Source organism: Erigeron canadensis, chromosome 5 (assembly GCF_010389155.1).
Source record: "Erigeron canadensis isolate Cc75 chromosome 5, C_canadensis_v1, whole genome shotgun sequence".
NCBI classification, from domain to species: domain Eukaryota; kingdom Viridiplantae; phylum Streptophyta; class Magnoliopsida; order Asterales; family Asteraceae; genus Erigeron; species Erigeron canadensis.
In genome coordinates, this window is record NC_057765.1 from 23,150,027 (window position 1) to 23,222,115 (window position 72,089).

General features: G+C 33.6%; 6 protein-coding genes and 1 long non-coding RNA gene across 9 annotated transcripts in view; 4 read left to right on the plus strand and 3 right to left on the minus strand.

Annotated features, from left to right (window-relative positions):
• Window positions 1-1,840: 1,840 nt before the first annotated feature.
• On the minus strand, window positions 1,841-3,541 carry LOC122601361. The gene is made up of 3 exons (XM_043774126.1): window positions 3,442-3,541; window positions 2,678-3,327; window positions 1,841-2,455 (listed from the first exon to the last, which is right to left on the minus strand). Exons 1-3 carry the CDS (start codon window positions 3,539-3,541, stop codon window positions 1,841-1,843), a joined length of 1,365 nt encoding a protein of 454 aa, XP_043630061.1.
• Window positions 3,542-25,723: 22,182 nt separating this feature from the next.
• Window positions 25,724-26,837, minus strand: LOC122600907. Its single transcript, XR_006324108.1, has 2 exons — window positions 26,670-26,837; window positions 25,724-26,445 (listed from the first exon to the last, which is right to left on the minus strand). It is a non-coding gene; the product is annotated as an uncharacterized LOC122600907 (long non-coding RNA).
• A 1,165-nt stretch (window positions 26,838-28,002) lies between these two features.
• On the minus strand, window positions 28,003-33,467 carry LOC122600650 (tubby-like F-box protein 8). 3 transcript variants are annotated; one of them, XM_043773401.1, is made up of 6 exons: window positions 33,370-33,467; window positions 33,009-33,066; window positions 32,097-32,495; window positions 31,927-32,014; window positions 29,477-29,609; window positions 28,003-29,028 (listed from the first exon to the last, which is right to left on the minus strand). In XM_043773401.1, exons 3-6 carry the CDS (start codon window positions 32,454-32,456, stop codon window positions 28,290-28,292), a joined length of 1,320 nt encoding a protein of 439 aa, XP_043629336.1. In that variant the 5' UTR covers window positions 32,457-32,495; window positions 33,009-33,066; window positions 33,370-33,467; the 3' UTR covers window positions 28,003-28,289. The 3 variants fall into 3 exon arrangements, with proteins under 3 accessions (XP_043629336.1, XP_043629334.1, XP_043629335.1); XM_043773399.1 differs by having other exon boundaries at window positions 29,477-29,612; window positions 33,370-33,466; XM_043773400.1 differs by lacking the exon at window positions 33,370-33,467 and adding an exon at window positions 33,311-33,331 and having other exon boundaries at window positions 29,477-29,612.
• Window positions 33,468-36,023: 2,556 nt separating this feature from the next.
• LOC122599924 lies at window positions 36,024-40,555 on the plus strand. The gene is made up of 5 exons (XM_043772539.1): window positions 36,024-36,213; window positions 37,097-37,739; window positions 37,851-38,194; window positions 40,010-40,079; window positions 40,155-40,555. Exons 2-5 carry the CDS (start codon window positions 37,171-37,173, stop codon window positions 40,237-40,239), a joined length of 1,068 nt encoding a protein of 355 aa, XP_043628474.1. The 5' UTR covers window positions 36,024-36,213; window positions 37,097-37,170; the 3' UTR covers window positions 40,240-40,555.
• Window positions 40,556-42,835: 2,280 nt separating this feature from the next.
• LOC122600658 lies at window positions 42,836-45,266 on the plus strand. Its single transcript, XM_043773410.1, has 4 exons — window positions 42,836-42,939; window positions 43,126-43,174; window positions 43,306-43,961; window positions 44,973-45,266. The coding sequence occupies exon 3, from the start codon at window positions 43,314-43,316 to the stop codon at window positions 43,896-43,898; it is 585 nt and encodes a 194-aa protein (XP_043629345.1). The 5' UTR covers window positions 42,836-42,939; window positions 43,126-43,174; window positions 43,306-43,313; the 3' UTR covers window positions 43,899-43,961; window positions 44,973-45,266.
• A 24,098-nt stretch (window positions 45,267-69,364) lies between these two features.
• Window positions 69,365-71,390, plus strand: LOC122601362. The gene is made up of 3 exons (XM_043774127.1): window positions 69,365-69,654; window positions 69,830-70,319; window positions 70,431-71,390. Exons 1-3 carry the CDS (start codon window positions 69,365-69,367, stop codon window positions 71,388-71,390), a joined length of 1,740 nt encoding a protein of 579 aa, XP_043630062.1.
• Window positions 71,391-71,719: 329 nt separating this feature from the next.
• Window positions 71,720-72,089, plus strand: part of LOC122601363 — a 900-nt gene continuing 530 nt past the window's right edge. Inside the window, exon 1 of the mRNA XM_043774129.1 lies at window positions 71,720-72,089. This exon is cut by the window's right edge and continues 530 nt beyond it. Within this exon, the coding sequence (XP_043630064.1) occupies window positions 71,720-72,089 (370 nt within the window).

Here is a 72,089-nt window from a genome sequence, read left to right on the forward strand (position 1 = left end):
ACGAGGTTTAGCATCTTGTTTAGCAAACAAGTACTTAAGGGCCGAATGATCGGTAAAAACAATGGTCTTACTAAGCACCAAATACGACCTAAACTTATCAAATGCATACACAACCGTAAGCAACTCTTTCTCAGTAGTAGTGTAATTTTGTTGAGCACTATTAAGAGTCTTGCTAGCAAAGTAAATAGGACGAAAATGATTACCTTCTCTTTGCCCTAAAACTGCTCCAACTGCAAAATCACTCGCATCACACATTAGTTCAAAAGGTTGAGACCAATCGGGAGAAACCATAATAGGTGAGTGAGTCAAACAATCTTTCAACAAAACAAAAGCCTTTAAACAATCTGAACTCAAAAGGCACATCTTTCTCAAGCAAACGAGTCATAGGTCGGGTTATCTTAGAAAAATCTTTAATAAACCTACGGTAGAAACCGGCATGACCTAAGAAACTCCTAACGCCCTTTACATTAGTTGGTGGAGGTAATTTAGCAATAACATTAATTTTAGCCTTATCTACCTCAATCCCCACACTAGACAACCTTATGACCCAACACTATGTCTTCTTTAACCAAAAAATGACATTTTTCCCAATTAAGAACAAGGTGTGCCTACTCACATCGCTCAAGCATCTTATCCAAGTTAGAAAGACACTTGTCAAAAGAGTCACCAAAGACCGAGAAATCATCCATGAAAACCTCCATAGATGTTTCTAACATGTCTTGGAATATCGCGATCATACACCTTTGGAAGGTGGCGGGAGCATTACACAATCCAAATGGCATCCTACGATAAGCATACGTGCCAAAAGGACATGTAAAGGTCGTCTTTTCTTGATTGTTGGTGTCAATGGGTATTTGAAAGTACCCGGAGAAACCATCAAGAAAGCAAAAATACTCGTTTCTGGCTAACCGTTCGAGCATTTGGTCAATGAAGGGTAAGGAAAATGGTCTTTACGGGTCGCATCATTTAACTTCCTATAAATAATACACACCCGCCACCCGGTAACCGTTCTAGTAGGTACAAGTTCATTATTTTCATTAGTGACAATGGTCATTCCCCCCTTCTTTGGTACACAATGGACCAGACTTACCCATGGACTGTCAGAGATAGGATAAATAATACCAGCATCTAAAAGCTTAATTATCTCTTTCTTAATGACATCTTTCATATTCGGATTTAACCTCCTTTGTCTTTGAACACTCGGTTTGAAATTTTCATGCAAATTAATATTATGTTTACAAAATTCGGGGCTAATTCCGGGTATATCAGTTGTACGCCAAGCAAAGGCTCTTTTATGAGCCTTTAACACAGTGATTAACTTACCTTTCTCATCATCCGAAAGTGATGACGATATGACAACGGGAAGAAGTGACTTACCTTCAAGGAGTGCATATTCCAAGTGCTCGAGAAGTGGTTTGAGCTCCAAATCGGTTGGTGGATTGTCCACCAAAGTTTCAATCTTCAAACCATTCCTCTCAATTTCCTCAAAAGTCTAATCTTCCGGTGTTGATTCATCCTTGCTTACCTCCATAATCTCTCTTACCATGTCCGCAACCATCACTTGCTCCTCTTTACTACAAGCAAGCAAAGCTTCTCCTTCATCCATGTCCAAGAAACTCATCAATTCCACTTCCAAAGCTTCGTCTTCTTCAATTACATCAATCCTGAAACAAGAATCATTGGTAGAATAAGGATGTTGCAAAGCTTTATCAATTGAAAACGAAATTCTATCATTTCCTATGCCTAATGAAATAATTTTATCCTTAACGCGAATGATGGCATCGGCCGTATACAAGAAAGGTCGACCTAAAATAAGATGAACCTTGGCATCCTCTTCCATCTAAAGAATAACAAAATCGGCCAAAAAGACAATATGGCCTACTTTAACACACAAAGTCTCCGCAATCCCCATGGGATATTGAAAAGAATGATCGGCGAGCCTAATGCTCATCCGAGTTGGCTTAAGAGACGCTAAAGACAAATGCCTATAAACCGAAAAAGGCATCAAATTAATGCTTGCACCAATGTCGGCCAAAGCATCACAATTAAGCTTAGGAGGGATTTGATTTTGCACAAATGCCGAACACTCCGCGTTGAGGACAGTAGCCTTGGCTTCCTCTAGCTTCCTCTTATCCGTTACAAGATCCTTAATGAACTTAGCATAATTCAGCATCCCTGAAAGCAAATCAACCAAAGATACATTAATGTAAACCGATTTAATCATGTCTACAAACTTCCGGTATTGTTCTTTGAGCTCCTCCTTCTTCAATCTTTGAGGGAAAGGAATCTTAGGCTTATATAACTTGACTTGAGGCTCATCAATTGTTGGTTTAGCTACCAGTGTAGCAACCGGAGTAGTAGATGTAGATGGAACGGCCGGTGGTTTCACGGCTTGGTTCGGCTCCATTACAATCTCTTCATCAACTTGTTTATCTTCTTCGTCCTCACTATCAACCTGCGTAGGAACATTAGTATCACTAGAAATAGGAGGAGAAATAGGAGAATTAACTACCTTACCCGACCGAGTAGTAATGGCATTTACATGCTCATTCCTAACATTAGGGTGTTGATACTTATTACCTCCATCATTTGAACCGGAAGGCTTAGGATTTTGTTGGGTATTACTTGGCAAAGATCCTTGTTGACGATTAGAATTACCCATTCTATCAAGCCTTACTCCTAAATCCTTGATCGCCACTTGTTGACTTTTGATATTTTGATTCATATTATCATTCAAAGCGGTGATGTCGGTTCGGTAATTCTCATTCTTCTTGTTTTGATCAACCATAAACTTCTTCACAAGATCTCTAAGCTCGGCATTAGGATCAACAACTTCAACCGGTTGAACCGAAGGACCTCCTTGATTTCTTCCTTGCCATGAAGCTCCCAATGTGGACCTATAATTCCCTGCACCATTAGAATTAAAATTAGGATTAGAATTACCTTGGTACCGGTTTTGATAAGCTCCATTCCTTTGAAACAGCCCTCGATTTGCAAACGGTGGTTGATATTGATTTTGAACATAATCAACTTCTTCATTCTGTGGTGCTTTATCACAATCTTCCGTGTAATGCCTATCACCACAAATGTCACAACCCGCAACCGCCGTCTTCAAATCCTTCTCAATCAAACCAAATCTACCATCCATACTCGCAAATTGCTTATCCATGTGACTTGCCAAAGCCTTAATTTCAGCCACTACATCATTACTTCCACCACTATCAACTCGAGCCACACTTCTTCTTCCCGTTTTCACAAGATCCGGTTTAGTCCTACCCGCTTCTCGAATCACACTAGTACGAACCATATCTTCCATAATCTTATAGGCTTCGTTGTAAGTGACATTATTAATGTTACCTCCACAAGCTCAATCCAATTCCCTTTGAGTGCGGCTATCTAAACCCTGGAAGAAAATAAGAATGTGCTCATTCAATCGAATACCATGCCCCGGACAATTCCTCATCAACTCCTTCAATCTCTTCCAAGCATTAACCAAATCCTCACCACTAAGTTGCTTAAACGCCCGAATCTCCAACTTCATTGTTTCAACCAATTGAGCCGGAAAGAACCGCTCAATGAATCCTTCCCTCAACTCTTCCCATGTTTCAAATATGTTATCATCGAGATTCTTATACCAATTTGCCACCTCTCCCGTGAGAGACAACGGAAACAATTCAAGCTTAACATGTGGCATTTGAGTCTCCCCATACTTGAACAATCAACAAACTTTTTCAAACTTCTCCACATGATCATACGGATCCCACTTAACAACCCCATCAAATTGATTCTCTTCAACCCGAGATAAGTGATTAGCTTTGACATTGAAATTTGGAACAGTGGTTGGAGGACGAATAGCCGAGCACCTATTAGGTGCAATGACTCGAGTACTCTCCCCAATAGTCCTATCAAAAGGATGAACCATGTCTTCGGCCATGTTTCTAGGTGTAGTAGGAGGTGTAGAGGGTGGAGTGGAGTTTGGTGTTGAGTTTAGTGAGTTTTTAGGTGAAGTCTTTGGTGGAGTTTGTGGTTTATTTTCCGGTGGTGTGGAACTTTCGGCTTCAACGTTTAAGTTTAAGGAATCTATTTTGCTAGATGAAAGGTTAACGGTTTTAGAAGGTTTCCTTCCTCGTCTCTTCGTCTTTCCCGGATTAGATTGAGGGCTTACTAGTGGAATACCGGCAGCCCTTGTGGTCATTAACTAAGAAACAAACCTGTAAACACAAACAAAGAAAACCGTAAAACGCACCAAGTTACACAAAATAAACAAAACAGGAAATTTAAAGTAAAAATCGAAAAGTAACCCTAGAAAGCAAGTAACTTTCTTGCACTTGAGTACAAGAAAGGATCAACAACGAAATCTCAAACTAAAACTCTTAAATTAGTCCCCTGCAGCGGCGCCAAAAACTTGATGTGTGAAAGTCTAGTTAAATTAAAATCCTTATAAATACTCCGAATTGAATACCACACACAATCGGGCAGTGGACCCGTTCGTATGCAATATAGATTAAAGTAAGTAAAGGTTCGTTCCACGGAGACTACAAAGAGCTAGCGAGTTTTAAGTAGTTAAGAAAGAGTTTGGTTTTTAAAGACACCACGTCATTTTGATTTTAAATTGAAAGTTAGTAGATTGAAAGAGTTAGAAATTCCGTAGAATTTATTGAAAAGAAAATTGTTTTAAATCAAATAGGATGAGAAGATCATCCACTTAGACTCCATGATACACATTATTTAGGTCGCATATAATTTAATAACCAATTCAAATATGTTGATTTATAACCGAGAACAAAACAAAGACTCACCCTGTACCCGTCAAGTTCGTTACTTTATTCAATTCCCTTAATTAACTAGTTCCATTACTAAGACCGGTACCCCAAGACGCCTTTCATAACTTTCCTAGCCAACTAATTGTTTTGGTTAATTAGATAACAATTGTGTCTATTGATTGTACCCAACCATTAACCCGTTAACCCTTATTAACTATTAATTACTTTCTACCGTACCCGTCATAGAAACAATTGCTTCTAACCAAGCAATCAAAATAACTTCTACACAACCTAGTTACCACTGAGATCATGCAAAAACTATCCGCAATTAAGAGTTAAATAACAAAGAATTCATAAGCTAAGATTACGACACAACGTTAAATCAAATCAACTTGAATTCAAAAGATTTATGCAACCATTATTCAATGTATCACTTCATCTCAGTGGATGACGAATTATTTAGCTACTCATAATAAAAAACAAAGCATAAAGAGTAAAAATATAGAAGAACATATTGTACCAATGTGTAGAAAACAAGTAAACGCTAAGAAAATCGACAACCGAATGCCTTGAAGCTCACGAACAACCCTTAGACCTTGATAGACGAAAAAGCTGCCGAGAAAAGCCCCAAAGAACCCTAAAATCGACTAGAAGTGATTGTGTATCGAATGGGAGGGCTATGGTCTTGTATTTATAGAGTTTGCAAAAAGTCTTCACAAACCGACCAACAGGTGCGACGCACCAAGCTTCAGGTGTGGCGCACCTGGCCTTGTTTCCAAAAATAATCTTGCCCGATATGCGACGCACCCTGTGCACCACAGGGTTGGTGCGTCGCACCTCCCTGCTTTTCAACAACTTCCAACTTTTCTGATAAGAAAATGCTCCGCACCACTATACCAGGTGCGACGCACCTGCTCTGTTTTCAGCCAAAACTTGTAGTTTTCATTCCGTCTTCACTCGTATGCATCCACGAACCATCCTAGTGCATCTTCTAGTCCTCCGAAAGCTGTTTCTAACCATTTTACCCGTTCTAAGCCTAAAATCACTAACAATACCATCAAAACATCGAATATACATATAATTTGCACATAATTAAGCTTAAAACGACTTAGAAACGATATGGGAATATGCATATAAATGGACATATCAATCCTTTTTTCCTTTGTTAAAAGCCTTACACGCATGTAAAGGTGGTTGGTTGATTAGAAGACAAGTCACTATCATGTGACTTTATTCTTGTACTTTAATCAATGCATGCATTTAAGGAATTAAAGTAATTTTCTTAAATACATGTAACCATATTTGTACGGCAAAAAGAGTATTAAATTTATTCTTTTTGCCTATAAATACCAAGTCACTTCCTCGTCCAAATTACATACTTTTGCAATTTGGTGCCTTTGCTCAAATACTCTCGATCTAAACAGTTATACTTCACAAATTTAAGTATTTCGATCAAGGAGTTTATTTAGCAAAATTAGATCACTTGTAATTTATAGGTTGTTTAGATACTTACTTTGTAATATCTTGTTCCGCAACAACCTTATATTTTATTTAACATCAATAAATAAAATACACTTGAAAATTACATAGTGTCTCACTATTTACTTTACTTGCTTATCTTTATATTGCTTAAGTACGTATTACTTTATATATATTCTTGCATTTATATTTATTGTAATACTAGTCCAATCTAGTGCTTACTTGACGTTTCATACTAGTCCTATCTAGTGATTACTTGACTTGTTGTATTCTACACTTGTGGGTTAAACCATCGAGTGAGGGACTTCACAATTGGTATCAGAGCAGAAGGCTAATATACTTGCCTAGATCTGCATTTTCTCGATGGCCAACCCAGAGAATACACAAGGAAACCCTTTAAATACTGGACCTCCACCCATTAATGAAACTGAACAGACTAATGACCATGCTAACATTAATCCACCACCACCACCTCCTATTCCTGCTTCTCCACACGTGCATGTGCACTACTCAAACACTCATGTTCCCAAATTTAGTAGGAATGGTGATGAATTTGGCACGTGGAAAGCTAGGATGTTATTACATGTTACTGGTATTGAGAGGATTATGCTTAAAATTTTAAATGAAGGACCCTATATTCCTAGAAGTCCTCTCAATCCACTTCTTGATCCAACTGGAGCAAAATCTGGGAGAGAAAAGAGGGAGGAACATTGGTCTGAAGAGGAAAGGAGACTGGTCAATATTGACACTACCTTAAAAGTCATGATCCTCGGGGCCGTTCCTAAAGCTCTTGTTCCCACACTAGTGCTTTATCCCAGTGCTAAAAGCATGTGGGATGAACTAGTGAACCAGTATGAAGGTGGTGATGATACTATTGTTACCAGGAAAGTGGCTTTAAATAAGAAGTACGAGTCATTTTTTGCCTTACCCAATGAATCATTAACTGGTACCTACACCAGATTTATGTCTATCATAAACCAATTGAGAGGGCTTGGGGTAGAAAAAGACAAGGACATACTTCTTGAAAAATTTTGTGACATTCTTCCATCTAAATGGTCTCATATGATCGTGGTCTTGAGACAAGGTAAAACCTTGCACTCTCATACTCTGTCAACATTGTATGGAGCCATCAGATTCACTGAAGAGAATCAAGCCCAGAGAATTGAGGCAAAAAAAGATGCTATTAATCATGCTTCCAGTAGTTCCCCTGTGGTTAGTCATACTGAACCACGATGTGCAACATTAATGTCTTCCGAGAATGTATTTTTGATGAAGAAGATGATGTCTGAATTAATGGATTCTGGAGTCATGAATAATATCTCTCCAGATTATGATGAAACTGATAGTGATGATCTGATGGCTATGATGGCTAAAACGTTTAACCGTTTCAAAGCCAGAGCTAACAGACCCACTGGACACAATGCACCTAGTTCTTCCACTGACAAGACCAATCTAACATGCTTTAAGTGTGGCAGAAAAGGTCATTTCATGAAAGAGTGCAATTCCAATCAGTTTGTCTCTCAATCTGGTCCATCAACTTCTTATAACAAGCCTGATGATAGCCACGGATTAAAATACAAAAAGCTTAAGGCTCAAATTGCTCTCATGTCTGCAGAAAAAGATAATAATAAATGCATGGTGGCTAAAGAAGAATGGGTTCCCTCTGATGACTCATCAGTTGATGATGAAGAGGAAAGAGATTGTTGTTATATGGCTCTAGCTGATGAAGAGCATCTGGTGAAATAAGATGTCACAGCTGGAAGATGGGTGGACATTGTCATTAAGAAGGTAATAGATTATGACAAAGAAACTGATCCTGAGTTAAAATTGGACATTGCTGAATCAAATTTACAATCAAAGTTAAAAGAATTGCAAGATATTGAACTCGCTTTCAAAGCACAAGTTTTGGTTACTGAACAACTGGTCCAAGAAAAAGAAGAACTGAAAAATATTTTAACAAAAGAAAAACATGTTATCCAGTCATGGCTTGAGACCAAGAAACCATATGATGCTGCACGTAACCAGTATCCCTCCCAAAAACGTGCATATCTGGGGGGGATGTCAATGTTGCTGCATTAATACCTGTTGTTGACCGATTGCCTGAAGTGTTAAAACCTAGCACTATTTATGACGAACCAACAATACCCAAAACTTGTATTATTCCTCCTGTTCAATTGTCTGAGGTTAAGACTGGAGCTCCCCAGATGAATGCTCCAGTCAAAAAGGTTAAGCAGAATAAACCTTTGCCTCAATCATCTTCTAAAGAACCCCAGGTTCAAAAAAAGAAGAATGTTGTTCCTCCACCTAAGCCAAAAGTACAGTCATCTAGAAAGGCTATGGTGTCATCTGAAGAAACTATTTTGTTAAGGCTGGAGAGTCAGTTTTAACTATTGGCTCGTCAAGTTCAAAGTTGCAATGCAAGAATTAACAATTTTGAGGGTACTTCATCTGGCCCTAAACAAAATACAAAACCTTTTTCCAAGAAAGAAAAATCGAGCACACCTGTTGATAAGAAAAAGAAAAAGGTTTCAAAACTGTCAAATCCAGTGGTGTTTACTGAGAAACCCACTATTTTTGAAAGTGAAATCAACCAGATACCTGCTGGGATCCATCCTTGTGGATACAGAGAACCCATCAGTCGATGGGTTCGCAAACCTTTAAACTAATAATCTAGTGGATGTGCAGGGTGATCGAAAGAAATATATTTGGTATCTTAACAGCACTGCTGGCAGGACAATGACCGGATGTACCTGCTGGAGGAGTTCGTAGTTTCAGACGGACCCTCTATTACTTTTGGAAATGATGGTTCTGGAAAGACTGAGGGATACGGTGTTCTGAATAATGGTCGAGTCAAATTCAGACGGGTGGCTTATGTAAATGGTTTGGAATATAACCTCATAAGTGTGAGCCAGTTGTGTGATGATGGCTACCAGGTGTTATTTAACATCTCATAAGGATTGGAAGGTAGTACTGATTGCTCCCAGAAAAGGGAATGTATACGTGATGGATATGGAAAGCTCTCCTTCAGAGCAGTGTTTCTATACCAAGGCTGATAAAGACACAAACTGGCTATGGCATAAACGGTTATCCCATTTAAACTTCAAAAATATTAACAAGTTGTCCAGAAAACAACTTGCTGATGGGATACCTTCTGTTTCCTTCAAAAAAGAAAGGCCATGTACAGGATGTGAGATGGGTAAGCAGAAACGCACCAGTTTCAAGACGAAACAGAATTTTAGCATATATGAACCTCTTCATATGCTTCATATGGACCTTTTTGGTCCAGTCAATGTTCAGACTCGTGCTGGTAAGAAATATACCCTGGTAGTTGTTGATGAATACTCCAGATATTGTTGGGTAATATTTCTTAGGTCCAAGAATGAAACTGCTGCTGAAGTCATCGCTCTTATCAAGCAAATTAAACTCAAATATAAGCGAAAGGTGTGTCAGTTAAGAAGTGATAATGGAACAGAATTCCAGAATGCGACTCTGGAGAAATTCTGCACTGACACTGGCATCTCCCAGAATTTCTCATCAGCACACACTCCAGAGCAGAATGGAATTGTAGAAAGAAAGAACAGAACGCTGATAAAAGCTGCCAGGAGTATGCTTGCTGAATCTGGTCTTCCTAAAATGTACTTGGCTGAAGCAATTGCAACTGCTTGTCACACTCAGAATCGTTCAGTATATGTGAAGAGACACAAGAAGACATCCTATGAAATATTAAGAATTAGAAAACCAAATATTGGTTATTTTCACGTTTTTGGATGTCCAGTATACATCCTGAATGACTCCAGTCAGTTAGGCAAATTTGATGCCAAAGCTGATGAAGGATATTTCTTAGGATATTCAGCCATTCGCAAAGCCTTCAGAGTCTACAACAAAAGACTGGAAAAGGTCCAGGAGTCAATTCATGTCACATTTGATGAGTCAAATGAAGCAATCAATAAAAAGCCAACCCTTAATTCTCCCCCAGAAAGTCCAATTATCTTTGGTGAATCTGATCCTATCAACTACAATAAAGATTCATCTGAAGATGTTTCCAGTCATCCTGACTTAGAACCAGTGTACATCGAAAAATCTCCCAGTAATACTTCATTTTATCCTTCAATAAGTTTCAAACTACCCTCTGAACTTGTTATTGGATCAGATGTTCGTACTACACCACCAGTATCAGATTCAATTGATTTTGAGCCAATAATTCAAGAAATGCCTTTAAATAAAGAATTTCATGATGCAAATCGTGATCTTACAGATTCTGATGAAGATGCTGAAGTTGTCTGGCAAGATCCCATTCCAGAAAATCAATTGAATTCTTGCACTGATATTGTTGTCAGAAACAATCCTGGTCAATACTCTAAGTGGACAAAAGCTCACCCAATCAACCAGATTATCGGTGACTCCAGTAGAGGGGTTCAGACCAGAAGTGCCTCCAGTGAACAATGTTTATATGTCAGCTTCTTATCACTGATTGAACCGAAGAAGATTGACGAGGCAATGAATGACCTAAGCTGGGTGATAGCTATGCAAGAAGAGCTTCACCAGTTCGAACGAAATAAAGTTTGGAATCTGGTTCCTCCTCCAGTTGGCAAGAAAGAACCAATTGGAACCAGATGGGTCTTCAGGAATAAGGTTGATGAAGATGGTCATGTTATCAGAAATAAGGCTAGATTGGTGGCATAAGGGTACGTCCAGACAGACCTTGACTTTGAAGAATCATTTGCACCAGTAGCAAGGTTAGAAGCCATCAGAATGTTTTTAGCCTTTGCTGCACATCATAAGTTCAAGGTCTTCCAGATGTACGTAAAAAGTGCATTTTTGAATGGAGAATTAGGATAAGAAGTTTATGTCAAGCAACCTCCAGGCTTCATTGATGAAAAGCATCCACATTGGGTATATCGTCTGGACAAGACACTGTATGGCCTCAGACAAGCCCTTCGAGCCTGGTATGATACTCTGACCAAACACTTATTAGAAAACGGTTTCAAAAGAGGTGCAATTGACAAAACCTTATTTATTCTTCGTGAAAGAAGTAATCTTCTATTGGTACAAGTTTATGTTGATGATATTATTTTTGGTTCTATTGATGAATCTTTGTGCAAGAAATTTTCAAAAATCAAGTCTTCAAAATTTGAAATGAGTTTGATGGGTAAATTAACATTTTTTCTTGGACTCCAGATTAAACAAACCAGTGATGGTATTTTTATTAATCAAGAAAAATATGTTAGAGATATTTTAGGAAAATTCGATATGAATTCTTCACCTTCAAAATCAACTCCAATTTCTGCACCTTTAACAATAGATTCAGACCCTAATGGGAAGCCAGTAAACATCACTGCCTATAGAGGCATGATTGGTTCACTAATGTACTTAACTGCCTTTAGACCAGATATAATGTTTGCAACATGTCTTTGTGCCAGATATCAGTCTAACCCAAAAGAATCTCATCTAGCGGCTGTAAAGCGCATTTTGAAGTACCTTAAGGGTACTCCCAGTTTGGGTCTTTGGTATCCCAAAGGCTCAGGCTTAGATCTAATGGGTTATTCAGATTCAGATCATGCAGGTTGTAAGATAGACAGGAAATCCACTACTGGTGGATGTCATTTCCTTGGTGGTAAACTGGTGAGCTGGACCAGTAAGAAGCAAACCTCAGTCTCTTTATCCACTGCTGAAGCAGAATATGTGTCTGCAACCAGTTGTTGTGCTCAGATACTCTAGATGAAGCACCGGTTGCTTGATTATGGTATTAAGTATTCAAAGAACCCTATCTTTTGTGACAATACCAGTGCCATTGCTATCTCAAACAATCCAGTCATGCACTCCAAGACGAAACACATTGATGTCAGGTATCATTTTATTCGCGATCATGTAATGAAAACTGATGTTGAAATCCACTTTATTCCCACTAACAAACAACTTGCTGACATATTCACAAAACCTTTGGATGAGAAAACTTTTCAAAATCTTGTTAGTGAGTTGAGAATGTTGAACCCTTAATCTGGAACCTTGTTATGAACGCCTTTGTGACACTGGCAGGGTTCTTTGATTCCAGATTTATAAATATATACCAGTAAAGCTATCGAACGCCTTTTTGATACTATCTTTACACTGATAGATTTATGGATCACCATTCCAGGGGGAAAGACTCAGACCACATTTTTCTTATATCTAAGTTTCAGGGGGAATTTATTAATTTATTTTCTCACTAGACAAATTTTTCTGGAAAATTTTCTAGTACCTTGTAAATGTGTCCCTCTCATTAATACTGGATAAGTTGATGTGCATGTTTGAAGTGACTTCAGTCGCTTTGTAAATGTGTCCCTCTCATTTGTTTATATTAGTTGATGTGCGTGTTTGAGGATTACCATAATGGTCTAATCTGGGTACTTACTGGAGTGTCCCTCCAGTGTACCGTTAATGCATATTCTACGGGCCTAATCCACCAGTGAAACAGGAGTGTCCAGTCAACCTCCAGTTGCATTAAAATGAGTCTTTATGTGTTAAGTCATTATTTTTTTTAATAATTGATACTAGTGCATGCCAACCTTACAAATTTTTCATCTGGACAGTTACATTTCATCTTACGTGGCATGACTTTTTCAACTTAAAATGATGGTTTTGTTACCTTGAGAAGACAAAAAAAAGTGCAAGTTGGTAACTTTTGTGGGCTGTCAACCGTCATACTTCTATGTGTGATGGGAAACATTAAATGCGGATGTCAAAACCAATCAAAACTGTTTTGAAATTTTTTCAAACTTACCGTTTTGAATTCCATTTTCTCTTTCCTCTATAAATATCCATATTTACCTTCACTTTCAGTTTTATCTCGAAAATCATTTACTCCCAAATCTTCAAATTCCTTCATTTATTTCTTTCATTCAATTCCAATTATCACTATCTTTCTTCTTAAATTTCCTTGTAAAACCCTAAATTCTTTCAATTTCAACTTTCAAATGGCACCCAGAACAACAAATTCTGACAAAAATCTACTTACCAACAATACTCCTCCTGCTAGTGTCACTAACGCTCATGACATCATCATTGATTCTGACAAAATCAGGATCAACATGCACAACTGGATGGCAAAGCTTGCCGGAACCTGTGATCCTCAATCTATCATAGGACGACTAAACTCTTTCTTTCTTAGTTGTCCATTATATGGGGCTCTTACTATGAATCCAGGAAAAATGTACCATGGTTATTTGTGCGAATTTTGGTACACTGCTCACTTTCAGGCAGGTGATGATCACACCATTCATTACACCTTCAAAAAGGGATCTCGTCCTCATACAATAACTGTTGATTCTCTACAAGATGCCCTTCGTCTGCACTATTTTCCTGAAAATGAATTACCATTACAACTTCCCACTGGCATCAATCTTAGGGAAGTGTGTAGGCAGATGGGTCACACTGATATTCTTGATGAGCAGGGTGTGTTAAAAAGAAAAAGTACTATCTATATGAGTAAACTCACTAATTCCTGGAGATTCTTCTTTACTCATCTGGTAGAGTGTTTGGGAAGTGGATCTGGAGAGCTTGATCAAATTAACCAGACCCAACTTATGATTGCATATTGCCTATGGCATGGGCTTAGGGTTGATTTTGCCCAAATTTTTTGGAATGATTTGGCTGAAAGAATAAAAGTTCATAAAAGAAAATCTCATGTCCCCTTCATTCGATTTCTTTCTTTGATTTTTAAGCGTGCGCTTGGGAATGAGTATGATTATGACACCAGTCATTTTTCTATGGCTGAGCACTTGAGGATCTCAACAACTTAGTGTCCAAAAATAATGAAGTTGAGATCCCAGTTGTAATGACTGAAAGCTTTCGGAGGGAAACTACTGATGCATCACCTCCAGTTGATTCAGAAGAAACCCAGGGTGGCCCTCAATTCAATATAGGCACTCCTGGGGATTTCACTACTGAAGAGCAGTCACCAGAAAATGAGGAGATTTCTGGTCAACAACAAACTCTGGTTTTTCCTACAAATATCTCCACCAGACCAATAAATACCTCCAGACGACTAAAGAGAAGAGGAGCTCTGGTCATTCCTCACATAAAAGAATCTGGAGAGGATCAAGTGACTGCTCAACCTATTGCTCAAACAGAAAATGTTACTGGTGCTTCACCTCTTGTAATCCCAGTATCAAGCAACACAGAAGGTGATATCATGAATGAAGATGGCACATTGATCATGGATACAACAATGGAAGAAGCAGAAAATCAAGAAGCATTTGTTGTGCCTTCTGACCAAGAAAATGTGGTCAGGCCAGATTCCTCCCAGATAGACTTAAACAGAAATATAACTGATCAGGCTGCAGAGCAAACCACCTTCTGGGATGGAGATGAATCATCCTTGGACTTGTCTAACTCTGTTCAAGTTCAGGTGGTGAAGAAGCTCAGTCTATGGAGACAGATCTCCAGACTCCTATCTCTAATTCAAATGATCTCCCATTGATATCATTCCTTCAGAAACTCCGTCTCTTACTCAACTCCAGTTTGAACAAACTGTGATGCCACCTCCTCCACCGCCTTCTATTTCTTCAGACATACCATACATAAATCCTCTTCCTTCTATTTCAATTCCTTCACCTCAATCAACTCAAAATCCTCCACAGTCAACTGAGAGACTTCCAGTTTTTAATATTCCAGTCTCAAGTGCTCCAGACTCTACTGTTGTTCAAATTGAATCCCCTATACATGAAAGAGTCGAGACACTTATATCTGTTGTTCAAAGAAGTGCATCGGACCCCCTTCTATACCAGTGGGACTCTCTTCTTCATCTTCCACCGAAGTCCAAGGCCTTTTACACAAGGTGGCGGACTTGGAGAAATCTCTCCAGTCATCCTCCAGGTTCTCTCTGACTTCAAATCTGCCATGACTAATTCTTTTCGGTCAGAGTTGAACACCTTTTCTGGGAATGAACAACTGGTATTTGATAAATTGAATGAACTGGTACTGGCCACTAACAACTTCCAAGAATCTTTCAAAGTGGCAGTCCAGGAAATGAAAGAAATATCATCTGTCTCAGTTTCTTCTGTCCAATCTGTTGTTAAAGAAGCAGTTGACACCCCTCTAGGAGAACTGAAGACCCAGGTCCAGAATTTGCATCGTGTGGTGGATAGGTTGGATTGTCGGTCAACACTGGATCAGAGTTCAGTCATCATCAATGTAAGTGACCAGACTGCTTTGAAACTCAAGAATCTGGTACTCAAGCAGCTCTCTACTGATGTAACTGACTCTGTTATGATCAAATTGCAAAAAGTTATGTTGCCGAAGGTTATTGATGTAAATGTTAAGGAAATTCCCAAGGACTTAGTGACTGAAGTTAAAAATCTGAAAACACAAGTCCAAGAACTCAAGAAAGATATGTCTGCAATGAACCCAGTGGCTGGTCCTACTTTTGGCTCCACTGATAGGCAAATGCTAGAGCAGGTCTGGAATCAGCTCAATTCTGGAGGTTATTCCAAGGGGGAAAGTGCTAATCCAGGTGCTCTAGTTGCATTTGCTGCTGAAAAATTGAAGGAACAAAAGATGGAATCTGCTCGTATGGAGGAAGGTGATGCTATTGGTACTGATGCCAATGAGCCACAGTTTGAAGAGTTTGAAGATGTTGCCCAACTCAAGAAAAATCTAAAGGGCACATCTGGTGTAAGTGAAGAAGTTTAGTCTCCTGAAAGGCCGAATGTTACTGAGGAAGAATCGAAAAGAATTCATCAAGCTGAACTCCTCATTAATATTCATAAAGAAAATGCCAAAAAGGCACTGGTCAAGCATCATGAAGAAATGAAACAGATGGGTACACTTGACAGTGCTAATGCTGGTGCCTTAAATCTGAAGTTAGATATGTACTTATAGATGAAGAAAGACCCCAGAATTATAAAATGCCTTGATGTTCTGGATGATGTCAGATTAAGAAGTGCATATTTAAAGGAAGAACAAGAGTTGGATTCCTTTACTCATGATATCCCTATTCCAGAGCTGATTAAAGGAAGGAAAGAAGAACTGGTTCATCTAAAGAACCAAGTCAAAAATAATGTTGAAGCTCTGGAAAAGGAGTACTCTAGGAAGAAAAAGGGTGGAAGAAACTCCAAGGCCTCAAGAGATGCTGATCTGAATACATTCATTCCTCTGGACACTTCAAAGTCTCTTACCAAGGTTGTAACAAGAAAAACTGGTAAGACTCCTACTGAAAGCAGACCAATGGAAGCATCTGAACAAGGCATTGGTTCTGATGATGTCCAGTTTATTGTTAAACAAGCTCAGACAAGGGAAAGATATGAAGTCTTCGTACATGGCAGAGCTGATGTCAGAAAAATAATAAGTGTAGAAATTGAAGGCATTCCCGATGATCCCAAGTTTGAAAAGTTTTCAGTGAATTTGTTCAGGGAAGAAAATTTCACTGATGAAAGGCTAGCATGTACAATCCATGCTTTTGGAATGACAAAGTTAAAGGAGATTGGTGAGTTTTTCAAAGATAAAACGTCATTTTCCAGGGCAGAGTTAGCTTTCATGAAAAGAATCAAGAACAAATTTCTCAAAAAGAAGCAAATGGAAGTTGATCTGGGAATGACTACAGAACAAGGTTCACCACCACAACCTAAGAGAAAGGCCACTGAAGAAGCATCTGGACACATTGAAAAGAGAATGGCCTGACTCTTTTATCATTGACTTGTAATTGTATTTACTTTATAAAGTTGTAACTTGTCACCAGTTGATGTCTGTAAATATAAGTAGCAAGCTTTATGTTCTCACAAGTATTTGAACAGATTAAGTCTAGAAACTAAAATGTACAAACTGGGAACACTGATGATCTATAAAGTGGCTCTCCTGTAATTCAAAATTAGACTTAGTCATTTTTTTAAGGATTTTTCAAGCACAAACTTGTATAGATAATAGCTTGAAAGTCCTTGCATAATTTCTAAACAAATAGGGGGAATTTGTTAGGTCCAGATTTACTGGACTCGCTCCAGACGTGATTACTGGAGCCCTCTGAAGATTTGTCCAGAAATTATGTGAAGACCAGTGAACAACTTACTTGTACAGGAATCTAGATTCCACCAGATTTGTTCACTGGACTTCACTCCAGTCAAGATCTTTCCACTGAAGAACATTCTCACTGAAGTCGAAGACTGAAGTCTGAAGAAAGAAGTCTGACAAATAGCGGAGCTCACTGGAAGACTTACCAGATCCCCTAAATGGAGTCCTTGTCAGTGTTCTAGACCTTACAAGTCTGAACACTGATTACGAGGAAATGACTTTATGCCTTTACATGCCCTTACTCGGACAATCCATTTGTCCTTTGTTAAAAGTCTTACACGCATGTAAAGGTGGTTGGTTGATTAGAAGACAAGTCACTATCATGTGACTTTATTCTTGTACTTTAATCAATGCATGCATTTAAGGAATTAAAGTAATTTCCTTAAATGCATGTAACCATATTTGTACGGCAAAAAGAATATTATATTTATTCTTTTTGCCTATAAATACCAAGTCACTTCCTCGTCCAAATTACATACTTTTGCAATTTGGTGCCTTTGCTCAAATACTCTCAATCTAAACAGTTATACTTCACAACTTTAAGTATTTCGATCAAGGAGTTTATTTAGCAAAATTAAATCACTTGTAATTCATAGGTTGTTTAGATACTTACTTTGTAATATCTTATTCCGCAACAACCTTATATTTTATTTAACATCAATAAATAAAATACACTTGAAAATTACATAGTGTCTCACCATTTACTTTACTTGCTTATCTTTATATTGCTTAAGTACGTATTACTTTATATATATATTCTTGCATTTATATGTATTGTAATACTAGTCCAATCTAGTCCTTACTTGACGTTTCATACTAGTCCTATCTAGTGATTACTTGACTTGTTGTATTCTACACTTGTGGGTTAAACCATCGAGTGAGGGACTTCACAAGTTTTTGCCCACAAATTGTTTGATGAAATGTCTAAACGAAAGTGTATGTACTAAATCAAATTTGGTTATATACTGTGTACAGCCAATCATTTCCATCGGCGATTAGGTTTTTTTTATGATGGCTTACAAGTCGAAATCATCAAATAGAAAACGAAAAAGTGTTAATGATGATTCCGGCAACTGTAATTTTGTTTCCGGCAATTGTAAAAATTTATTCAAAATCATATATGATTTTACGTATAAAATTGAGACAAGACAAATGAGTTCTATACAAATAAGCCTATTTAAAATCAATTTTGATTTTACGCATACAGTGTGAAAAACTTATAAAAAATCATATATGATTTTACGCATACATTGTCTATAAAATACACAAAATCATGTGTATCACATTGAGGTATTTTGAAGGAATGTGATTCTTTAAGTAATGAACCATTCCATTACAAAGTGGTAAACAAACACATCTTTTTCATTCCATTTGAATGCATGATTCCATTCCAGCTTCTATTCCAATATACCAAACGTAACCTAAGATTATTCTTAACCATTCACCTTCTTCACCTATATTTTTTTTTGCCACATGAACATCACCTTCTCATCACCATCACCTTTTTTCCCCCTTAATCTTTCACCTTCAAGTTTAATATCTCACTATACCACACTAGTCTAATCGATTCTGGGAAAAAAGCAAAAATACTGAGATGGCAGAACTCCTGAGCTAGCAGCTTTCCTAGTTACTACTTAGTAGCCTTATTTCACTTACTATATCTTACAATACAACCAATCAAAATAGAACAAATAATAAAATAAAAGAAACCAAACCCACTAATTTTCTTTTCACCTAGGTGAACCATTTCACCTAGCGTACTTCACCTAAGCATTTCACCAACCTACCTTAATAGTTCACCTACTTATCTAGTCATTTCACCTTCTACTTCACCTAGTCCCTACGAAAGGTCTAATACTTCATAAGCAACATCACCGAGGAGTTGAAGGTAGATAATCGTAACTAATTAGACCTCATTGGAATTATATGAGGATGATGTAATCTCGTTTACTCTTACACAGTGATGGTGTAACAAAATCTGATTAAGATAACCGACTACTCTAGTCTGATGGGGCCTCGTATTTCAATGGTGAGGACGTTCTCTATTCAACAACTAGATTTTAGACCTGTGTCAAATACACGGGTTATACAACATTATTAATATAAAAATTATTATATAAAAAAAAAATAGATGTACTTTAAATGTAAAAATATAATTTAAAAAAATGAGATATTCAAATGTAAATACTGAAATCTAAATCATATCAAGGTTAAAAAAGTAATTTTATTTTTGTTAGCCATGGTTGTTAAAAACAACAAAAGTAGCAGCTGTGGGGTTTTTAAATATTTCGTGTGTTGTGATTTTATTTGTAGGGTTTAGTTTATATAAGAAGAATATGTACCTTAAATATAATTTAATTGCGATTATTAATAATAACGATGATTATCCTAATTATAATCTCATTACAATTATTAATAACAACAATATTACAATTAGTTTTATTACAACTAATAATATAATATAAAATATTAACTCGTATTAATAATGTTGTAACCACTTTAACTTTTAGCTATATTTTGTTATTAAATAGACATTATGTAATAAAATATTAATTATTTTTAAATTGAGTTAAAGTATAAATTAGTGATGAAAGACCAAAAATATAAATTAATTTAGACATGTGTTGATTTAATTATTCTTGAGAAATTGAGGATTGTGATTAATGAATTGAGGTTGTGTCATTTACCTTTCAGTATATCTATACTATATTATAAAGCAAATCCATTTTTCAACTTTCAACATTCAATTTCAACAATGTATACATGAAAATGCATGATATACCATACATTAATGCCTACAATTTTCCCTTTCCTTCATAAATCATTTTATTCCCCTAATTTTTTCAAAATCTTTTATCTTAAAAACCGTACATCGATAAAATATAAAAATTATATGGGTAATCTTAAAATTTCATACTCTTTCATTAGAGATGTTATTCGATATACTTTCAACGAATTTTTAAATCTAAGGGCGGAGCCCGTACGGCTAAGGCATTTGGCTATGACACTCTATAACATGTCACTTCCTATGATCTATCACCTTCACCATCTCACCGCTGTAACGCGCGAGTACTTGCTCTCATATTAAAATAAGGTTAAGATAAAATAAAGATCAAGATAATTAATAAATTTTTAAGAAAGTCGTATATTATTTTAATATATGTTAACGTGATAAGTTATAGTTTATCTTGACATCTAACTCATAAATGAAATTAGAACATCATGCATATATAAGGATATTATTTCTATAAATAATAATTAATAAACATAATATAAAAGAAACGTAAGTATATGTTTTTTTCCTATTGATATTACACGTACATTAAAATTAATACTTAGCTATACTAATTTTAATATATAAATATCTGGTCGACTTTATTTTTAAAAAATAGTATATTATATATTAATTAAATATTAAATAAAGTTTGTTAAAATTAGATGATTACAACATCAAAAGTCAATTTGATAAAATGAAGGGTTATGATTGGTTAATAAGTTATTAGGTCAGTTATCTTTTAGTATCTTTTATTATACTAAAGCACAGTTGCTCTAATAACTTATTGACCAATCACAACTCTCGATTTCTTAATGTTGACTTTTGTTTTCAATTTTGACTTTAATTTACACTTTTTTATTTTCCATCACAGATTTACATTTTTTACCCACTAATTCTTTTATTATACTAAAGCACAGTTGCTCTAATAACTTATTGACCAATCACAACTCTCGATTTCTTAATGTTGACTTTTGTTTTCAATTTTGACTTTAATTTACACTTTTTTATTTTCCATCACAGATTTACACTTTTTACCCACTAATTTTAATATAATAAATAAATAATAATAACTAATATATATCCGATAGAATAATAGCTAATATTTATCCAATAAAATAATAACTAATATATATCCAATAATATGTTCTATCGTATATATATATATAATTATAAATAAATAAATTAAATTTAATGTAAATATATTACAACTTTTATAGTTTTTTACTATTTAATTTTATCTTAATTTTAATCTTATCTTATCTTATCTTAATATATTTTATAAGACAGGTAAACTAATGACTTATTAACCAATCAAATCGCTTAATTTTATCAAGTTGACTTTCGCTTATGTTATCATTGAATTTAATTATAAATTAAAAATTCTAATAATCATTATCCAAATATATTATTATTTTAATATTTATCGAAAAAGTCTTATTAATTTACACTTTTTGATTTTCCATCAATAATTTACACTTTTTAACCCTTAATACTTAATTTATATTTGATTTTATCCATCAACTTGAAAAAATTTTAAAAAAATTTTAATCATTTAATTAGTTAAAACAATCTCAACATATGAAATATTATGTATACAAAATTATTTCAAAAGATGAAATATAATATATGTGTTTAATGTTTTAGAAGTATATTATTTTAAATTTGTTTTTTACTTACATTTTTACATTTAAATTTATATATTTAATAATTTATCTTATCTTTAAAATGCTATAAACAATCAGTGTAATCATATCTTTCGACTTTCTCAAGATTTCAATTTTGACTTTTTTTGACTTATTATTATATAAAAATAAAATATAGATTTACACATATAAATATCAATGTCGACTAAATGACTAAAGATAAATATTTCTTATAAAAAAATGTTATAAATTGATATCTATAGGAATCACAGAACATGGGACGATCACAGAACAAAACACGATTTACAACAGAGGATTAATTGAATGTTAAATCCAAATTGATATGAACTCCATTAAAAATTCATTCCATCTCTCAATTAAAAAGGTATAAAATTTTCCTATTTTCATATATTAGTTTTGTGTATTAATGTTTAAATTTACTATTGTCACTCAAATTAAGAGTCCTAATTCTTATCAAAGAATAGGAAAACATCCTAATTGTTATCTAAGTTATCATAGGACAAGTGATTGAAATAAACTTCTATGTGTTATGGCCCCACATCATAATTAAAAACATCTACTTGAATGTCAAGTATGGGATCATAAGTATGTTTATATTTTAATTCTTAATTATTTTTTATAATAATATTACATTATTGGTGCAACTGCTTTAAAAAAATTCTATAATAGAGAATGACTACGGCAAACAATTCCAACAATATGTCTCAACTAATAATGACAGTGACGAACATGTGATTATTGTACTATTACTTGCAAAATATATCTTTAAAATTATAACATTATTGGTGCAACTGCTTTAAAAAAAATTCTATAATAGAGAATGACTACGACAAACAATTCCAACAATATGTCTCAATTAATAATGACAGTGACGACCCTGTGATTATTGTACTATTACTTGTAAAATATATCTTCAAAATTATAAGCTTTTATGACTTAAATGTATGAAGAACTAATATTGATAATATCATAAGCTCGTGTCCAGTGTTGTTGGACACAGTCTAGAATCTAGTATATATATAAAGATTGCCATCGGAAAAAATTTAATACCGCATAATTAACAACTTATAGTGGTCATTAATAAAGTTTAGACAAGAATATATTAATTGTTGGATTCATCTTTCACAGAATAGCTAACGATTGCCATTTCTTATCGACATGTATAGTATATATTCGTCTTTAGTCTATTTCATGTCTTGTTTTGTCGTTTGTACGTTCCAACTATAGAGTATTTAGTTTGTTCAAAAATGTAACATTGTCCTTATGAATATCTCCATTCCCACATTGGTTTTCATTGAGTTTCTTTTGCAACATAGAATCGATTCTTGAACGCTAAAATGCTATTTATAGACATTATTTGTTCGTTAGTGCTTTAATTTGATTTGTGGCCCTGATGTTCTATATTAATTTTTAATGCTTTATAAAGAACTAGAATTGGTTAAGTTTGATAAAATAATTGGAGTTGAGGTTAAAGCTAACAGCTGCGGCTAATTTTTTTTTTCCAGCTTTCTTTACTGAAATTTTTGTTTTTATGACTTTTTAGAACCTTTTTGGTGCTAAGACGTTTTTCTGAACAATATCATATCCAATAAGCTTACGTATATACGAGTATGGTACTCACGCAATACGAATGCGGTTGCGAGGACGGCGGTCTAGTGGTGTCGGTGACGGTATTATCCGTGGTGGTGGCGGTGTCAAATGGTGTAGGTTGATGTAAAGGTGATAGTGGAATATTTAAAAAGATAAGGGCTTAAAGAGTTATTTATTAAAATAAGGGTTTATGGTGTAAATTAATTAATTAAGGGAAAATTTAGTAATTCATAAAAACTCTTTAAAAGCAATTTAGTACTTTCGTATGCAACATTTAAATAACATTTTCTAGTTGTAGGAATGAATAATTTTTATAAAGGAGAATCCTCCCGCTCATAAAAGTCTCAAACCAAACATTCCCTTGATTCTATTATATTTATTTTTTATCGACAAAAGGTTGGTTACAGCAAGATCATAAAATCAAGATAATTCGTTTTAATGTAAAATTTTTTGGGTACAGGGTAGAAAATGTACCCATGTAAGCTTGTATTATACCAAAAAAGACACTAAGAGTTCAGGCAATATGACTAGACACAATAGTTACAATTGTGCATCAAACGAGCACCTAAAACCCAAGGAGCAATACACTCCATATCTTATCTAGACGCTATATAATCCACGTTACAAGCTATATATAAAAATCTAGACATGAACCAAACTATAGATTACGCATTAATAATGTAGGAAGATTCCAGCTTACAAGAACTTGCTCAACACCACTTGTCTTCTTATAATGAAAAGTGAGTAATTTTAGATGGATAACAGCAAATATGTCATTACTAACCTGATCCACAGACCTCTTCTTTTGTTTAAAAATCCTTGCGTTCAGCTGTGCTCGGTAAAGTTGAATAAAATATTCTTACAAGAACAAACCTTTTTCTAAGAGTTCACAATTTTTTGAGAAAATAAGATCGTTAACTTACCAAAGTTCTTAAAATAGTATTTTGAAACAAAAAATGGTAAAACAAAACGTTCCTTGTCTAGGGAACTTTATACTGGTAACTTTTTCTTTCGAACAACAAGTTGAATAAGTTTTGCGTTTTTATTTTTCAGCAAGTGCATGTGTACCACATGTCCAATTTCTTTTATGGTCGAATATCTTGCTGTCGTTGCATATTTTCAAAGGAAAGGAGAATGATTAATCAACCTAATTGGCGTGTCTAAAGATATGTCTAAAACTTTAAGAATTTGACATGTGGATTCCACTAGTTCTCTTTCTTAAACTTGTCCCCTGATTTTTTCACATGTCACCATCTTACAATTAGACACATCTTTAGATACACCAATTAAGTTGATTTATCATTATTTTCAAAATGTCATGTCAAATTAATAACTCCTATTAATTGGGACCACAAATTTGCTATTAGTCTATCATTGCCTTAACTTTTTGCAATTGACACAAACGTAATAATTGTTACACAAGAGATTAAAAAAGCATATTTTAGTGTTTGACAAAATCATTTTGGATTTTGTGTTTCGAATGTATTAAAAACTAAAAACATAAAAATCTGTAAGTACAAGTTGGCACAACAAAACTTATAATGTAAAAAGTATATCATTAACAAACTCTGATTAGTCTGTTATATCCTAATATATTTTGACTATTATTATGATTATGATATGATAGGATTCTAAGGAATATCAAAACATGTAACGAAAGCCCTCTATGTTTGTGAATTGTGATCACATTATGTGATAGGCTTTTTCAAAGAAATCTAATTCAGATCTTCTGGAGTTCTGGATGTAATAATTAATTCGGGAGTATAATAAATGGTCAAAATAGTGAAAATATCAAAATAACAATTGCTTTTTGGAGTCTATAACGTAAAACCTTATAAATAAGTCAATAATTTATCTTTCTTACAAGTTACAAGGACGTTGGTTTGTATACCACCATTTTTTTTTTGTTATACTCACTATTTGTCCATTTTACTTATCATCAAAGGAAAAGAGAAGTTTAATACATGTAAAATGGTCATATTACCATCTTACCGGTGTATGGCAAATACTTAGACCCTGTTTTTGTTCAAATAATGTTTTTGAAGGAACTGGAATCTATCTATGTAATTAGAATTTAAATGAATTAAAATCTGAAAATTTTAAAAGTTATCTTATATTTGGTTGACAGAATTCAATTTAATTCAGATTTCTTTCCATGACATAATCCTATTTGGTTTGTAGGAATTGAAATGTAATTTATATCAAATGACAAAATTATCCTTTAATCAATATAATGTATTTTTTCCCCTAACTTAATTTATAAGATTTTATTTTTAATTTATATATGTTTTTTATAATCTTTGTTTCAGATATGTTAACCTTCCTTTTTATATTAATAAACAATTCATACATAATTGAAAGTTAATACACATATATGTGAACGCAAATCAGTATTCACACATTCTTACGAATAAGTACGAAAAAGCCATAGAAATTGTTCCAACATCAAGCTAGGATGTCATTAACTTACAGAATCAAGCTTCAAAATACAAGTGATTAACTTTCCCACATCACAAATACAACAAACTAGGATGTCAGATGTCATTAACTTACAACATCAAGCTTCAAAATAAGTACGAGAAACTTTTAAACTATGAGGTCGATCAAAAGCTACAGCTACGTTAGTCATTCACTTAACTATCCGACATCACAAATCGCACCCAATCCTCCCATTCATCTTCTTTCAAATCCCAAAAAGTAGCAACATTGTCAAGATCACTTTTCAATTTTCGAATTGCATTAAACCTGTCCAATTGAGACAATGATTTCATTTTTTTAAGCTCTGAAGGTATCATATCCTCTTTCTTATTTAGCTGAACATCAAGTTTTATATCTTCACTTAATTCAGCGATGATTCTTTGAGACGTTCACCAAAAAACATAACCGCATCGGTGAAACTTTCAAGTTCAACCACCGAACTTGTTTGAGATGTGCTCTTCCTTTTCTTATTAGGAACACTTGAAACTTCTTCAACTTGAACACATGGCTTTCTATTCTGGTATTTGATAACCAACATGTAAAGACATACAATAAACCAACAAATAATTATATTCACTTGGTTCCACCAAACTAAAATCAATGTTTGTCTTCTTTTCTTACGTTTTCGAGTTGTTAAACTAAGCCGGGTCATATCCTGTCCATGAAAATCTCATATATTACACGAGAAAAACATTTATATATTTCATATATCCCTTTAATAATAACAGTAAACCCTAATTCACAAATTCCATTATGGTACAAAATTAAAAATAAAAAAAAAGTTGATAACACATATAACAGATTTATAGAAAAAAAAAAGAAAAGAAAAATGATAGAGATGAGAGCAGATTTTAGTAAATCAAAGGAGATGAGATGTACCTTTTTGAGTGAAAACAAAGAAAAGTGTAGATCTCTTTTTCTGGTGAAAATCGAGATGAGTGGAACCAGCTATTAAGAAGTTGTTTTTTGATGAAGATGAGAAGCCATGGAGAAGAAAAGGCAATGATATGTTACGGCTGGAAAAAAAAGGGTGTAAGGTTTGAGGGCTTTTATGTCATAATAATTGAATTCCAATGGAATTATAATCTTTCCATTGATATATGGAAGGAATTCTAAATTCATTGATTTAAAAAATTCATTGGAAAGTTTCTAATTCCAATTTTTTTTTTTCTCCAACCAAACACACTCATGATGGAATTCAACATTCCAATTCCTATGAATTCCATAGGAATCCGACAAACCAAACAGAGTCTTAGCAGTATACAAGGAATTCTAAATTCATTGATTTAAAAAATTCATTAGAAAGTTTCTAATTCCAATTCCTTTCTTTTCTCCAACCAAACACACTCATGATGGAATTCAACATTCTAATTCCTATGAATTCCATAGGAATCCTACAAACCAAACAGGATCTTAGCAGTATACAAAGAATTCTAAATTCATTGATTTAAAAAATTCATTGGAAAGTTTCTAATTCCAATTCCTTTCTTTTCTCCAACCAAACACACTCATGATGGAATTCAACATTCTAATTCCTATGAATTCCATAGGAATCCGACAAACCAAACAGGGTCTTAGCGGTATACAGATCAATACCTTTCTTTCAGTAGACATATGAACCCAGGGATGGCGATAAAGGAGAGGCAATGAGTTAGCTGTCCCTATAAACAAATTCCATTTTATGTAAAAAAGGGGAACCTGTTTTGTGAAGATATTGATAGAATTTATGTGAAACCAGACATAAAAAACTTATAAACAACTTTGTTTAGCATGACCAATGTTCAGGTTTGCCTACTCAATGGTAACTTTCTTGCTCCTCTGAGACGTGCTTTTGGGAGACTTTATCATGTTCTAAATCGAGTTTCATAAGCATGTAACAACTGGGACAAACAAAAACTCGATATCCAAAATAAACATGCACTGCTGCATAATGTGTATCACCAAAGTGACTATAGCCTAATAATATTGGAGTTAAGACAATTATACCTATGTGTACGTGACGGACTTACGGTGAACGTGTAGGTTTAGGAAAAAAATGTCATGTGTATGTAGATGTGGCGTTGGTTTATATATGTGATGGCAATTAATTATGCAAAATGCATACCATGAAGGCATGAAATATCTATGCTTTTGACATTTCAAAGTCAAAAACCCTGTAAGATAACAATTACAACACTGAATCTAACAGACAGACAATATACAAGTACCTCCAAGTCAAGAACATTAATCTAAGTTAAAACCTTTCAGAAATCACTTGAACCAGATGCTAACTGCATCACAACCGACAAATGTAACCCATTAAATGAAACTTACATAAGGTCGATCTAGCTTCAAGCTTTGCATAACAAACTGAAACAGCGGATAAACTTCATAATTCACATAGCCATGTATGGACAACCATCATCATTTCAACATCAACAATCTTCCTATTTGGCCCACGAAGACGGGTACATAAACAAAATGTTAATTTTTTTTCTCTTAATGTTTCTTCTATTTGTTTTATTCACAGGCTAGTTTGGTGTCGAAACTGCTTAAACAGATTGCGAATGCTTGAAATGCAGACAGAGGATACCGGTAATCCATAGTAAACATGTCTTTACCGACTTTACCAAACTGTAAGATGACTTTGTCATGTTCTGGTTGAGCTGACTGAGAGGCTCCTGCTACTGGTGGCTGGAGTGCTGGTGGTAGCTGTTGGGCGGCGATCAGCTGAAAGTTCTTGACAGAAGCGATTGTCACACGTCCCTTAAAATTTAAGCACCAGCATTGCAATTGTTCATGCCATCTAGGTGCTTTGTTTTTCAAGACCAGGGGCATTTTTGACTTTTCACTCTCTGGCACATCACTTGATGTTGCAGCTCCCATGATCTCGGAAAATCTAGAGCTGCTGAATTCTGTTGACCGGTCGAGTGACCGAGAGAAAGAAATGCTGCGGAAAGAGTCTTCTAGAGAGTGGGAAGGAAGGAGCAGCTCAGGTTGACCAGGGACTGAACCGCCTGGCTCAAGTGATGAGGCAGGGATTGACTGCATGATGCAGTGCATCCTACGTGGGCCCCGTGTCCCAAGCACGTTAAGCTCATAGGTGATGTGAGCAATGTTGTAGCTGCCACTTGGCATCTTTGGTGAAACTTTTTTGGAGTGAAATCTCTTGCTTGATCGACCTGGTGGTGGCGTATGAGGGTTGAAATGTGGGGGTTGCGTGTCGTATATTATAAATTTTGTTCCAAGAAAATTTGATCTGAAAACACAAGCATGGAATTGTTATACTCAGTGCAGGAATCACATTAAGAATTACCATCCACAAATATCATATATCGTCAAAATCATACCACAAACATCGCCTTCAAAATGCCGATATTGACTTACGTTTCTTACAATACAATCTGACATTAAAAAAAAGTAGGATTTCTTTTGTGGGCAATTTGCTTATAATTAAAGGTCGGGTTCATTAAAGGGTATTATAAGATTCAATATGCAGGGCATTTCAGGGGATGTGATTAGGATTCACACAGGTTGCTTACAAGTTCAAATCAACTATCAAAGAAGACAACTTAAACACAATGATAAAATCTTTTACTCTAGAATATATAATTACTTACTTACAAATGTATATTACTGGCCTTTGAACTTTGAGCAAGTTAGATCTAGAGAAATGCATAACCAGAGGAAGATCTTGAATACTATACCTTAGCTTTCCAATGTAAGTGCTGCTTGATCTCGAAATGTTATCAGGATCCATGGATATGACATACTCAGTGCATGTAGTTCTGCGTGTTCGTTTTGCTGAGAGCAAGAACTTCCCGTTTTCAACAAGCAAAGCTGCTGCATAACCAAATTATAACATAAAGATACATGGAGTATATTATAAATGTCTGAAACCACATGAGACATCACATAAGTAAACATCTTTCTATTTGGAAGATTTCAAGGATAAGAGTGCAATGGACTTTTGATAAATGTAAACTGGGATATTACGATTTCCAAACAATTGTAGCGTGTTTATGCGTGTCTGACATATACTCACAACTAAATAAATATATAAAAGAAACTATATACATACCTAACAAGTACATATAATAAATTATTTTACTCTACTTCTCCATTTACTTGGTATGCATTTAGCTTTTGATTAATGTGGTGTGACTCATACAGTCATACATTAGTAGTGGATCAGGTAAAAGGTCAAATTGGTTCGAGTTCACATGCCAACCTACTCCCACAACTCACAAGCCTAAGAAGCTCTACTTTAATTTATGTCTTGAGATGTACATTCCCTCTATCTTTGCTCAAGACTATCATCAAAAACGGATCCTGTGCATTCCCAAATCCAAGTGCATAAAGGGGTTGAAGCACACCAATATCAATCCAAAGAACTTGAAGCACACAGACACCTCAAATTCCTAGCTTATATTTAGAGATTCACAAAGCATATTCCGGCCTAGTCCTTGGAGGCCCAGTTCAAGTATCTAATGTTTTGGACCCACTCCTTCCGTTAACCGATGCAGTCATATCAGGGCCTAAACTCAAAATTTTAGGCCTGTTTGGTCCCAAATGCCTGATCAGTCTAAAGCTATTTGCATAGGGAGCAGTCCAGATTATTATAAATACATTTATAAAAATTGAACCGTCAACTTTTACAGCTTTTGAGTTGAATTTTGTTTTATTATAGCTTATGCAATGAATTATTTATTGCTTTACATAATAGCAATGTATATAACCGCTCCAACCTCGTCTATGTGAATTGTGAACATAGAATGATATCTAAAAATGTTAATACTGATGACGTTTTTAGGTTAGGTAATGCAATCAGAATTCAATATGATGACGATGTTAACTTGTAGGTTTGTCAACGACACGTCTAAACGGTAACCATGCCTTGACGGTCCTTGATATCCAAGCCAGTTTGCCTAACAGGTCTAAGGTTATTTGCATAGGTATCAGTCCAAATTAATACAAAATACATATTTTATAAAAACTGCGTCATCAACTTTTATTATTTTTAATTAAAATTAGTTTTATATATAACTTATGCAAAAAAATATTTGTTGTTTAACATAACAGCAATTTATTCAACCCCCCCCCCCCCCTTCTTTTCTCTCTATAATTGTGAACATGGAAATATGGAATGATATCTAAAAATGTTGACACAGATGCGTGTTTAAGTAGGAAACGCAATCAGAATTCAATATGATGACGATATTAAATTGTAGATTTGCCAAGGAAAAAGAAAAGAAATACACGTCTAAACAGTAACCAGGCCTTTACGGTCCTTAATATCCAGGCCAGTTTGCCTAAGGCATTTGCATAGGGATCAGTACAAATTAATATATATATTATAAAAAATTGAATCACCAACTTTTTATGTTTTTGAGTTCAAATTTATTTTATTAAAACTTATTAATTTTTTATTGCTTTAAATAATAGCTATCTATTCAACCGCTCCAACCCCATCTATTTGAAATGTGAACATGGAATGATATCTAGAAATGTTAATATGGATGACGTGTTTAAGTAGGCAGAATTCAATATGATGATGATGTTAAATTGTAGATTTAGCAAGGAAAAAGAAAAGAAGCACACGTCTAAACAGTAAGCAGGTCTTGACGATGAGAGAAAAAGTTTGAGCAACCATCTCCAAGATGGCCTAACGGTACGGCATCCATCCCCAGAAGGGACCTATAATGGAATGGCCAGAGAAAAAACTTAGGAAATTGCCACGAGAATACTGGTTAGGCTTCATACGAGCCAAAGGCTTGACTTTCCCCAGGTGGCTTGAACTAGGATCCCTTCCCTTTCTACCTGATTTGCAAGTCTAACAAATCCTTTGGGAGTAGTTATGAGCTAAGCTGTGAATTAGTCCCAATTGGAATCAATGAACCATAATTATAGCCTATTCTTTCCTATTAAAAGAAAACCTCTATGTATTTATAACAATCCATATCATTCATTCTTTTGCAAGGGAAGTATGTATATTCTTATTTTATTTTTCACTTTAAAACTAAAAGCATTTCATTTGACATACAATCTAGCATTCATCTAAACTAAAGACCCTTTCGTTCAAGATGATTCCTATCAGTATTAAACAAGTTCAATGAATAATAGTATAAAGTCTAACTAGATCTGCATCAATGCTTACCTGGACTAAGACAAAGGAAAAGATGGTATGTCAAGTTGGATTTATCCCTCTTTATAAAACATTGAATTGTTCCATCACGAGATCCCGGCTGAAACAGTAAAAAATATTTATTACTTAACAAACATGGAAAAATATTTTTTTAACAAAATTACCAGAAAAAGAGCATATACCTGTTTCAGGGAAACCGGAAAAGTAAGTTTTCCACATGATTCAGGGTTTCTAACAATTTCCTGACACATACTTCTCCAAGATCTACAAACAGCAGCACAAGCAACAACATGTTTTCTAGCCGGCCATGTGCTTTCACTTTCTTCCAATCGTTTAATTACATCAAAAAGAAGCTCAGGTGGAAGATTAGCCCACCGACTGTTCTGAATCACAAGCGCCGCCAAATTATTATCACTCAAATCATTAACCGAACCCTGTGACTTTCCTCTACTGTGATGACCTGAGAGCCTAACTTCAAAACCCCGTCTCGATAAACTACCAAATCCATCCCTCACATCACGAACTATGCTACGGAAAGACATTAATTACATACACAAACAAGTCCTTCTCACTCAACACAACTGAAAAATAAAAAGCCAAAAAAGAGAAAAATATATAGTCAAAAAAGGCAGTCTCACATGGGCCTAAAAAGAAGCTAAATTATATATCTTTATCAAGTACTAACTTCTTTCTCTTTTCTATTTTTCAGACATACTTTTAAATGTTTTAACTAAAAGTCACCTTAATTATTGAATCAAAACTAGTTGGAGAATACTAATAACTTTCATGGTGTCAAACTACCTTAGGTGAGTAATTTTAAATAAAAAATAATAATACTTAAGTTGAAATAATTGACAAAAATGTGAAGGCAAACAATCTTTGTCCTAAATTTTTAATCTTGTTTTAGGAAATGGGCATATGTTATAAGAATATTCTTTATACCCACCTTAATCATATCTACAATAGATTCCTCATGTTCCTAAGTGAATATAAGCTAAGATTAGGCAAAAAATTCTTTAAATAAAAACTAAAAAATTAATTCTAAAAGCTTGACAAAAGTGAAAAATACAAAAAAATAAAAATGATTGACAAACCTGGTGGTGCAATCTAAAATTCCATCATATCTTGCACTGTAAGAACTGCAACCAAGATCTACAAAACCCAAGTCAAAATTCATACAAATTCATTATTTATATATAATTTAAAAAATGTAACATTAAATAAAAGCCACAAATTTACATTATTAAGATTATTAGCATGTGCGAAATTTAAAAATGATTTTTTTTTTAGGAGGCTGTTCAAATGATTCAAGAAAATCTAAGAGTCTAAGACTGGATCCTGGAAAAATATTCCAACATCACTTAAAGGGCAAAATAAAAAAAGCAAGAAACTTTACTTTAGAAGATGAAACATATGATGGTAAAAGCTTATAGAGATAAAGATCTATATATATACCTTAACTTAAAAGAAGAGTTGAGAAAAATAAAATCTTGAAGCACTTGAAGATGAGGTGGTTCTAATAATTAATCTTTCAATTTTTTTATTTGAAAATGAAAACTCAATAAAGACAGGTGGAAGACAAGAAGTGGATTAAGGTGGAAAACTTATTTAATTAATAGCCCGGTATCGCGTAATGCTGCACTAATGACGGATTAGTAGTGATGACAACTAGTGGTGATAACGAGGAATGTTCATTGTGACGGTGACATCGAGTTGTGTATATTGAAGGAATGTAAATTGATGTAATAATGGTAATAAGAATACATAATGAAATGTAAATGGAATGTTGATACACAATAATTTTCATGATATATAGTGATTTTCAGTGAAAAAAAACTCTTTTTTTATTTGTTTTACTTTAATACTTGTTATATTTTACCTAAAATCATGTTATATATGGGAAAGTGAATATGATGTTGTTCTTCATCTAAACTTATATGGGAAACACTTCACATTTTATTATTTTAATTATAAAATTCATGATGGCTCATGATTTATTTAAAATATCAAAATATATTAATATATTTTAATGGAAGGGGTTCTCATCTAACTCATATTCACTTTTCCCATTATATATATTCTACTTTTATAAACATTTAAAAAAGGTACTTTAGGTGTTTCATCATTATACAAGGAAAAAAAATAAATATAAAGGCTTTAAGCGTGAGAGTTTTAAAGTCTAAACAGAAGCGGAGCCAGGAATTTTGATTGACAGGGGCTCGACCGGTTACGAAAAAATATTTTATTCTAACATTTTTAACAAAGTTGTTCAACTTTACGAAACACACATTTATTTTAAAAAAAATACAAATAATATTAGTTTCTACTTCCAACCAAATTATTGAGATGCTATATGAACTCCATAAATGCTAATCAACAAGCGAGTAAAAAAACATTACTGATGAGATTAAAAATATTATTTGTTTACTTACAAAAAAAGTATACTACAAATATTTGATAGGAAATTTTAACTTGATGGTAAAAATTTTTCATGTTTTGCTGAAAATCATGTAGAAAGGCATCTCAAATAGATTGTTACGGAGTATTATTATAGGCTATGTTTGACACGAGCTTTTCAGAAGTTTTAGTTTTTTATTTTAAGTTAAAAGCTCCTAAAATATTAGAAGCTTTGTTTAGTTTTTATTTAAAAGAAAAAGCTCCAAAATGAAACGCTACTTGAAGTAGCGTTTCAGGAGCTTTAACTTTTCGATTAAGCTTGTAATCTTTAAAACTACAGAAATACCTCTTGAAGCTGCCGCGACAGCTACCATACCAAACATTTAAATAAAAGCTACAGCTTGCGGTTATAACTAAAAGCTACAGCTTACAGCTCGAACTAAAAGCTACATTAACAGCTACAGCTATATTTGCCAAACATACCCTATTATACTTTGACTTTTCTTTTGCCATTCAAGTATAATTTTTAAATATATACAATATCCAATAGATAAAAACAAAATAAAAATAACATTCATCTTCTTCCTTCTATTATGTTGCAACAACCACCCACCAAAAACCACCATAACATTGAGCACCACATAACAATTAAAACTCAAACCCACATCCATTTTTAAAGCATATTTGTGTTGGCTTAACTGATTTGCTTGTCAGAAATCTGTAACTTCCAGTAAAATGTCATGATTTTTCACTCATATTTTTTGCATAGCGGGAAATCGCACAAGATTGAGGGAGGCTCAATTGCAAAAGCATTGCCAACAATCAGCCATGAGACTAACCTTTCAATAGAATACATGGCTGGTTGGAGTGGCTAAGCACCGGCTAGCCCCCCCTTGGCTCCGCCACTGAGTCTAAAAATGCTAAAATTTATTAAACTTCTTTAATATTAATATGCCACCGCTCTTTATATCGAACGCTCCCTCTCCCCACAAAACGTTTTTCAAAATTAAAATTTAAATGGTTTTTTCTCAGATCTGAAGCTCACTATCCAAACCTTCAAATAAAGTTTTATTTTATATATTGACCCCTTTTAATCTCATTCTTTCAATTTTTTAGGGTTTTTCTCAATTGGCTTCTCTCTTACACGGAAGAAGATTGTCAAATATAAAGTCAGCTTATAAGAGGTATTTAGTGGTTTAATTTGATTTTATTTTGTATTTCTCAATAGGCTTCTCAATTCCTTTATTTTTGCGGGTTTAACTTTTGTTAATTTTTTTTTGTATTTCTGCGGGATAAAGAGTAGGATGTTGGGGATGATATATAACTTGAAGGATCTAACTTAAAATGACAGAGGATTTAGACTTTGAACTTAATTATGAGGTCAACATGAAAGACTTTCGATTTAGGATGGGTTTTTACTTTGTATAATGGGTATATTAATGTCGGGTGGACGAAAATGTCTCCTACGTGACATGCACGTAAAGTGACTTAACGGAAGTAGAGACGAAGTGCAAATCACATAGTTGATTTCAGCTTAAAAAATTAACGGATGAATGAAAACGCAAAATTTATAAACCACATGGACGATTATTGCAACTTATTATTTTCCTAAAATTGACAACCATTTAATTAGTGACAAGTGGCATGTTGTCATATGACAACCGAACTCTTTCGAGAGTCCAACCTTCAATCTCTCTCTATCTTTTTTTTTTTTTTTCACGAAATTTTTAATCGCCGACCAAGTTTGTGTTCACCAATAAATATAGTTTTAGCCCTCCTTATATCCCACGCAATTAACGGCAAAACCCTACTTCCCCTTAATCTATCTTTGATTGCAATAATCGGTGGTGTGGACGGCGGCGGTAGTTCCCGGTGATTCCTCCCCGTCCTCCTAACGAACAGGTTTTTTCTCTTTTCATTCTCTGATTTTTTTATTTGTTAATGAATGGATCCCAATTTCTGAATGGATTTTCTTCTTCCTCTGAATATATCTAATTTGTTCCTCTGATTTTAGATAATTTAAACTCAAGAACAAATAAATTAAAATTAATATCCATATATTAATTAATTAAAATTAGAATACGAAAGTGTAATGGGGGCGGCAGCGGTGATGGGTGGTGGTGGCTGCGACGATTGGTGGTGTTCGTGGTGGAGTAGTGTAGGTTATCAATGTAATGTGGTTTTGATAAATTGTTGAAACTTAAAACTCAACAAATTGTAATTTGCTTTAGAATATAGTAAGTATAGATATAGATGTACACAACTACTCCTTATTGGTATGACTGAATAAGTAGAAGGTTGTTATAAAAAAAAACCCGTAAAAGCCCTGGAAAGTGTGTTGTATGTATTTTTCAATTTAATTTAGAACTTAGTATTGTAAGATGTAGTTCTTTTTTTGAAAGGTGTGAATGACTCGCGAATGTTGGGAGGTATATCATACGTTGTCTTAATCGAGTATTTATGAGAGCCCCCTCGCAGAATGGATCCTAATCTAAACTCGTCGATGAGAAACCCCTATCACCCAAAGATCTGGAGGGGAAACCTCTCTTAAGCCCCACCATAGGTGGAAATTAAATGCCCTTGGCCACCCCCGACAAATACTATACATACAATACTGATAAATGAAACTTTGATACATACGATTGTAAGTTATAAGGTATGATGCATATGATAAGTTTTTAGGTAACAGTAGATACATACGCTTATAAACATTACATGCTTAACCCGTTATAGTCTTAGTTATTTCTTTTCTCTGGTATATATGTTAATAATGTTATAATGCCAGGTCGTTGAATTGTTTTGTGAGTACAAAAGGGAGACGCAGTGCATTATTTTCACATACGAGAGTGTTTTCTGAAGATGTCTTGGAGGAGGGCCAACACTCCTGGATGGGCTGCATATGACCCCAAGAATAAACAGAAACAAGTCACAGAAATTGAAACACATGATGACCCTTTTCCACCTATATCAAGGAATACAAGAGCCTTGCATCACGGCCAAAACCAGTCAAGAAATGGTGATCTCAGTGGGAAATCTTTTTTCTCCGTGCTAACCCACTCGACAAGTGTCCCCGATATGGTACATGCTCACACTTTAGTAGAAAGTAGTCAGAGTGATAAGATAAATCCGAAATTTAACAAGCTCAATGAGCTTTATCCCCGGGCTAATGAGTACTTGATGGATATATTAGCAGCTGTAGATTACGATATTGACAAAGCCTCAAAAATTCTAACCGAGATTAGGTTGCAAGATAAGGAAGCAGAGTTTGAAGACTATAACGAGGAGGTTGGTCATACTATAAAGAATAATGAACAGTTAGATGATCATTATTATTTTATGATGGATATGAGTATGATTCCAGTGGAGCCTGAATGGGAAGATGATGACATGTACATAATTCATAGGAAGGAGGCGATCAGGGCGATGAGGTATGAATATATGAATACAATTCCCGAGGGATTAAGGATTTTATAACTTATGCTATATCTTATGTATATCAGGATCAGTGTTACATGACGTTTTGGACCTTTGGTGAACAGGTTAGCATCTCGGCATAAAAAAGCAGCTACAGAGGCCTATCTAAGAGGAGATCATGCAGCTGCACGAGAGTACTCTTTACAGGCTCGAGAAGAATGGTATGATGCTAAAAAACTTAATGCCAAGGCAGCGAAGGAAATTCTAGCTATCAGGAACCCTGATAATGATGATTGGAAGTTGGATTTGCATGGTCTTCATGCCACGGAAGCTGTGCAATTTTTACTAGAGCGCTTAACGAAGATAGAGTCACAGATGTCTGGGACGCATCCTGCAAAACCTGATAAAACAGACAAGATGGATAGACAAGAACAAATATACAGGCCTAGATTATTGGAAGTCATTACAGGTACTAAACATACAAATATATGTATATATCACTTTCGTATTGTCTACGCACGAATGCTAATTACTATCACAAACTAACACATGCTTAGACACACACATAGCGCCACACACTTTTGCCTGAGGTCTTTCAGGAAGCAGTCTTTCGACCCCAGGGTAGAGATAATGACTTTACATCCTACGTCCTCTAAACCCTGCCCCTGGCAGAATTGGGTGCTGTTGTAGCTGCTGTATGTAAGAGTGCCAATTTACAATGCTGCTGTTTGATAATCAATACAAATTTAGATTTGTTGAAGTCGTATTATTTTATTGCATAATACTATGAATCTGAGGTTGTAGAAGAGGTGTATTGCTTAAGCCAAGTTGATTAGTGATATCCCCTCTTGTTGATGGATCTCATGGTACCAAAAATGAAAAGGATTAGAGGTGGAATATTGTGCAGATTGGATATTGGTTAAAACACTTAAATCGTCTGTATGGGTGTGGTTGGGTTGAATGGAATCTCTTTTTGTCCTGATATGAAGATTTTCAAAGACAAAATGGTATGTCAAAATAGGGTTACAAAGGTTATAGCTTTGTATAATTGTTTTTTTTTTAATAACGCGATTTAGGAGATTTTTATGCTTTAAAAAGACACTTTGGGTGATGTTTAACCTATTTGACCCCTTTTCTTTGTTAACTGTTTGGCACGTTACACATGAAATATTAACCCTGGTCAACCCTTTTATAGGTATATGGGGTTGAAATGTCCATCCTTTTCAGACAGTTTAACTCTTAACGTTACATGGAAATATTTCTAATAAGCTTCATAGAGCACCTTTTGTAGAGAAGAATAGATCATGAATGAATAAGAAGGGTAACATTCTGTCATTCTGAAATAGTTTAAAAACATAAGAGGCTTTTTTTAGTATTGTATTATCTTTGGCAATAGAGGTGAGTGGGCAGCAACATTAATGGTTTCATTAGACAAAAGAAGGGTATATGTATTATCTTTGAAAAGACTGCTTTTTTTAGTTATCTGTACCAGAATTGAAGGACTTGCATATTTTAAAAGCCAAGTGAATGTAGGTCTGTTAGTTAGTTACCTATTAACTGTGTTTGGATATAAAGCATCTGCCAGGATAATTATAATTTGTATAAATTATTGTTTTATGTGCTGAATGAATACTCAATAAAATACAAGTATTGAAAACTCAGCAACTTAATGGATGATATAGCAACACATGTGATTTTGTTTAGTTGAGTCATTCTTTGTTTATTCAGTCTAAACAAAGAACCCCATTAGTGACTTACTGCATTAAGACGGTATAGTCGAATTCAAACACCACTGAAGTCATATGTGTTTTTTGTTTCCTGCAATTGCATTATGAGTTTCTGATATTATTGATTTTACAAAATATGACCTGAAGGAACAAGGGATATGGAAGTGGGTTCTCTCTTATTTATGTAGGGTTTTGAATTACGACACTGATTATAAATTATGGGCTAATTCTTCTATAATTGGTTGTACATTGGGTTTTTGTCATTTTTGTGTATTAAATTGTATTGCTTGTCTTGAGGATGAGAACATTAAAATTATATTGATTGAGTAAATTTGTTCCAAGTGACGGTTGTAATCTGTAATATAATACGAGTACAATGTTTTGTATCTTTGAGTGCATTTTCTCATGTTTCATACTTGCTATATTTCTACTACTCTATTTACCACATTTTGAATGTCGGATAAAGTTGGAAATGAAATTGAAATTTGTTTTGGTTTTCGATATATCATTGTACAATACATTTTTTGGAAAGTTAAATGTCAATCGTGATATTGCAGGGATAGGTAATCACAGCCGAGGAGAAGCTGCGCTTCCTGTAGCAATAAAAAGCTTTCTCAGTGAAAAACGGTGCGTTGTTTTCATCATTTTACATAAGTTAGTAGGTTATTAGTTATGTGGCTCAAAACGTATGTTGAATAACAGGTATTATCATTTTGAGGCGAGGATTGGGGCTATAACGGTGCGACCTAAATTCCGTAAACAGTCAAATGCTCTCTCTAGTACATAGGAACATGGAAAATGTAAATTGTCTTCAAGGCTTTTGGAAGTGAAGTTGACTCCTTGTGTAACTTTGTTAATATGTTCATTTTAGCATTGTAATTCATGTCGTTGTTCCTTGTATAATAAGCACTAGAAACAGGAGCAAATGTGAGTGTGTGTGTGTGTTTTTGTTTTATTTGTTTTTTTTTTTTTTTAATTTTTATTTTAAAGGTAATAGGCAAAATTCATGTAAAGAAAATATTACAATGCTACCTTTTAATTGATAGTGTAATATGGTAATTGTACATTGTATAATAAACAAAAACAGTGGTTTAATTGACGTATCTTGAACGATCCAAGGATGGGGATATTGATCGAGCTCATGCTATCGTCGAAAATGGATTTGTTCTTGGCGTCTTGCATGTAAAGGATTAGGACCTTTTTTGATGCAAACATGCGCTCATTAGTGAATTCTTTGGTAATTCAATAGCTCATACAAAGCCTTACACAACATAGCAAAATTTGACCCATACTACAAAGAGTGACCTCAAGATAGATAAATTTTGTTATGGATCAAACACACAAGCAATGAATACCAATAAATAAAACTTGTATTTGTCAATCATCGAACATATATTTGATGTATTATACTCTGCCTCAAACCTTTGAGTAAATTGATAATAGTGTTGAAGGAAGCCTACTTGTTGAATGGTAGTTTAAATCCTTCATTGAACGGTAATTTATCTCTTATTACCATTTCAAGTATGGATTTTTCCAGCTACTTGTTGATCAAACCTCTAAAGCACATTGATGATTGTTATTAATTTAGTGTAATTGAGGGATATGATTATGATACTTTGGGTTTGGAGGTACGGAGTGTACGCCCATTAAGTGAATAACATCCCGGACCTTGAAAGCATTGCAATAACTGATGGTTGCTGTTAATTTTATAATAACAAATTGACAATCTTTGATCACATAATAGTAACGTTTTTTTCATGAGATTTACAAGAATGACAACTTTGAAAATTGAATTGCATGAAACATGGAAAAGTGAAATGTGCAGTAACTTTGAAAATGAATACCAATATAGGCTAGCTATTGTGGGCTAGTTTTTCACTTCATCAATTCACATGCCATATTCATGCTTTCATTTTCAGTTCTTTATTTTCACATACAAAAGTCTTGTTTCATTATATTATGTGATCTAATTTAAACATGCGGACTTTCCAACTTCTTATAAATATATATTCATGTAGAGATGCATGAGTACACAAAGAACACATATTGAGTTCATAGTTATTGCAACTTTTGGGTGTCTCTGTCTTGAGAATTATACGTGAGAAAATAGATACAAAACACGAAATACTTTTTAGCGAACGGGTCCTAGATTTCAGCCAAAATCTTGAACGTTACTCTTTGTACTATCCCAAAACAAAATTCGTGTAACCCAGGCAGATAGGGTCGAATTGTTATTTTCGGAAAATGATATCACGATACAAAGAGATATCCGGTTATTGATTTCTTACCCTTGTAACTTGAAATTTCCCAACAATGATCCCGTATAACTGACCCATGAACATAATCTTCTTGCTTTTTAGACCCTACTGAAGAAGTATTGCTTACGCTATTGTCGGCTTGAATATATCGTTGATCCAGTAGCTGTATAGATTACAATGCTATAGAGATACAAATTCACTAATAATCAAAACTTTTTTACACTATGTTTTTCACGGTATAACTTTTGATTTTTATTAAAATCTACATAAATGTTTAAGCAAAAAATGTATAGGAATGAAAAAAACATTAAAATTGAAAATTGATTCCTCTGTTGGTGAAATTCAAGTTCTTGAGTTAGGGACGACGATATGTTAAGGGACACCTTTATTTAGTCGACGAGAGATGACATCTTATTACATTTCCCCAAACCATGTTTGCTTCTCGTGACAATGAATCAGTCATGTTACATGATCCACATTCTATTAATACGCAACATCTGCATCTGATGTAAAGATTCTTATAGTGTAACATATCGAAGTGAAGAATGGGCGGTAGAAACTGAAATTTAAATCACCTACAACATATCTTATAAAATCTAATTTAAGCTGTCGGGTATATATATGGTCATATATACGAAAATACACAGATGATATAAAAGAAAGTGTGTATTTATCGACGTGGATAAGTCGACTGCTTGACAATTCAGATTTTCCGACGCAAGTGAAAACCATTCTTTTACTAGATATACACGTAAAAAGTGAATATATGGCTGTTAGATAATAAGTTTAAATATTTATTGTATAATGAACTAATGATTGTTATGGATTAACTAGTCCAATTGTTCTGAGGTATCCCAGATTTTACTGAATGTTTTGAGTTCCATCCTTTTGGGATGACAAGTTTTGAGGTTTTTTCTTCAAATACTTGTGACATGTAAGGCTTCACCATTATATCTTAATTTTAAATACCGACGGAATGTTAAAAAAAAAAAAAGTTGGATTATATACCGAAATTTAAACATCAGTTACATATTTCCGTAAACTATATATATGTCATTCGAGTTTTGGCCACAGTTTAGTCCAAAACCAGTTTAGGGATTCAACAACAACAACAATAACAATTTATCATCATCTCTACCAATCTGTTTCTCTCAAAGTATCTATCAATCGGAGAAGTCAACGCGCCGACTCCATCTGTTTCTCTCTCAATTAACATCTCCAAATCAGTGGTACGATTTTTCATTATTTTTATTTTGGTGGTTCTTAGAAGATAATTATGGGTAACAGTCCCAAATTAGTGGCACGGTTTTTTTAATTTTTTTTTTCGTTGTGTGGTCTTTAGAAGATAATTAGGTGTCAATTATCGGTAACATCCCTAAATGATTTCTTTGATTTTTTTTTTTGATGGTTTTTAGAAGATTATTAAGTGTCAAGTAATTACTGGTAACATCCCCAAAAGTAGTGGTACGATTTCTTTGACTTTTTATTATTTTTTTGGTGATTTTTAGAAGATAATTAAGTTTGAATTAATTACGGGTGACATCTCCATATCAGTGGTACGAATTTATCTAATTCTTTGTTGTTTTGGTTTATAGTTAGAATTATGGGTAGGAGTAAAAAGAGGAAAGTAGGTGATTCAGGACAACCACCGCCCAAATCCAGCCGCACTTTCAACGGAACAATCGACTTGAACCGCACTCGCACTCGTTCAGGTATGAGACACAACCGCGCTGGTTTAAGCAAGCCAACTCCTCTGATCCCGGATCCACGCAACAGTCGTGATTATCTCCCCGACGCAACATTAAAACCTGGTTGGGAGTCGAGCCGTGACTATCTCCCCGACCCAACATTAAAACCTGGTTGGGAGTCGAGCCGTGATTATGTCCCCGACGGAACATTAAAACCTGGTTGTGAGTCGAGCCGTAATTATGTATGTCCCAGACGGAATATTAAAACCTGGTTGGGAGTCAAGCCGCGATTATGCCCCCGACGGAATATTAAAACCTGGTTGGAGTCAAGCCGCGATTATGCCCCCGACGGAATATTAAAACCTGGTTGGGAGTTAAGCCGTGATTATCTCCCCACGGGAACTCCTCTGACCTCGGAGCTAAAGAACGCCCACTCTGGTTTACCTTTGATCCCGAAGCGAAAGAACAGGACTCGTGGCAGTGGATATTCAAATGGATAAGCAGACTTAATTTCAAAGATACTAGTGGAGATATGATTGATTGCACTTCACTTGGAATTGGAGGTAAAAGTGTAGATTAGGTTGTTAATGTATAGATTAGGTTGTTATTCGTATTACTCATTTAATGAAATTTCGGGTTCTCCTTCTGCTATTTTTATTTTATTTTACCTTTTTCTGATGACTGCTTGATTCCCATTTGCTTTCTCAGATATCTCAAATTAGTTAAATGGGGTTTTTTTGGACCTTGCTTTTGATGGCTCCTCCCGCATATCGTTTAAACCATATAACTTGTATAGATTATATTTTATGTGCCGAATGAATACCCATATATTACAAAGTATTGAAAACTCTGCAACTTAATTGATAAAGCAGCACACCCGTGATTTTTTTTTGATATAAGTCATTTTTTTTTTCTGTTCAGTCTAAAACAACCCCATTAAGACATTTTCTCACGAATTCAATTAAGTCGACTTCAAACACCACTGAAGTCATGTATGTTTTTCGTTTCCTGCAATTGCATTATGTACTTGTGATATTATTGAAGATTGATCCTAAAATATATGACCTGAAGTAACCTGAGCATGTGGAAGTGGGTTATCTCTTTGTTTGATCTGTAGGGTTTTTAATTACGACACTGATTTTTAAATTATGCGATAATTCTTATATAATTAACATTTGGTTGTATATTTGGTTCATTGTTATTTCTGTGTATTGAATTGTATTACTTGTCTTGAGGATGAGATTATGAGAACATTAAAATTATATTGCCTGAGTAAATATGTTCAAGTGACGGTCGTAATATGTTATAAATACGATGTTTTTTTTCGTGCTCCAATTCAAACCATGTTGGTTTATGGTTCTTGTCATGTCATGCTCCGATTCAAACGATGTTTTCCTGTATCTTATAAGTGCATTCCCTCAGGTTTCATACTTGCTTAAATTCTACTACTCTATTTAGGACATTTTGAACGTACGGGTAAAGTTGGAAATGAAATTGAAATTTGTGTGGTTTTTTGTGATATCATTGTACTGTACATAATTTGGGAAGTTAAATGTTAAATGGTGATATTGCAGGTAAAGGTAATCACAGTCAAGGAGAAGCAGCAGTTCCAGTAGCAATTAGAAGCTTTTTCAGTGAAAATGGGTGTGCTTTTTTTCATTGTTTTTACCTAAGTTAGAAGGTAATTAGTTATGTGGCTCAAAACATATGTTGAATTACAGGTATTGTTATTTTGAGGCAAGGATTGCGGTTATAACAGTACAACCTAAATTCCGTCAACTGTCAAGTACTCTATCTAATACATAGGAACTTGGAAACATGAAAACGGTCAATAAGGCTTTTGGAAGTGAAATTGACTCCTTTCGTAACTTTGTTAGTATGTACATTTTAACATTGTTATTCATGTATTGTATTATTCATGAAAAATGGATTTTGTTCTTGCATCTAAAGGAACCCTTTTGATACAGACATGTGCCCATTAGACTTTTGTGGCAGTGAAATTTAGTTTGAATAAACTTTGACTTTGACCATAAGGGTAGAGACACAACCCCTTGTTTGATTAATCAAGAAAGAACTTTCAAAAGTCGATGCATAATCGTACTCCTCCAAACAATTAGCCATTGTCAAAAAGCACATTGATATGAATGCGTACAACTGACCCATGAACATAATATTCTTGTTTTCTAGACCTTGCTGAAGAAGAATCGCTTATCATCGAACCCATGTCTTCCCTTTTAGTGCTTTCGCTCTTGCTGGCTTGACATATATCGCTAAGGAACTGTATAGATAACAATGGTATAGAGCTACAAATTCATTTACTGCCAAACATTCTTAAAAACTTATCATTCTTAAAAATCTAAATAAAAAAGAACACGTATTACTTATATGCAACATTTGTTTCTGACATAGAGATCCTTATCAAATTCAATGCAGGATGTGAGCTTTTGGCAAGGGAAGAGGGAAATTTCCATCTCACCCTTGTAAGCCTTCTTGACTGATTGCAATAATTCACACTGATGTATGAGGATGATCTTCTCATATCTGATGAGTCTCAGAATTGGAACAAGTTTTCAGAAACTTTTATACCATGGTCGAAACCCAATTCAAAGTAAAATTGAGAATTTTAGAAGTGATGATGGTCGAAAGTTTTTGTGATTAAACATTGGATCTTAGTTTACAAAGAAGGGCATCACAACCCGAATTAATTGAGTAAACTTAATCCAAAATCAAGTAGATGTGTTTTCACCTCGCTTTGTTGAGCAGATGCAACACTTTGACGTTAAACTGGATCAATTGAAAGAAGGATATCTAGGAGTGATAATGATGAAGGTGAGAAGTCGTTGAAAGTCTCTTTTGTGTATGCTACACGAACTTACACTTCGTGTATAACCTTAGGTCGATTAAATATTCATTAATTGATAAAAGGCAATAGCAATAATTATCTCAAAAGGATTCCACACTCTTGACATAACGAATCACATCTTGCTTACGATCTATACGCAATAGGGACTTACAATCCCCGTACTACAAACTATAGATGGCAAACCAAGATTAACATGGTTAATTTCTATGTTTATATAATTCTAATTACTTGATTATTTCATGTATGTCCACACTAATGTTTTGAGTTAACCTATAGTTGACCTGTTATGAAAAGTTAGATGCATCACACCATAATTGAAAGTTGAAACCTTGTGATTTGATCCAACTGTAGTCCCATATTTATCCAACTTGAATAACTGATGTAATCAATTCTTTGGTTGGTCTTTATATATTTTGTCACCGGCCAAAAACAACATAGCTATTTTCCACCAAAACAAGTTAATTGAGACCTCCTTGTTCCCATAATTTTTATATATATTATTTTTATTATTATTATTTACTCTAGCTCCGTTGAACCCGTTCTGACTTCTGTCCAACTTGTTTTGTTTTGTTTTCTTTTTTTCTAAGTATGAGTACTCAAGACTGTCAATCAGGTCAAGCATTGATAGCCCTATAAGTTTTCTTTATTATTAATTTCAAAAGGCATAAATGCTTCAATTGTCACGTCATTTTCTACATGTGAATTCATGTGGTTCAATACGGATTACACAGAAACGTAGACCACATTTAGGTGAAAAATACCTCTTTTTTAATGAAAATCTAATTAGTACTGTACTATTTTAAAATAAGAGAGATTATCTACCCTTTCCCATAAATTACTGTTTTTTTTTTTTTTAGTTAACTGCAAAATTGGTCCCGGTGGTTTACACACTTTAACAATGGGGGTCACTTTTTAAGTATCGTTGCAATGGGGGTCTTTGTTTTGAGAGTTTTTTGCAAGATTGGTCCCTTTCTAACAGAACCGTTAGCTAATGTCGTCAAGTCTTAACAGAAGGGACCATCATTGCTAGTAAACTCAGAAAGGACCCCCATTTCTTAAATGGAAAAACCATAGGGACCAATCTTGCAATTAACAACTTGATATCTTTTTTGATTTAACTCAAGAGATTACAACATACAATTGTCAGTGTGTTAGATCCTTAATTAATAAACCTATGTATACTTAAAAATTTTAATAATGAAGATGTATCTTGCTTGTATAATTTTTTTACTTTGAAAAATAATAATATATAAACTTTTATTATTATTTATAGTTACGAATTAGAGGTTGTATGTTTGAATTTGATATTACAAAATAGTAAACCTGTTCAAAAAAATATAATTACCATATATGGTTTTTTAGTTCCCTGTGTAACATGTTAAACATATATGCAGTTGGTGGATTAATAAATATTAATTAATAAATATATAGTTTATTTTAATATTGATCATAACAAACTTTGTAATATGTTTTTTTATATATCGAGTAATACAGTTTGTTATTTTAAGACGTGAATATAAATTATTATGTCGATTTGATTATCATCAACAATTGAAACATTTACAAATTTTAGAATATTTTTATAGAAATATATTTTTAATAGTTTAATTATCAACAATCATGAAAAGCTAAAATATGTTAATACTTAATAGTTATTTTTAAATTAAGTATTTATTAATTTTCATTCTTTTATAGAAAAGTTAAAAAGTATATTGTATATTGTGATTTCTTGAATTAAATCAAAAAAGATATCAAATTGTTAATTGCAAGAATGCTCCCTATGGTTTTTCCATTTTAGCAATGGGGTCTATGAATTTACTAGCAATGATGGTCCCTTCTGTTAAGACTTGACGACACCATCTAATGGTCCTGTTAAAAAGGGACCAATCTTGTAAAAAATTCTTAAAATAGGGACCCCATTGCGACGATACTTAAAAAGGGACCCCATTATTAAAGTGTGTAAACCAAAAGGACCAATTTTGCAATTAACCTTTTTTTTTAAAGACAAAGCGTCAAATCAATGTTCGAAATGAAGATGTTAGAATTTAGATGACCTTTTCACCCCAATTATGCGGTACGTAGAACTGTAGAAGGAAAGAGAAGTATAACTTTTATGCTTGAGCAATACGAGTAAATCTTTTCTTTTTAAACATTTATGAATAACAATGTTATTGTGAACATGGGATACTATATTCGCTATATATATAGGTGAGATATTTTGAGACCACCTCTTATTTTAGGACTAACTAGGACCATTAATTTTTGTACACCATCATGATCTACTACGATATACAAGACTTTTTTGTAAAAACACTAAGACTTTCCAGCGACGGGCCCACAAAAAACTCATGTGTAAGTTAACTGTGTAAGTTACACATGTGTAAGTCTTAGTGTTTTTATTTTAGGAAAGTCTTAGTGTTTTTACAAAAAAGTCTTGTATATCGTAGTAGATCATGATGGTGGTGTGTAACTTACGAAAATCAATGGTCCTTTTTTGGACTTTTTTTAGTTAGTCTCAAATTATCTTTCCCCTATATATATATATATATATTCTTTAAAATCTTATCTCTAAAAAAAAATATCGCTTCTAGAATATCGCTTACTTGGCTTTCATAATTTCATGACTTGGAAGACCCACACTCCTTCGGAATCGTAACAGTTTCCTTTATCTAAACCTCAATCTGACGCACTAATCAACTTCTTTAAGAAATGTCTACGTAACTTACTCCTTTTTTCTAAATAGTAACAAAATCATATATGTAATGACAAATGTTACACAATGAGTATGTCGTCATAGGTTAGTTGGAAAAAATAATTTAGAATATATTCACGTAATATGTATGTATAAAAACCAAAGAAAAATGATAATGACAACCATGAATTATAAAATGATAAAAAGTAGTACTTTATATATCAATGGCCGCCCCTGAATTTTCACAAGACAAAATACAAATTTTTAAAGCATCAAGTTAATTAATACTGACAGCCCTAAAGGCTGTCATTAACAAAACTCAAAACTAAAAAATATCCAGTTTATTTAAATTTCTCCCATAATAAAAAGATGAAGAAGGTGATATATACACACTATTTTTTATTTTCTCCATAGGCATAAAATTTCTTCTTCTAAACCTAGTTATTTATTATTGGAATCCATTTCAAGAAACAGTTGTTCTATAATATATTAAGGAACATCAGATACCAACATGTTAACATAATCGATGCTCCAACACTGATCTTAGCAGTAAAAATGCTTATAAATAGTCTATAACGACATTCTGCACCTCTAATCGCTTTATCTCATAACAGATAAATTATTACGAGGTAGGTTTAGAAGATAGGATTTGAATTAACTAATCTATCTAATGTGCCTAAATAGTCTATTCTTTTTCATGTATTTTATATTAATAAAATAATTTGAAAGAAAATAAACTATTTAAATTAACACCATCGTCTATTGGGGAGAAGCCTAGAACTATGTTATATATTTGTGGGCATTATTTGGGTTTTACAAACGATCAAAATAAACAAACAACTTTTTCATGAAATAAATTAAAATTTACCTATATCGTACAACGCCCAATCACTTTATGTGCCTATCTTTGTTTGTGTATTTCATTAAAATGATTCGCCTAGATATTATCGAATTTGAAGTTTATAGATATTTACTATTTATATTTTACAAAAAAGATGTTTATTTACCTAAGGTTTTTGGCCACAAAAGCTTAAATAATCGACTATAACAAAAGCTTAGATAATCAATTATTACATGAAATCAAGTGTCACTCAAACTTTTTTTTTTTGCATTGCACCGAATTAAAACCTTGTTATATATAAAAGAATAATTAAATGATCTTATATGTACTACTCCGTATCATCTTGTCGAGAATATGTGGCCATGTGGGTGGGGCCGTTGAGAAAAAAAGGGCATGTGGAGGTTATCAATAATGAGATCACCCATAGATAAATCAGGTAATACTATAGGTGAAACTTTTCCGGAAGTTAATGTAGCTTTTCATAAAAAAAGAAACAGTTTTAATAATGTAGTTGTCATAAGATTGTGGGCGGGATGATTTACTCATGCGGTCATGCCGTTGAGCCGTTCCAATTATGAGAAGTGTTATTAAATTAAATTATCATATATAGGTAAAGAAATATTTAATCTTTCTAACTAAATATTCAAATAATCATTTACATATGAAAAAATTAATAGACAAAATTAAAAAATAAAAATTAATAGTTAACACATGTGACCTTTTTAATGTTTTAAGAGAATTATTATACTATATGGTTATATGGTTATAAGATTTATCTTTTTCCATATAGATAATATATCAAGTGAAACTTTTTTATTAGAAATGCAAACACTTTTTTTTTTTTTTAAGCTTTAGCTTAATGGTTAAATTATCATCCCTTCTGAAAGAGGTCTTGTATTTAAACATTGGGAAACACATAGAAATTAAGTCACTTAATAAAAGTTTGGCTCGGGTATATCTAGGTTCGAATCCGAAGAGACATGGTTTACCCCTATTAATCATCGTGCCTTCGGGCAGATTAGTAGGAGGTTTCCCACCATCGGGTATTTGAAATAGGCATTTCTATTTCGAGGGAGCTCTCTAACACGGAACCAATTAAGACAACGTGTGTTAGACCCCTCGCTGAATTTTCCAGCAAAATTCATCTTTCCAAAAAAAAGATACGGAAACTTTTTTGATGTGTTATTGCTATCTCACTATAGGGTGGTTTCGACCATTATGAATAAAAGTTAAATTGTTTTTTTGAAAAAAAACAATACAAATTTTCGAATCTATATTTCTATATTATAGTCATGAGTAAATAACATTTTAGGTCTTCGAATTTGGAACGCTTTGAACTTTTCTTTCTGAAAGTGAAAAAATAGCAAAAAAGAAACTGCTAAACTTCGCATTTTTTCCACTTATCGTCCCCACGATAATGGTGTTAGTTTTTTCTCCTTTAAGATTTCTAACGTTCATTAGTTTTTTTGTTCACTTTTCGTCCTTCCAATTTGTTTTCACTTTTTTTCATTTAATAATTTCAAAACTGCCTAATGGTGTATAGACCGTATTTGAAAGTAAAGTAAGAGACATATTAACTTTTTTTTTATATATTAATACTTATCAAAATATATTTATTGAAATTTAGATAACACAATATACTTCACAAAAACATTATAATATAACCGCGGGTTGGTTTTGATGCTTTGTAAAGTTTAATAATCGAAAATGTTAGAAAAATAATTACGTATATATGTTTAATTAGATATGATCATAATAAATGTAATACTAATTTTAATAATACTAAAAGTATGACTATTTATTGTTTATTAATGCTATCTTAAAACTTTTTAAATTTTTTAAAATAAAGTATAGCTTAGAAGAGACATGCATCTTTTAAATATATTGTCATACGTCACTTAAATAAAACCACAATCTTATTTTAGTACATCGGTAGAGATAATATATTATGTGTTTGATTATATAATTTCATCGTGTTAATTATACCTTTATGTAATTGTCTTATTCGACAAATTATCATGTGTTCATAAATATTCGTGTTTTTTTGTATTATTTGATGTTAACTTTAGTCATTCAATAGTTTTTTTTTAGGATTAGTTGCTTACTCCTTTATAATTTCTACATTGCTGGACTGTTTTGAAATTATAAAAATAAAAAAATGTTGAAAGGACACAAAATGAACAAAAAGTGCTCTCGCAACATTGATGTAATTTTTTCTAGTCTCTCATCCCCGTTATATATATATATTTTTTTGCTTGAATGTTCGAAAAAAAAATGCTTTATATTAAACGAAATCAATTATTTTTTCATTACCAAATATACTGATTATTTATATTTCGTCCATTTATGCCATTATTTTTTCTTTTTTAATCGTCCCTTTTATTAATTGACATTTTTTTTCTTCATTTGTGTGTATATGAAATGATTATACTGTTTCATTTTGTATTGCTTAATTTATAATTAATAATTGTTAGTTACATGGATTGATATATGGTAGTAAAGCCTAAGATTGAGAGGTTTTGAGTTCAAATTTTAGTATGAGAAAAAATGTTTCCAATAATGAAGATAAAGGTTTTTCTCATTATGGGTTTCTATGAAATTGAAGTTGAGTATATAAAAAGTCATGTCACTGAGTCCAAATTTACGGTTAAGAAAAATGCAACACAAACATAAAGTCTTTCAAAACTCTAATGATAGTCGCGTACAACCTTTTCTTTCAAAGACTATCAAAATAAAGATTTTGGGTGGAAAAAACATAATTAATGTACATAAACTAAAACTAGATAATAATTATTTTTTCATCTAGTATCAAAATTACTTGAAGATACTAATTTATTTAGAAGGAAAAATTTGATATATGTCATTGATAAGTTACAAAATATCATATTTGCTCAATTAAATATATGAAATGTAAGAAAAATATCGTATATGCCACTAATAACTAACAAAATATCATTTTTTTAAATTAAATTTTGAAATATTATATATGTCATTCTTAATATACTAAAATATCAAATATGTCATTATTGAGTAAACAATAACCCGTACGGTACTCGCGTATTGCGACAGTGAATGTTGCGACGGTGTGACGGTGGCGGCGATTGTTGGTGGTGGAGGTGGCGTCGAGTAATGTAGATATCTAATTTAAAATTAATCTATATAAAAGGTTAGTATAGATAATTTAGAAGATAAAAGAATTGCTAGTGTAATTTAATCATTAAGGGTACGTTAGTGAACTTTCATTTCCTAAATGATTTACTTTGTTATTTTTATAGGATGGTTTAAATGGATATTGACCTGTGAATATAGTGAACTATGACAAAATGTCTATGTTATGTATTGATCTAATCGGCGGTCTATGTTATGTAACGAACTTACCAAAACTGTCTAAGTGATGCATGTTACAGGCTAAAGCCGGTCATCACTTTTTTTTCCTTTATTTTTTAATCTTAATAATTAATTAATTAATTAAACATATATAAATAAATATAAGTAATGGAAACATATATGTATATAAGTTCTGTAATTATATAAAAACTGTAAACACCTTTAGATCTTCCGGCCGCCGCCTACCTCCCCATTTTTCTGATCAACCCTAACACAATCAAATACCAAAAAATTAAAGATCTCAAAAATTAAAATCACATTTGAAGATTATGACCTCTTATAAGGTCAAGAGCCTGAAACCAATCATTACATATATTCTTAAACATATACACAGTGACACACACAAATCTAGGGGTACATATATACAACCCACACAAACAAACAATGAGAGACTAGAGGACGTATTGCATGGCTTCTTGAGACATAACTTAAAATTGAAATGGAAAGAATAACTAATTGCTAGATTTTAGTTAAAGCAACATGTTGAGTCCCAATGCTATTGTAAATTTAATGATGACAAATCTGATATATAAGCACTTGTAAATCTTTTGGTTCTTGAAATCTGATCTGGGTCAGACTGAGCTGACACAACTTGCGATCTGTAACTGACCCAGATCATGTTTCATACTTTGTAATTGTTTTATCTTATGGAAGCAAGTGTTGTTCAAGCTGCATCAAATGGTTATAGCATTCAGTCCAAGTCGAAGAGGAGGATTGAAGAAAGAAGATCAAGTTGTTAATGGAAGACAGCTTGGGATTAGCAGTCAGCTTGGAAACACTTAGACAAATTTGCATTTAACAAACGAGCAATCTGTCTCTGACAATCAAGTGAAGATTACAACCTGGATTTGTTGATAAGGACGTTTGACGTGACTAGGAAGGTTCCTAGAATCTAGGTTGGTGGTTGGATTTACATATGCGTGTCCATACTTTCATTGGTGGATCAAAATATCGTGCTGCAGGTTTTGGGGACCACAAGTACGAGGAAGGCACGATCAAATATTTTCTCTGTCACTCCACCAGAATAGCTATACGTGGCTTATCTGGACACCAATAGTTATTGAAGCTTTCGCCTATAAAAGCTCCAATAGTTGAAGGCATATGTGTGACATTCCTTTGAATCATTCTTCACACAAGTTCTCTGCTCTTATATACAACTTAGTCTGTGAGAAGTTAGCTTGGGCTGCTTCTCTTTAGCAAGAACTTAATTGATTGTTGTTTGTCACTTTCAAGGGTTGTTTAGATATTATAGGTTATCTTGTTTCCGTAACAATCCTGTAACTCTTTGTATAGACTTTATCTTAATAAAGGATTACTTTTGAAAACCACAATCTGTGTTCAAAAATATTTATTTACTGCTTTACTGTTTTATTGATTCATATTATCTATATTGCTTATATTTACATTTAAGTCTTTGAAACTATTTTCAAAAGTTAGTTATGGAAAAAGGAAAAGTTGTATTCACCCCCCTCTATAACTGTTGTGTGTCCATTATTCACCCGAATATTGTGACACCGTGGGACTTAATACAACAAAACAACAAACTTAGAAGATTACAAGACTAAAGCTGAAAAGATCAAATCCCCTTGACCTCATATTTCATCATTTCTCTTTTCGGAATATTAATAAATAACTAAATAGAAACAAGAAAATACCAGTTCTTAAATACTCGATTGGGAGGAGTTGAAAACAGTAAATGACATGCATCACTTAGACAGTTTTGGTAAGTTCGTTACATAACATAGACCTCCGATTAAATCAATACATAACATAGATATTTTGTCATAGTTCACTACATTCACATGTCATTATCCCAAGTTTAAAAAAATGGATGGTAACCGGCTACTTGTAGATTACCTGGTAACATGCATCAATTAGACAATTTTGGTAAGTTCGTTACATAACATAGACCCCCGATTAGATCAATACATAACATAGACATTTTGTCATAGTTTACTACATCCACAAGTCATTATCCCTACTTACATGCCTAAAAATCAACCTAAAACCTTAAGATCTTGACATGTGGATTCCACTAATTCTCTTTCCTAATCTCGCCCCCTGATTTTTCTACATGTCATCATCTTACTATTAGGGATATCTTTAGGCACACCAATTAGGTTGATTAATCATTTTCTAATACTAAATATAATTCAAAATTTGAATTTGGATAGCTTTTGACACGCTTAAATTCTTGCTGTGGTTGGTCGATAAGTTATTAGATCAACTGTCTTTTAGTATGTAAAAGATAACTATCATTTAGTATATAAGAAGGTAACTGTTCAATAGAAGTTTAATTTTTTTTATTGCATGACATTTACGATGAATTAAATTATAAAACAAAAATGACCGGTGCAACACATGGGTTTCACACGAAGTAGGTAACGCTTAAGATCTGATTGCAAATAGTCAGATCTAATCTCTGATCGTTGGATAACAGAAGAAACCATCCATTCATCGCAAATTTTCCCTTGCAATGATCTATCATGTTTTTAGTTTGGTACTATGAATCAAGATGTGGTTCAATGGTGGGCTTTATGATATGAATCTGTGTGTTACTGTGGTCTCACGGATGACTCAAAATGGATGTGCACTAAACCACACTTAGGATGGAGACTCCGGTTGGGGCTCCGTTTGTGGAGAGACGGTTGATGTTTTAGGGTTTATTATCGATTTCCTGAAGGTAGTTTGACGTCAGTTAGGGTATTAGGTTATTCGGCTTATTGTGATCATGCCATTGAATGAGGGTTATCTCTTCTTATATAGGAGATATTAACTTGGGGAGGAAGTTAAAGGTTTAGCTTAGTTTAGGGTTTCAGATATTTATCCACTTTAGTTGCCTATAGTAGTTATTTTATTTATGGCTGGAAATATATCCATTAATTATAAAAAATTTTTATCTTTAGAAAGAATTGAAGTCTATCTTTTAATTGTCTAACCACCTCCGAACTTTGGATTAGTCGTACGTGATCGACTTAGTAGGCGCATTGCCGTTCACATAGCCATTCGGAAGGTACATCATCAACCATCACTACTTAATTATGTTGATGATGAACTATTAGTGTTGACATATTTGATAACTTATTTAGAATTTCTGAAATATGGGTCATGGGATCATCAATGCTAAAAAAAACATGGGAGGGACTGTTGTTCAAAAATTGGTAAACCACATGGACCAAATATGCATTTAACTTTAGAAAATAAGAAAATGCATTATTTTGGGGACGGGCTTGAGTACTATAAAGCTAGCATGAACATCTAGTATATCACAACTCAAACCAATATCTTCATTAAATAAAATTGTCAACAATGACCAGCATAATCTTATTTCTCTAGCTTGTTAAAAAGAAAGATTCAACTAAATCGTACCAATTACCCCCTGGCCCAATCTCTTTCCCTTTCTTGTTTCCATGATCCAATTACCTCAAAACAAACCGATCTTTCTATGGATTCACAAGCTCATGGACGACTACAACTCCCCGATCATTTACCTTCGTCTAGGTCCATCAAAATTAAGATGTGAGGGGTTTTACAGCCCAAGTTAAGGTGCCTAATAACCACATCTTTCCATTCCTCATATATATAAGTATAGATGTAGCAATACTTACAAGAATTTGGGCTTTAATCTCCTCATGTGTAAGTTTTGAATTTTCAAGTTTTGTTAGTTTTTCAAGAATTTGGCCTTTACAAAAATATTGGCTTGCCATTCGAATATTAATGAGTGCACCTTTAGTTAGCTTGTTTTGTTTCCAAATATGATTGCTTATGTAATAAAGCAAGATACTGCAATGACATGGGTTGATGGACCTAGACGAAGGCAAATGATCGGGGAGTTGTAGTCGTCCATGAGCTTGTGAATCCATAGAAAGATCGGTTTGTTTTGAGGTAATTGGATCATGGAAATAAGAAAGGGAAAGAGATTGGGCCTTCGAATGGTAAGCCATGTAAAGGCCAAATTCTTGAAAAACTAATAAAACTTGAAAATTCAAAACTTACACATGAGAAGATTAAAGCCCAAATTCTTGTAAGTCTTGCTACATCTATACTTATATATATGAGGAATGGAAATATGTGGTTATTAGGCACCTTAATTTGGGCTGTAAAACCCCTCACATTTTGGAAAATTCATAAAAAGGTAACATATTTTTTCAAAATTCCTAATAAGGAGAACCTATTTAGTTTTCGTCTATTAAAAGGACCTCATTTATAAAAAATTCGCAATAAAAAGAATATTGTTAGTTTTTAACATTAACCTCCGTTATATGGCACGTCACTACTGCCATGTCATTAAAAAAAAGGCTGGACATATTATTGAATAATATCACTAGCTCTACAAATACTGAAATACAATCATACAAATAGATAAAACACACACATAACACACCTCTCTCTTCCTTTGAAGAATCCGGCCACCACCACTGCTGGTTAGCCGCCGCTCGCCGCCGCCGGGAAATTGCAGACAGTCACCAATCATCACCATTTTCCGGCCATTCAGCTTACCCCACCCTTATACATACATTATTACATTTTCCGGCCACTAGTAACATCTCCGGCGACTTGTTACCTTTTCTTTTGTGGTATTGATTCTAATACAATTCTTTATAAATTTTAATTGAACTACAATCCACTTCCTTAATCAACTCAAAACTAGATATCTATCTCATAATCAACTCCAATTTTTAAGGGTTTTCAACTTTGTATATAAATTGTAAAAACCCCTTTTCAATTCACACGGATTAGTTATCTTGATGATGATGATGATGATGTTGTTGATGATAAAATTCATTATTGATGATGTTGAAATCGTTGGTTGCTGGGGACGGTGACATCATCGATTATATATTTGGTGGTGGGGAAGTGGTCTTGTGATGGTGGGATGAGTCGATGACCTGTTGGAGTAGGGTGGTCTTGTGAGGTTGGTTTCTGGTGGTGGAACAAAGAAGGGTGAGAACCAAGAAGGTCGTTAGGTGGAGTGTTTGTTTGGAATAGATATAGATTTAGATCCCGCGTAAAACACAGGGTTTTTGATATAAACTTTTGTATTTATTTTCGATTAGGTGATAGAAATGACACTCGGAAATTTATAAATTGTATTTGAAGAACCATGGTTGATATGCTTTAACGGAATTTTGACAATTGGTTAACATTATGGTGATTGTTGTTTTTATATTAGTAGTTATACCCCAAGTTATCTTCCTTTATTTGTTGACGTAAAAACACACCTTATATATTTGTATTCGAGACCTTTTTTGTTTGAATTTAAATTGTTTATCTTTCTCATACATGTTAAATACATTACATTGTCATTTTCCCAAATTAACATATGCTCAAGTTTTTCTTAAATGAGATTTATATTCAATATATTTCAATGTCTCGTCAACAAAACATATACAAGATACGTAAAAATAAGTAACGAAATTCCGTAGTTAATTTTAATTTTTTTTTGGCATTCAACATAAATAATTTTGGGTAGAAAGGCACTTGAAAATTTATTGCTTAAAAAAATTATTACAAAATAAAAGCTATCAGCCCAATTCAACTAAGATATTGTAGCTTCAACAATAATTAAATTTTGGTAAAAAGGCATTCAACATAGATAGTTTGATGTAAATCTCGTAGCTTCAACAATTACACATTTGCACTATTTTATTGCCTTGTAAGTCTGCTCCAAAAATGATGAAACCATTCACTTGAGCCCAATTCTTTAGTCCATTCCTTTTTTAGTTTTTATGGAAAAGTCCAATCTAACTTTGACTTAACAAATTCAAACCTGCACTATAAAACCCATTTTTATAAAAAAAATATCATTACATTCTTCCATGCCAATTGCAATATATAGTTTTACTCCACATATAATCCAACTATTTTGTTAACCACATAAAACAAATTTTGGGCATGTATGTGAACAGCTTACTATACTTCCAATGTTAATACTCTCAGCTAAAGCTAACCAATTCCATTTTCAATTCTTACAAATTGACCATAAGTAAAATAAGCATGATAAGTTGTTTGACAGCAACAACTTATCATTTATCATAGCCTGCATCAACCATAAGTAAAATTGACCATAAGTTTGTCCGGTTTGTATTTAAGAACATGCAATAATAAAAAATGAAAATAAACCTGCAAACCCTTCTTGCTAAGTTGCTTGATAGCAACATCAATGTTCTGACCCGAACCACCTGTTTTCCTTAGCATAGCCTGATACACACCTCCAAAACCAAGTTCACTTGTTCATCCAATATAATACTTAACTGCTGCAGTTCTGCACCAATTCAGCTTGAAACCGGCCATAAATCTGCACCAAAAACTGATGCAGTTCTGCACCAAAAACTGCTGCAATTCTGCACCAAAAAATTGCTGCAATTCTACACCAAAAACAGGAGAAAAACAGCCATAGTTCAGCAGCAACACAACCATAATTCTGCAGCAGGAATCTGCAATAAACCAGCAGAAATTCTGCACCAAAAAACAGCAAAAAAATACAGCAAAACAGCAACAAAAAACTGCCAAAAACACCAGCAACAAAACTGTACAGCGGGAAATAAAAGGCCAAAAACAAGTTTCTTTCATTAAACCATAATTAAACAAGTTACAAATTACAACTTTCATTGAACCATGATAAAAACAAGTTACAAATTACAACTTTCCTTTACGATGAACCTTGTTAAAGCGAGCAATAGCTAATTAAACAACACAAACCAATAGCTAATTAGACAGCCACAAGCATATCATTCAGTCTAAAACAACCACAAAAACTAAATTAAGTTTCATCATTGCATTGAATAATCATGATAAACCATGATTATTAAAAAAGAAACAAATCAAATTATTAAATTTAATTAAACTACCAGATTTAAAATTTCACTTTTGATATTTTGAAGTCAATCATAATAAAAACCAAACCTTTTGTGATAAGCAGTTTCACTTTAAGTTCAATATGAGTCGTTATAATGGGCAGCCAAATGTATCTAGAGAAAATATGAATACAAGTTATATGCCTTACAGTTCTTTTTTAATAAGCCTTCGTAATATAATGTAGCTTACTCCCCATTGACGCTCATGAATCATCATCGCTGTCCAAGTCTAGCCATGCTTGCCAGTCAAAAAAATGTCTCCTCTTTACTTCCTGCATTAATAAAACTAGGGATGGCAACGGGTCGGGTATGGTCCGGGTTTAAGTATTCCCGGACCCGGACCCGAATAAAAATCTCCGTCCCGGACCCGGACCCGGACCCGATGGGTACCCATTTACCAGCTATCCATCGGGTAACGGGTTCTCCACGGGTAATCGGGGATCCGTTAAGATACCCACTTTTGTTTCTCCTTCAACAGTGATATCTCAAATTTTGACAAAGTTTATTGAGCATGCACCATATAATATGCATTATCTTTATTCTGTATCCCAATTACATGAGGCTTTTGTGTGATGCTGCTGGTCGAAGTCCATTTGGGCTGTTATGATTATTTTTGCTCTCTTCAGTAGGTAGGTATTTCAATAGGTGGAACTGTATATATTACATTTTACGTTACATAATAAAGATTTTTATAATTATAATGGGTTTGTAATATATACAACACGAGGCGGGTATACGGGGTTGGGCCGGTTTCAGGTATACGGGTCCGGTATGCGGGTATTCATCAAAAAGTGGACCCGGACCCGGGAAAAAGTAAAAAAACTATCCTCATACTTGTCCCAAGACCCGCATACCCGAACCCAGACCAAAAATGCCGGGTTTCGGTTTTTCCCATCGGGTATGGATTTTCTTGCCATCCCTAAATAAAACAGATGCACATTAAGTTTCCAAATGTCACAAACCCAATCCTTTTTTGCATTGGTGGTTACTATATACAACATAGTTACTATATACAACATACAATGTAACATATTAACCAGAGTTAGTACAATCATTAGCAACTTTTAATTGGTTCTAAAAACAGCTGTTAACTATACTTATCATTGAATGACTACCTGGTCAATCTTCAAAGGATCACCACCAAGCAGACAAGCATCCGCCGGAATAAGATCTCCAAATTTTATACTGATTACATCCCCTGGAACTAAAATTGAAGCATCATCTTCATTCCATTTTCCAACTTTGCATCTAAACACAGATTAAAACTTAAACTTTGATCTTCTATACAAGCTCAAATTCGAAAACATTTCACTAACTTCGACAACAAAGTAACAAGCGTTAAAACCTATGATTTTAGGGGCCAGAGTAGCCATAAGCTTGTAACGACATTTCATACACTGATAATCAAAATTAGATTTAAGAACACAATATTGAAGGAGAGGGGAAGGGGGGGGGGTTAGTTATTTCGTTGGTTTACCATTCTCTTATGCAATCCCAATATCGTATCACTTATGCATTAGACCTTGTACTCTTCACATTCTATATGCAATCTACAACCTTACACAAGGATTAACATAATTCATCATATACTCATTTGGCTCAGATATGATCAAGTATGAGCAATGATTCAACATGGCTGCAGCAAGGTCACATTCACACCTTAAATGCCACGCCAAGGAACACATAATTCAAGTTAATTTGATCGATACACATCATCATAGCCAATTCTTTATTCAAGGTCGTATAAACTGCTTAAACCTTCAACTTTTAATGTATTTGGCCACATTATCATATTCCACCACTCCTAACGGAGCATGGCTCAGACGTGATAAAGTAAAAATAATGATTCGTCATGGCTGCATCTAATGAGGTTTCCATATATGATAGCAAAGTCACATACACACCTCAAATGTCATGCCAAAAAATACATAATCTCAACATTCTTTGAAATACATCATCATAGCCAATAAAAAAGGGACAACCATCATAGGACAAGGCTTTCCCATGTTCAAAGCTTTTGTTAGCCACCCTCGGAAGAGTTGGCAGCTAATGAGTATATCCATATCATATAGTACACCAACTTCCCTATACAAAAAATCCTAGCTAATGAATCCAATGATTGTATTGGATCGTATAATTCATCATATACTCATTCGGATCAGACATGATCAAGTATGAGCAATGGTTGAACATGGTTGCATCAAATGCCATGTCAAGGAACACATAAATTCAACTTTCTTTGAATTGACACACATCATCATAGCCAATAAAATGGGACGTTTATAATATATTATCATCAAATAGCAAATAATCAAGGATCAAGAAAACACAATCAGATCCATTTGACACCAAGGAATCAATCACAAATTGTGACAAATTTCCAGCACCAAAGGTTCCAATCTAATGCAAATTGTCTCATATGAAGAATAAAACGAAATCACTAATCCAACCCAGAAACCAGGTCAAAGGGCTTCTGTCTGACCCACAAATTTCACAACAGCCCTGAAAATATACAAAGAATTTGTTATTATTATTATTATTATTATTATTATTAAGTCAAAGGATATATTAATAATTAAGTAAAGGTTAATTATTAACTTTTTTAATTACGTAATTAAACCTGTCAAGACACTAATTTTAAATCAAATGTCTGTCAATGATTAAACATCCAAACCAAGCCAAACCCGGCTAAAATAGGGCTAGACCACGACCATGACACTGGTTTATTCATAATGACTGCCTAGTTTAAAAACAACTTTGACTTAAAAATTATTTGGCTATTTAGATATAATCTAAGAGTTTATTTTATTAGACCCATGAAATTAGGATATGGATTGGTGACATCCAACATATTAATATTTAGCCTATCATTAGGCTTATCTAAATAACAAACAAAATTAAGAAAACTAACCTTATAATAGAACTTAAGAAGTATGAACAATAATTAGGAACAATCAAGAGCTCACGTACTTCAAACCTTTTATTATTTTATTGAATACTTTTTTTACAAGGTACAAGGAAATTTTGAAAGTACAAAAACTAGTAAAAGAAAAACTTGATTTTGCCATGGCCATTGCATGGTTTTATTGTTGCAGAAGATGCTCTTGAAACTTGTATTGTTTGCTTGGAACTTGATGATCACATGCTTTCTTCTCCTGGAACATCCAAGTGTGCTTGACGTGTTATCATGTCTCTTGACGTGTTATTCATGCCTCAAGTCTTATTATTAAACTAATTACTCATGTGTTGTCATGATTTCTTACAACATATTTTTGGACATTTTTGGAGGGTAGGACCCTATCTAACTATTGATTTTGTCTTCTATTATTAGAAAGCTTATCTTTTTTTTCCGATGCTGTCGGAGATTCTTGATTATCCGTAAGACGTTTGATTAATGTTTCTTCCATTTCATCAAAAATATCTTCCAAAGGTATTTCTTCGGTCTGTGATTGAGATTCTCCAGCTAGATAATTGTCTTCAGAATTCATGGAAGTGTCTGATTTGTCCCACTTGCTATTTTGAAGGATGTCCTTTCTCATTTATTGAATGTAAGCTTTTATAATATCCTGTTTGGACACCACATTTTGTCCTTGTCTTCTTAATTTTTCTTCAATCTGTTGAAGAAGACCTGGATTCTCCTGGCTGTTGAGATATTCCCTTTGCTCTTTATATGATTCAAGAGCTTTCTTGAGTTTGTTCAATGTCTCTTCGGATTGTATTAATCCCGTGGTATGATCTTTTTTCCTTTTTTTTTTTTTATTTTTTTTTATCATTTTTCTCCAAAATTTTGTCAAGAATACCCTTTGTATACAAGGGGGATTATCTTTAGGAAAATTAACTTCTGGCATCCATTTCCAAATCCATGGGATTAAAAATTCAGTAAAGAAATGTACTGAGGGTATGACTTCTTTAGAACCATTGTTCTTGATGATTGCATCTTTCAATTTTGGGCTAATATTGACCCATTCGATATAAAGACTTTTATAAGGATCCGGTAGAATTTGGACGGATGGTCCATGTGTTTTCCACCAAACAATTATAAACCAATTTGGAATTTTGCGGTTATAGACCTTTTCACAAATTTTAAAGAACCAAGTGTGTTTCCTTTGAGGATTTTCGTATAAAAAAGCTTTATAAAAGCTATCTATATAATCTCAATAATTATATTTTACCTGGATGCGTGAATTATTATTATTATTATTATTATTATTATTATTATTATTATTATTATTATTATTATTATTATTATAGATCAGGTGAGGCTATAAAACAAAAATATAATTAGTATATATGAATCCAACATATACAACCCATACAAAAGAACCGGATTTTTCATATCTGAAAAAAATCATCTGTACTTTTTGGAACTAAATACGATAAATTAAATATACCTCTATATGTATGCATACCAGAAAGTGAGGAGTAGATCGATATATCGGAGTAGATCCAGAGCCTACCGCCGGCGACAATTCCGGCTATCAAGAACCGGAAAATGTTAAAGACGTATAGATATATAAATATCGATATAGATATATAGATATCAATATATCGGAGTAGATCTAGAGCCCACCGCCGGCGACAATTCCGGCTATTAAGAACCGGACAATCTGATTGGGAGTGAAACGAGCTTCTGTTCAATTCGCCGGTTATTAGGAACCAGACAATTCCGGCTATATAGAGAAACAAGATCGAAGAGCATTACCATTGGGAGAGATTCTGATTTTTTTTTCTTAACTTTTATTTGAGATTTGAAATGAAAGAAAAGGAAGATGGAATAGATGAGTGGTCCAGGCTTTTCTTTTAAGTGAAAAGGATTTGTTTTAGGTGGTAAGCTTTAACATCTTTCATATACTAAAACACCTTCAAAAACACACTAATATCATCATAAAAACATCACAAAAATGACGTGACTACTCTCAATGGCTGACAAGTCGGCTTTGTGTCATAGCCATGTTTTCCTCCTTTAGTAGTATAGTAAGATATTGTAAATTTGTAAAATCTATATAATTTGAAATTTTGTCACTTCACTTGCAACGTAAGTATAGATAGCGAGACCATATGTCCATGTCACAATTAAGATATGTCCACCTCAGCAAAGTCGATGATGTGGCATGGGTGACGTGACACTTAATGGTTGTCTGACATTAAAAACTAACGATGTTCTCCTTATTAGGAAATTTATGAAATTTGACTCCTTTAAATAGATGAAAATAAAATAGGTTTCTCTTTTTAAAAATTTTAGATAAATAGATTACCTTTTTATGTATTTTTTCCTTTTTTTAATTCATAAAAAATATGGGTACCAATCATTTATATACATATTAAAAATTTTAGTATGTGAGGGGTTCTACACCCAACTTATTATCTGAGAACGTGATGAACAATGGGTTTTCTTTGTTCTTTTCAGGATTTATTTTGGATTTACAAATTAGGTGGATTAATGACTTTTACGAACCCATGTATATATAAACGAGTTGCATGCATAGGCGGATCCAATATGTAAGGGGTGGGAGAGACCGACCCCAATGACTTAGAACATCCACAATGAAAATAAGTCATTAAAAACTTTTTTATTCTAACACTTCACAAATCCACGAACTTTAACCTATAAAAAAGTCTTCCTTCCAAAGGAAAAGCTTTTTTAAAGCTTTTTTTTTGTTTAAATTAACATATATTTATATACAATTAGAAAAAAGTTTTTAGTTAATAGGTTCAGATTTCTCAACCTATTGATCAAATAACCCTTTGCACTCAATAGTATCAACCTTTTAGAAAAGCTTTTTTCTTCAAAATAAGTCATTCAATTTTTATCATTGGAGATGCCCTTAAAGCACGATAATGGGATTTTGATACATTTTACACTAAATTTTGGTTCAAATCGAAAAAAGAACCCACTCTTACAAAGAATAAAAGACCCATGCGGTTTGGGGTTTTTTCTTATGTCCCGATTCGCTATAAGTGGCATAAGTTCTTCCAACCATTTTGTGACCTTTACAGCTAAAGTTCTGAGATGGTTCTAGAATTTGTAATTTGTTGTAATTCTAGAATTGTATTTTTGTAATTTTCTGCCTCTAGTTCATTGCTGGAGGTTATTATCATTATATAAATATACTCTTTTTGCCGTTAAAAAAAAAGACCCATGTGATGAAAAAACAAATTTAGCCCCCACTTGATGAAATGTTTGGATCCGTCATTGGTTGCATGGCGCGTTATGTATAGACTTGGGAAGTATGCATGGGTTCGAGGCTTTATGTTACTAGTTTAATTTTTTGTTTTTTTCTTAGTTTATTGATTTAAATGGATTTTGCACAACCGTTAAAAAATGGATTTTGCACAATTAGTTATAGTATAGGGATAAAAGAAATCTTTATGTTAGTTAACACTTGTTTTTTAATAAGTGAGTTATGATTTCAAATGTAGCTTGTAGAGTATGGTTTTAGACCATTCTTCACAAAAAAGATTTTTTTTTTTTTTTAACTTTATGAAAAACAAAATTATTGTAGTTAGAATTTCACAAACCACTTCGGGTTTTTAATGAGAAACTTCGTTGAATGTTTATATACTTTTAACTAGTCTTAATAGCTGTGCGCAATGCACGGTTGTGTCATGTATTTTCTTTTTATTTTATAATTTTATTATACTAGTTTTATATGTTATTTGACATATAGGCAATATAATGCAATATGTTTAATGATTAATCAATGCTACCATGATTATGTTAAGTTATAATTGTCTAAATTTGTTATTTGACGGCAAATAATACATACTTTTTCTTAAACTCGGATGCGTGAGATATAAAATAATAATGGGTATTTATTTATATATGTATAATATAGAAGGCCGTACATATTAATCAAAATTTCCACGCAAATAGATATTAATAAATAATTCACAGAAAAAACTACATGTTTACATGAGGAAAATGCACACAACAAATCTTATAAAAAAAACTCTTCATTAATAACTTAATTAACAATGAAAAAAAGAAAATTATGTACCTTCTTAGATATGACGAATATGTTATGTTATAGTTATAAACTTATAATAGTTAGAATATTATGTTACATATTTAGTGGGGTTAAAGGAGTTAATTAGAAAACTTTAAAAATATCAATATCTAAATAGGCGAAAAGAAAAATTAAAGAGAAAAAAAAAATGATATGCACGTATATATAAAGTTATATCAATTTATTAACTACCAAAAATACTATATGAACTATGATAACTTTTATTTCTATATAAAATAGATAATGCCATTCAATACAAACATGATTTTAAGTAATACTGTATGTCAATTTCATGAATTTTTTTATAAAAAATTAAATTAAAAAAAAGTAAAGTTAATAAGTAGCTATAATATTGTTAAATACTTAATGTATCTATTACATTAAAAATCTAACAACTATGAATGATTCATCAAGTGAAGATAAAAGTTAACTGTTACTTTTAGGTTCCGGTTGTATGATGGTGAAGAAGGGAAAAAAATAAGGTATTAACAATAAAGATGAGGCATGAGATTTTTTGAAGGAGAAAACTAACAATAAGAATTAATGAAAAGTTTGGAACAAAGAGTTCTCCTTGAAACTTACCCGTGAGAAATTGAGAATCTGTAATGGAGCCATGGAGGTGGACCGAGAATTAGTTTCGAAAGGAAAAAATGTTATTTGTATGAAGATAATGCTAAAAAGTTTTATCCGTGATTTTTTTTTTATGCGATTAATGCTAAGAATTTGTATTTATAAACCAAGAGGTGAAATTTAATTAAAAATGTAATATAAATATAAATATAGCTATATAATATAATTTATTATAATACCATAATTTAGTTCCTACGAACTATCTACTCATGGATATATTCTAAATAGGTAAGTAATAATCATAAAAAAAAATTATTTGAAACTATTTTTTTAAAATAATAGTAAGTAACTGCTCAGTACCGCCTTTCGCGGGTTTTGAACCCCAATACCTCGACGGTGTATAAGGGAGGTTAAGATGTAGGCAGACCTTACCTCTACCTAAATAGAGAGGCTGCTTCCAGTTTCTACCTAAATGGTAGAAAAGACCATCCAACTTTTGCGTGGGATGAGGATCGAACCCATGACCTCTGTCTCCAGAAGCAAAGGTCATGGACCTAAGTAGAGAGGCTGCTTCCAGTTTTTAAATAATGTTAGTTTTAATATATAATTTAAAAGGACACATGTCGCATAACGGTTACGCAAAGTGTTGTTATAAGACATCTATAATTTTGTTTTAGTTTATTGGTAGATAACATGAGGATTATTATGGTCATAATTTCACATTCACTTGAGTAGTTTATTTTTTTTTTTTAGTTTATTCATTTAAATGGATTTTGCACAACCTTTTGATAAAAGAGATCTTTATGGTGTAGCAATTCTTTGGTTCATAGTTGTAGACCATTATTTACAAAAATGAACATATTTTTAACTTAAAAAAAAAAGATTATTATAGTGAGAATTTAGGGCAAACAACAAACATGTCGAAAACAATCGGAACGTCCAACATACAAAACAATCGCAATAATTTAGGGCAGCCTAACGAAGGTATTTTCCAAAACCCTAATTATCGCGCAGTCAAAATTTTTTCATCATCTATCTTTGTAACGAATATCCCATGGAAAGTTACGATTAAGGAAGTTTGGGATACGTGTAGCCAATGGGGTGTGGTAGTTGATGTGTACATCGCAACAAAGAAATCAAAAGATAGTAATTCACTTCCTGTACATGCCAAAGTGTTTCAATTAATCCTTTAAATCCTATGCTGAAGCGCTTTTGGGTAAAAAGGATGGGGAATTGTTGGGTAAGACTGGGAACAATGTCGACTTATGAAGGAGGTGGATGTACGTGGGGTGGAGAGTACTCATCTGAACAATAATGTCGAAGAGGGCGAGATTATTGGAGAATCGATTGTTAATGAGGATGGGGTCGAATAGGGATGTTTTGTGAATAATGTGGGTGATGATGTTGTAAAAGATATTGAGAACTAACCTCTCTGACCGTACGTTATGTTAGTGAAAATGAAGATCATGGGGAGGAATTAAATAATATGTCTAATAAAGAGGAACATAAGTTCACAGTGGAGTCGGCTCTTAATGAAATTGCTAATAATGATGAATATTAATGAAGATTTTGGGATGGAACTAAATATTATGTTTAAAAATATGGAAGATGAAAATCTGGAATCCTGCTATGTTTGGAAGCATCAAAGTGCTTAGTTTTCCAAATGTCCTCATTGTGGAAGGTATTTGGGTCTCCCTTAACTTACACTGTTGTATGATTAATAATAATGTTTATGCCCCGCATGATGAAATGGCGAAAAGAAGTCTCTGGATTTTTATTAAGCAGTTTTTGGCTAACCATGGAGATAATTTCATTGTTTTTGGTGTGGATGAACGGATGGGATCAGTCTTTTGTCAAGCGAATGCTGATGCTTTTAACTCGTTCATTTCTGATGTCGGGCTTGTGGATATACCGATGGGTCAGTACAAGTTTACTCGGATGAGTCCGAGTGGAAATTGTGGTGCTAAACTTGACAGGTTTTTAATCTCTAACTCCTTTTTGGCGGCTGTGGATAATATTAAGGCGGTAGTGTTGGACAGGTCCGTTTCAGATCATCACATGCTATTTTATTTTTCCAACAAGTGATTGACTATGCATGGTCCGATTCCTTTCAAAGTGTTTAACTCTTGGAATAAAATTGAAGGGTTTAAAACAGTGGTTTCTGAGTCTTGGAAGTCCTCTTTCAAACTTCCTGGATGTCCAATTTCGAAATAGATTAAAACTCTCGAAGGGAGACATAAAAAGTTGGAAAAACAACGTCAACAATAAAGCTGAATTGGTTACACTTCGTGAAGTAGACTTGGTTGATCTGGATAAACAGTTGGATAATGGAGTAGTACATGATACTATTGTGAGAAAGCGGATCGACATTTTACACGAAATCCTAAAAAAGGAAAATGGTGAATCTTTAGACATTCAACAAAAATCTAAGATCACCTGGTGTGTGGAAGGTGATGAGAATTCTCATTTCTTTCTCTCTTATGTCAACAAATCTCGAAAAAATCTGTCAATCCAAGGTATTAACGTGAATGGTGTCTGGTTAGATGATCCTGATAGTGTCAAGAATGCTCGGAAATTCAAGAGAGGTCCGTATGTGAAATTAACTTCTAGGAGTCCCATGTTCAAATCATTAACTTTGGAGCAGGTGACTAATCTTGAAAGACTTGTAACTGAAGATGAGATCAAGGCTGCTGTTTGGAATGCGGTAACGATAAATCCCCTGGGCCGGATGGTTTTACTTTTGGTTTCCTTAAGGATTCGTGGGATCTCTTCAAAATGGATGTGGTAAACTTTGTGCAACGCTTCTTTGAAACAGGTTTTATCCCACCTGGCCGGTTGTAATTCTTCATTTATTACTTTGATTCCGAAAGTGCTTTATCCATTGACTATTGAGGATTTCCGAACGATTAGTCTTATAGGTTTACAATACAAAATCATCGCTAAAATTCTAGCAATGAGACTTGCTAAGGTGCTGGATTCAGTGGTGAGCCATATTCAATCAGCTTTTATTAAGGGGCGCAACATCCTTGATGGCCCTCTAATCCTTAACGAGATTCTTGATTCGTCTAAAAAGAAGAAGAAAAAAGCTATGTTCTTAAAGTTGGACATTACTAAGGCCTATGACTCCCTTAATTGGGATTACTTGTGTACTATAATGCGTTTTATGGGGTTTGGGAGGAGATGGATTAGTTGGATTTCTGGTTGCCTTTACTCGGCTAGATCTTCCATTCTTGTTAATGGCAGTCCCACTAAGGAGTTCATCTTAGAAAGAGGCCTCAGACATGGTGATCCGATGGCACCTTCACTATTCATTCTTGCCATGGAGGGTTTACATGTTGCTGTGGAAGATATGAAACTATCTGGAACGATTCGTGGCTTAAAGGTTGGTAATATCTCCCTATCTCATCTTATTTATGCCGACGATGTCCTCTTTTTGGCAGATTGGTCGGAAGAAAATTTGATCAACATTAAAACTATTTTTACATGTTTCTACCTCTCCTCTGGGTTGCGGATTAACCTTCAGAAATCTAGATTATATGGGGTCGGTGTTAATGGAGTAGAAGCTGATCGTTTTGCATCTATAATGGGATGTGGTCGTGGTGTTTTTCCGTTCACTTATTTGAGTGTGCCGATTGGTGCTAACATGAAAAGAAAGGAGTCATGGCGTCCAGTCATTGATAAATTTAAAAAGAGATTGTCTAAATGGAAAGCTAGTTTGCTTTCGATTGGTGGGCGATCAAACACTAATTACTTCGGTTCTTGGTGCTGTGGGTAATTACTATATGTCTCTATTTCGTCTCCCAGCTGTCGTTAAAAAGAAGCTTGAAGGACTGCGTGCTAATTTTTTTGGGGAGATTCAGATGGCAATAAGAAAATACATTGGGTCAATTGGAATTCTATTTTGGCCCGTAAGGCAAATGGCGGTCTTGGTATTGGTTCTTTGGATGCTCTAAATTGCGGATACTTCTAAAATGGAGATGGAGATACGTGACAAGTCCTAATGCTCTTTGGGTTTCGGTTGTAAATAATATCCACAATCCCGTTTCGTTTCTGGATTGGACAAAACCGGGCTTTACTAAGTCCGGAATTTGGCACAACATTAATATGGTCGCCTTGGATCTCGATCGATCTAGTACTATTCCGTTGCATGCTATGTCAAAAAAGATTGGTAAAGGAGACAACACTTTGTTTTGGTATGATGTGTGGATTGGCAACGAGACGTTGGCATGTAGATTCGCTCGATTATTCAATCTTGAACAAGTTAAAAAGTGTTCTGTTATGGAGCGATGGAACAACAATTCTTTTTATTCTAATTGGAGAAGGGAAATCAGGGGTGGGGTGGAAAGTTGTGAGATGTCTAATCTTATTTCAATCTTGAATAATATTAAGCTTAATGATGAGCCAGACGCTTGGGTGTTTTCGGTGTCTAACGTGACTGAGTTTGAGGTTAAAGGTGTTCGTAAATTCATTGACG

What these genes read in the sequence shown, in the direction of transcription:
- LOC122601361 (XM_043774126.1), bottom strand. Translation starts at nt 3,541, where the DNA reads ATGAAGTTGGAGATTCGGGCGTTTAAGCAACTTAGTGGTGAGGATTTG. An exon ending in GAGGAATTGTCCGGGGCATG is followed by an intron (nt 3,328 to 3,441) that starts GTATTCGATTGA and finishes CTTACAACGAAG; the next exon opens with CCTATAAGATTATGGAAGAT. An exon ending in TGGCGATCAAGGATTTAGGA is followed by an intron (nt 2,456 to 2,677) that starts GTAAGGCTTGAT and finishes GTTCCTACGCAG; the next exon opens with GTTGATAGTGAGGACGAAGA.
- LOC122600650 (XM_043773399.1), bottom strand. Translation starts at nt 32,456, where the DNA reads ATGTCTTTCCGTAGCATAGTTCGTGATGTGAGGGATGGATTTGGTAGT. An exon ending in TTTCCTTTGTCTTAGTCCAG is followed by an intron (nt 29,613 to 31,926) that starts GTAAGCATTGAT and finishes TTGGTTATGCAG; the next exon opens with CAGCTTTGCTTGTTGAAAAC. An exon ending in ACTTACATTGGAAAGCTAAG is followed by an intron (nt 29,029 to 29,476) that starts GTATAGTATTCA and finishes TTGTGTTTTCAG; the next exon opens with ATCAAATTTTCTTGGAACAA.
- LOC122599924 (XM_043772539.1), top strand. Translation starts at nt 37,171, where the DNA reads ATGTCTTGGAGGAGGGCCAACACTCCTGGATGGGCTGCATATGACCCC. An exon ending in ATTATTGGAAGTCATTACAG is followed by an intron (nt 38,195 to 40,009) that starts GTACTAAACATA and finishes GTGATATTGCAG; the next exon opens with GGATAGGTAATCACAGCCGA. An exon ending in AGCTTTCTCAGTGAAAAACG is followed by an intron (nt 40,080 to 40,154) that starts GTGCGTTGTTTT and finishes GTTGAATAACAG; the next exon opens with GTATTATCATTTTGAGGCGA.
- LOC122600658 (XM_043773410.1), top strand. Translation starts at nt 43,314, where the DNA reads ATGGGTAGGAGTAAAAAGAGGAAAGTAGGTGATTCAGGACAACCACCG.
- LOC122601362 (XM_043774127.1), top strand. Translation starts at nt 69,365, where the DNA reads ATGGCGAAAAGAAGTCTCTGGATTTTTATTAAGCAGTTTTTGGCTAAC. An exon ending in AAGGCGGTAGTGTTGGACAG is followed by an intron (nt 69,655 to 69,829) that starts GTCCGTTTCAGA and finishes ATTTCGAAATAG; the next exon opens with ATTAAAACTCTCGAAGGGAG. An exon ending in AGGCTGCTGTTTGGAATGCG is followed by an intron (nt 70,320 to 70,430) that starts GTAACGATAAAT and finishes TCTTTGAAACAG; the next exon opens with GTTTTATCCCACCTGGCCGG.